The 72,089-nt window shown below is 47.1% G+C and overlaps 1 protein-coding gene across 1 annotated transcript; it reads right to left on the bottom strand.

Moving 5' to 3' along the window:
- Window positions 1-25,093: 25,093 nt before the first annotated feature.
- On the bottom strand, window positions 25,094-34,117 carry LOC123180784 (probable beta-1,3-galactosyltransferase 12). The gene is made up of 7 exons (XM_044592917.1): window positions 33,578-34,117; window positions 31,143-31,292; window positions 30,974-31,056; window positions 30,788-30,887; window positions 30,471-30,584; window positions 26,065-26,207; window positions 25,094-25,769 (listed from the first exon to the last, which is right to left on the bottom strand). Exons 1-7 carry the CDS (start codon window positions 34,018-34,020, stop codon window positions 25,672-25,674), a joined length of 1,131 nt encoding a protein of 376 aa, XP_044448852.1. The 5' UTR covers window positions 34,021-34,117; the 3' UTR covers window positions 25,094-25,671.
- Window positions 34,118-72,089: the final 37,972 nt, after the last annotated feature.

A 72,089-nucleotide genomic window follows, 5' to 3' on the forward strand; every position in this document is an offset into this window, starting at 1 on the left:
AAATCTACACCTCTCAGTTCGTCGTGTTCTTCGTCAAGGGTAATTAAAAGTCATTTTTACTGCCCTTGTTGATTCTTATGATTTCCACAAAATCTTCAAAAGGTGTTTATTCTTCAATCTCCACACTCTAAACACCTCACATTTGCATCTGATCTTGATCTATTTCTCTAAGCAACATTTTTCTTCAAGATTCCTCAATTGTGTGGATTTTCAATCTATACAACTCTGGAACCTAAGTCAAAGAACGCTTAGTGAAATTCCTCAGGACACATCTGGTCAAATTCCTCAAACTTGTTCTTTTTGCAAAAACTTCTGAGAGCGCATATGACCTCTCCAAATTATTCGCACCTATACTCTGTTCACAGGTACACATGTCCACTGCTGAATCACTAGGTTCTCATCAACTTAACTCATTTGCAGTGTTCCTCGAAGAAAAGTTGCATACCTCTTCAGAGAACTCAATCGTTCAAAATCCTCAGCTGAAGAAAATGGCTGACGGCAAGAAACCTCAGAAGGGAGGGAAGAAATTGGAAGTCAACAATGCTTTTGAGATACCTGAAGACATCTATGCAGGGTACTACACTCCTCCTCATGAAACAAAGAATGAGCGCAAAGTGCGCATTCAGAGGATAGACAGGAGATGGGCCAGAGAATGGAGGGAGTACAGATATGTGACTCCCAAGTACATGAAGAAATTCGCAGTACACCCTCCATGCCCAAGACCTCCACTGGCACCAGGCCAAGTTGCTGATCCCTCAAGCATCAGAAGAGGTAGGATTTCCCCAAGCAGTGGGCCAAGCGTCAAGCTAAACTGGCCAAAATGGCAAAAGAGGCAGTGAAGAAATTCAATGAAGATTATGTTGCTGCCTCTGCTGAGGCCTCTGCTAGCAAGCCTAAGAAGGCTATGCTCAAGAAGCCTGCACACAAGCCCAGTGCCTCTACTTCAATGCCCTCACGGCCAAGCACCTCAGCAATGCCTGACGGCCCAGTTCTGCAAAGCCCTCACAGCAAATTCCTCATGCTGCTCCAGCTCCTCCAAAACCCTCAGCTCCTCCGGCAAAGTCCTCAGCACCTGTGTATCTCACCTCGTGTCAAAGGACCACAAGCAAATCAATTGCCTCAAGAGCCTCCGCAAGTTCTTCAGCTCCTCTGCATTCCTCAACAGGCCCCACTCTGCTGAAGACCAAGGCCACTGTTGGACGAGGCTCTAGACCAAGTACTCACAAGAAGCAGGTTGCCTTTCATGTACCGTCCAGTGATGACGAAGCTGATGATGAGGAACTCACCGAAATCGTCAGAGATAGATAGCAAAGGGCCGCTAGAGCCAAAGGAAGTGAAGTTCCTCTTTTGCTGGATCCCAAGCTGATCCTTGAGTACATTGATCTCTGGCACAAGGATCCCAACACACCTGTGCCTGAATTCAAGCTCACCCCTGGCCAAAGTCACATGTTGACCACCTTCATTAGCGAAGAAAAATGGAAGTTTGAAAAGGCCAGGCAGCCGAAGAAAGCCCAATACAAGAAGGAGCGCTTTCTGAAGAAAAATGTTGTCAATATGACAACTGATGAACTTGTTGCTATACAAACTGAGATCAAAGGACTCAGTGATGAATTCAACGTATACCGCACCGATTGGCTTGGAGGCAAAGTCAGATTTTTGAAGTTGGCTGAGAAATTCACGTCAACTGACACTGCATCATCGCAACACGAATCTCCTCAAGGTGAAGCATCTGCTCAACCCACTGAAGAACATGCCAGCACCGCTGATGAAAATCAGGCTGCTGATGAAACTGCAAGTACCAGGGTTGATGAAGCTATTTCAGCCGCTGATGAAATTGCCAGGGCAACCACTAGTGTTGCGCCTGAGGAACAAGCCAGGCCAGCTGAAGCATCAACCACTATGCCTGAAGAAACTGAACCAGTTAGGCCAACTGCATCAGTTGTGCCTGAGGAAAATGAACCAATTTCCTCTGCTCCTCCAGCACCAACGCCAAGTCCCATTCTTCCTTCTGCATCAGAAGCGAAGAAAACCAAGGTTGCGGAGCGAGTAGCAGTGAAGAAGGAAAGCATCTACTTCATCAGATTCTTCAGCACCGAAGAAGATGAAGACATTGACCAGCTCTCTTGAAAATCCCATTGATGCTATTCCTGTTTCGAGCATGCCATCAAAGGAACTCGTTCCCTTTGGTGAAGACTATGAGATCCCAAGTGGATCTGATGAAGATGTTCCTTCTGCTGCTTCTTCAGAGTAGTTGGACGAATAAATTGAAGCGGATAATATCCCTTCAACCCCAGTGGTCTCATCGCCTATGCCTCAGTTCACAGCTGAAGAGGCAGGCGTTGAAGAATTGAATGAAGAAGATGAAGATGTGGACATTGGGAGCACCACTCCAGTGGTGAATGATGACTTTTGGGGAAGTCATCACCCCAACTCTCCCATGTTCACGCCACTGCAACAAATTCCTCAGTCCCCAGTGCACACTGAAGTTCAAATGGGCTCTGATGAACCTCAAGCCACTCCATCCATTCCTGAAGAAATTCCAGCCACTAGTGCTAATGTTAATGTTGATGAAGAATTGAAGACCCAGGCTGCTACTGAAGCAGAAACTGAAATTCCTCAGCCTGTGGTCCCTGAGAATGTGATTCCTGAGGCTGTGATGACTTTGACTGATACTCCTCAGCCCAAGCCGAAGAATCCCTTCTCCAAGAAGCAGAAATTCAAGGTTGATGATTTCTTCCATGAGCATGTATTCTTCACAGATTACAATCCTTATGTCTCTGCTCATCTATGAAGGAAGCGTTTCTGGACAGCAAGCCAAGCCAACTTCTATTCTTCACTGCTTTTTGATAAGGACAAAGTCTTCGACCATGAGCATATTCCTCATGTGGACATGGAACCGCTACCTTGCTTCGCCCCAGTCCTCAGTGTTCTGCATGATGCTGGGCTGCTAAACTTCTGCACCGATATCGTTGACTAGAATGAAGAACTAATTCTTCAGTTCTATGCGATGCTGCACATCACTGGCAATGCTGCAGATGTAAATTCTTGGGTGTTGGACTGGATGACCGAAGACACTCACTTCAAAGCACCGGCCTCTGAATTGCTTCATGCCCTGCCTATCAGTCCTCCCCTTGAAGGTGCGCAGCTCATCTACCATGAACCTAAGCTATCTAACCATTACATGCAAGTTTTGATGAAACCTCTGAAGCCTGGTCAAGCCCCAAGGACCAAATTCCTCGTGAAGGAATTGTTGTATGTGCCACGAACTGTCTATCGCATTCTGAACAAGACAATGAGTCCAATCAAAGGCCACGACTCTAATGAAGAAGAAGGCGTTGGCATCATGAAGAATTTGCTGTTCAATATCATCCATGGAGTTTCTGTCAACTACCATGATTTCTTCATGAGGACTCTGACAAATGTTGCATTGTCACCTTTTGAGTTGAAGCCTTACGCTCCTTGGATTATGAGATTCCTTAGATCAAGGTCTTCAATCAATTACAAGGCTGACACGCTCAACCATGGCAGCTACTTGCCCCCCATTGAAGTCCTCAAGCGGACATATTCCTCAACTGATGAGAAGGGCAAGGCAACTGCTGTTATTGATGAAGGCATTCGTCCATTGGATGGTCAGTTCCGCAAAGCTGCATCTTACTCCACCAATGATGACTTTGCCACTCATGACTCTGCCGCCAATGCATCAAAGCAAAATCCTCCAGGCACAGCTCCAAGGGTGATGACTGATCGTGAGCTACTCCTTAGTCTTCATTAGAAGGTCGATCGCAACCACAAATGGGTCAAGCGCTAGTTTGGTTCAATTCTTAACAACATGACTGCTACACACAATGCAGTGAAGAAGAACCATTACTACCTCCATGAAGTATTCGGTCGCACCTGGGCTGTTATGCCTCATCTTTATGGTGAAGAAGATCTCAAGCAGATGAGCTTCAAGCAGGACTTTGACTGGTCTCAGCCACCGTCGAAGAAATTCAAGAAAGTCAAAGTTCCTTCTTTGGTGGCCAGCTCATATTCTTCATCGCGCGAGACTGATGAGCATGAAGATTTGGACGACACTGCGGCAGGCCCTACTTCAACAACCGACCCCGATAACGATGGCGCTCCTCCATCGACTTCGTGAAATTCTACAGGGGCGTTAGTCCTCACTTTTCATCCCTTTTGGTCATTCGATGACAAAGGGGGAGAAATTTGAGAGTTAGTCTTCAAGCGGGTCTATATATGGGCGTTTTTTTGCTAAGTTACAACTCTCATTCTTTTGAAGACTTTGTTGGATCGAGTTGTAAACTTAAACCCGATGGTGGTCTGATACTCTTGCTATGTTCTTCTGCATGCTATTTCCTCATATATGTTAATGCACACATGCTGAATTACATTAGTCACCATATTTCATCATGCATTTCAAATTCTTCATACCATATGTTAAATGCATGTATGAATTGCAAGATATAGGGGGAGATCTCCAATGATTCTACTCTTCAAATGTGCATTGCTTCAAAAGCAAATTCCTCACTATGCACATCTTCAGGGGGAGTTCTTCTATATCTTGCAATCAAATTCCTCATATCAGTATTTACACTTCATATGTTTATCCCTGTTGAAAACTTAACCTATATTGTCATCAATCACCAAAAAGGGGAGATTGTAAGTGCATCTAGTGCCCCTTAGTGATTTTGGTGTATTGAAGACTTATAGGTTAAGGGACTGATGCGTTTGTGAGTGTACACAGGTCTATAAGTCTATGAGGAGTTTGATATTTACAGAGAAAGTCGACCCCTAAAAATGAATGTCTTCAACTGAAGACCTTGGATTTCTGAAGACTTTGAAAGTGAAGAAATTGGTGTGACCCTGAAGACATGGTATTCATACGAGGAACATGAAGCGTGAAGACTTTTGCTTTCATAGTTTCATTTTCTCTTTCTTGAGTCATAGGAAACATCGTACTGTTAAAGGGAGTCGAGGAAAAACTAAGGAAAAGTTTCCAAGTGATGCTCATCTCAAAATCCTACACCTACCAATCCCTTCGAATGAACCCATTGGAAATCTCGTACAGTTCAGTCAATTTCTTCAGTGACAGAGATGAAGTTCTTCTAGTCTCTGATGAGTGTTCTGACTGAGGAGTTAGGAATTCGCCAGTGCGGATTGCCTACCTGTGAGGAACATGATAGCCCTGAGGAATTTGAACCTCAAATTTCCGACCGTTGCTGTGCTATGCGCCAGCTGTCCCAAAATATCTTCCACCTAACGGTCATATCATTGAAGGGCATTTATGTCTTATCATGTCGGGCTGCTCCCGAGGCTATAAATAGCCGCCCCCTACAACCACTAGCTGGTTGGCTGCTCCGAGAGAAATCGACACTTGTCATTGAGAGCATCCCATCCTCCGAGGACTTTGAGCGAAAATCATCAAGTGAGGAAAACCCAAACCCAAACACCTACAAACCCAAAGTGATTGAGCATCACTGAAGAGATTAATCATGTGTGGATCTGACGCTTGTTACCTTTGAAGACTGTGCATCTTCCAGACGGTTAGGCGTCATGGTCTAGAGCATCCAAGAGGAAATTGTGGATCGCCAAGTGACCGAGTTTGTGAAGGTTTGGAAGTCACCTGAAGACTTACCACGAGTGATTGGGCGAGGTCTGTGTGACCTTAGCTCAAGGAGAATACGGTGAGGACTGTGTGTCCGGGACTCTGTGTCCTCAGGTTTAAATACCTAGCCGCTCCAACCAGACGTACAACTGTCACAGCAGTTGGAACTGGTCTACCAAATCGCTGTCTTCACCAAGCCTACTGGTTCTATTTCCTCAACCCTTCCATTTCCTCATTACTATGTTGTGTACTTGATCGTTATTGTTTGAAGACTTTGACTGAAGACTTTCTCAATTTCCCCAGTTCAATTTCTTCAGTCAGTTTGTCTTTGGCCTGCTTATCCTGTGTCTACGCTTTCTGTACTCTGTGCTTGTTTTCATTTCATCATGATGACTGTGCTTATGTTCTGTTATGTGTGCATCTGAGTACTTATTCCGCTGCAAGTCGTTCTTCGCCTAGGAATTTCCTCACCATGAAATTCCTCAGTGAAGAAATCATAAAAAATCTCCTATTCACCCCCCCCCCTCTAGTCGACTTAACGCACTTTCAAGGCCCAATGAGAGTCGCGTAGGGAGTGCATATGAAGGCACACCTACTAAACAGAGTGTCAGCGTCAGGTACTGCAAAGCACCAATAATGGAGCGATAAAACGCAGCATCGGACGCGAGAGAGCCTTCCAAGGCAGAGACATTGGCCTTCGTGTCGACGGGAGTGGTAGCAGGCTTGCAATTAAGCGTGCCAGCACGCTCGAGAAGCTCATGTGTGTACTTCTGCTGATGCAGAAAGAAACCATCAGCCCGGCGCACCACCTCGATGCCAAGGAAGTAATGCAGAGGCCCCAAGTCCTTCAGGGCAAACTCATCACGAAGACGAGCCGTGAGCCGCTGAAGGAGCTCGAGAGCAGACACCGTGAGGATGATGTCGTCAATGTAGAGCAGCAGATATGCAGTGTCAGCTCCCTGATGATACACGAAGAGGGAAGCATCGGGCGGGTCGATCGGAATCCAAGTGACTGCAGGAAGGCGGTGATACGCTGGTACCATGCCCGTGGCGCCTGCTTCAACCCGTAAAGAGAACGTGAGAGCAAGCACATGTGGTCGGGATGCTCGGCGTTAACAAAGCCAGTGGGCTGCTAACAGAACACCTGCTCAGCAAGATGGCCCTGCAAAAAAGTGTTGGATACATCCAACTGACGCACAGGCCATGCGCGCGAGAGCGCCAACTGAAGCACCGTGCGGATCATGCCCGGTTTGACAACCGGGGCAAAGGTGTCGGTGAAGTCGACGCCCGCACGTTTCCGAAATCCACGAACCACCCAACGAGCCTTGTAGCGCTCAAGAGAACCATTCGGACGTGTCTTGTGGCGAAACACCCACTTGTCGGTGATGACGTTGGCATGAGGGGGGTCACGGAACAAAATGCCACATGCAGTTGCGCTCCAAGGCGTCAAACTCCTCCCGCATCGCCGCGAGCCAATGAGGACCCCGAAGGGCGACGCGAGCGGAGGAGGGGATGGGTGATGGTGTCGATGTCGAGGCTGCACACACATACTCGTCCAAAGTGTAGTGCATGCTCGGCCGGTGCACACCAGCCCGGGCGCCGGTCATCACGCCGAGAGGCGGAGCAGCTGCCAGGCCGGGCTCGGCGACGAGCGACGATGGAGTTGAGCCCGTCGCAGGAGCGCTGGTGGACGAGCCAGCTGGAGAGAGGGCGGCGCCATCAGAGGAGGCCACATTGGCCTCGGCAACCCGTCCTGAGAGGACGTCCGAAGGGGTGTCGACCGAGGCACCCGAGGCCCGGTCCAACTCGACCTCTGGGAAGGGAGTCGCGGACTCGACCTCTGGGGAGGGCGTCACGGGACCAGGTGTAGGTGGGAGCTGCCGAGCTGGAGGGGCGGCAGTAAGACGAGGGCAGGAGGCGCCGGGGGCGCCTCTACAGACGAAGGTACCTGGTGAAAAGGAAACACCAATCAAAGTACACATTCCGTGAGGTGTGCACACGGTGAGAGACTGGGTCATAACACGGGTAACCTTTGGTGTTGGAGGGATAGCCAAGGAAGATACACGGGAGAGATCGTTGGGCGAGTTTGTGGAGGGTAGTGGAAGCAGTGTTGGGATAGCAGAGGCACCCAAAAATGCGGAGACCGTCGTAGGACGGAGCTCCACGAAAGAGAAGGTGGTGAGGGGCATAGTTCCAACGAGGACGACACGGGCAGATGTTAAGTAAGAGGGTGGCGGTGGCGAGAGCATCAGGCCAAAACCTGGGGGTACGTTAGAGTGGAAGAGTAATGTACGGACGCAGTCATTAAGAGTGTGAAGAATGCGCTCAGCGCGACCGTTCTGCTAGCATGTGTAGGGCCAGGTTAGGTGGAAGATGGTGCCGTGAGAAGCAAGAAGGTCTCGAACGGCGACATTATCAAACTCTTTTCCGTTATTAGTTTGCAGTGCAAGAATGGGGCGACCAAACTGTGTGGTGACATAAGAATAAAAGGCTGTGAGTGTGGCTAAGGCGTCGGAGAAAAGTCCACACATAATGAGAATAATCATCTAAAATGACCAAATAGTAAAGGTGGCCGGTGTTGCTTGCAACCGAACATGTCCAGACATCACTATGAAGTAACTGAAACGAAAAAGTGGAAATAGTCGTAGACGCACTAAAGGGAAGATGAACATGCTTGCCTAGACGACAAGCCTCACAAGTATGATCATCGATGTATGATCATCGATCTTATTACATGAGAATGAAAAACTCCTAAGAATTTGACATAACACAGTAGGGTTGGGATGGCCCAAGCGAGCATGCCATAGGTCGACACCGGCGGCGAGAGCGACTGGAGTGGAGGTGGTGGCGCCGGCGTGCACGGGACAAAGCTCATCAGGACTGTCACATCAATGAAGTACCATCGGGTACGGGAGTCCTTCACACAAAAACCAACATCGTCAAATTCAACGGTAATGGGATTCTCACGAGCAAGATGACGAACAGAAACAAGGTTCATAACTAAGTCAGGTGAAACAAGAACATTAGACATAGTGATAGGCGTGGATGTGGAAGGAAAATTAGTGCGACCGACATGTGTAATGGGTAAAGAGGAACAGTTACCAACGGTGATACGGGTGGGAGTGTGAACGGAATTGGAGGAGGTGAGGTTACCGGGATGAGACGTCATATGAGCGGTGGCACCCGAGTCCATGTACCAATCGCCTCCACCACCGTAGTTGCTTGGTGACGGTGCAGAGTGCAAGGCAGCCAAAAGGGCGGGGTCCCACGGCGGGGGAATCTGCGGCATGTGGAAGGCCCCGTAGGGCTGCGCCGGGGCGGGCTGCCCCTAGCCGCCAACCAGCGATGGCGCTGGTAGGGCAGCGTAACCGGCACCGACCGGCTGTGGAGTGCCGAAGAAGGCCTGGTGACCCGCCGGTCGAGGGCCGAGGAGACCCGGGGCAGAAGCCCTTGGCACGGGCATGTGTGATATGCATGCACCATGCCCGTCCAAGGATTTTGACCGACAGCCCAAGGCGGGGACGACTACGGGTAGCGCGAGCCCCCCCCCCCTCCCCGAAACCCTGGGGCTGCTGCTGCTGACGTCGGCCGCCCCCGCCGTGCCGGTTGCGGCGGCCCCCGCCGTGCTACTTCTGAGGCGCGGGGGACGCGGGTGGTGCGAGGGGCAGCGGGAAGAAGCCAGGTGGCACAGGGGCCGGGCGCCAGCGGGGCGGGGCCACCGCGCGTGGTGCACGTGGCGAGGGCGGTGTGCTACACCCGCTCCTTGACCTTCTTCATCCGTCGTTCCTCCAACTTCAAGTACACGACGACGGTCTGAAAAGTAGGCTCAGGCAACAGGGTGAGATTGGAGGCGGCGTTGTCGAAGTTTTCATTGAGACCAGCGGTGAGAGTACTAAGCATGAGCTCGTCGGAGACTTTCACGCCAATGTCATGAAGTTCGTCGACGAGCATCTTGAGCCGCATGCAGTAGTCATCGATGGTGGAGTCATCCTGATGGCAACTGGAGAACTCTTGCTGCAAGAAAACAAGACGCTGAAGTTTGTTGTCGGTGAAGAGCGCGTTGATCTTGTTCCACACGGCGCAAGCATCATCGTCCTCGACGACAACCGTGTGGAAGATGTCCTTCGAGATGGTTTGGTAGAACCATCGGATGAGAGTGGCCTCGATGGCGGACCACTCCGGGTCGCCCTTCATTTACTCGCTGTTGATGGAGCCATCGATGTGCTCGGTGAGGTAGTACTCGCGGAAGACAAGGCTGAAGTAGGTCATCCATGCATAGTACGAGGAGTTGGAGCTGTCAAGGCGGACGGAAACGCGGGCCTCGATGTTGAGATCGCGGATGGCGGTGGCGGAGGGTGTGGGGCCGGCGAAGGCGTTGGAGCTGTTGGTGGTGGTGGATGCTGGGGAGTCCATGGCGGCGCTGTGACGCCCGGATAATTAAGCTACAGTAACCATCTACTAATGATGCCACATCACCTCGATTACTATTGCTAATCTCCCGTTAGTTCGAAGCCGATTCGGATTCAAATTAAAAATCAGGCAAACAACAAAAGTTTTCAAACTTTAAAACTAAAATGTTCGAGTTGTGCCAAAAGGATGCAAAGGTAATTCTGGTGCAGAAACCCCACTTTTGTAAAATGTTTTACTACTCTAAAAATGATTAAGACAATAGTTCAAATGATTAAATAAGTGCCTTTGATATTTTCAGAAATGCTAAACTATTTTTATTTTGAGGTAAAACTTCTTAGAATAGTGGATTATTTTGAAACCCTATTTTTGGTCATATTTTACTAAACTAAAAATAAAGTGTAACTAAAATAAAACAGAAAAGAATAAAAAAACAAAAGAAAATAAAAGCCCCCCCTCGCTGGGCCTCGGCCCGGATAGCCATTGGGCTAGCCAGGCCGGCCCAGCCGGCGCCCCACTCCCCTCCTCCATATCCCCACTCTGGGGAAACCCTAACCCGTAACCCCCCCCACTCGCCCCCCACTACTCTCTCCTCCCCCGATCCGATCTGGATCGGGGCACCCCCCCCCCTCGCGTCCGCTCATCGTCCCCGCCGCCACCTCGCCGTCTCCCACCCAGGCGTCGCCCCACCATCGACGCCACCGCCGGATCCCGAAGGTCGCGTCACCCGCCCCCGTCGCGCTGGACCGCCCGTCCCCGCCTCTCCCTCGCGCTACTCCCTCCCGAGCTGGATGCCATCGCCCCACCGCCCTCGTCGCCGGTGGCCCGGATGCCGTCCCGTCCACACCACCGACGCCCTTCCGCTTCCCCGAGCCCATGGCCATGCCCTGCAGCTCCTCTGTGAGCACCCCGTGAGGCCCCTCTCCTCTCTCCCTCGCACGCCCATGCTCGCCCTCACCCTCGTTGTCTGTGCGCGAGACGCCGCGTTCCTTGTCCCTGCCTGCGCGCTGCTCACTGCAGCCTGTGCACGCGCCCGTGCGTGGCCTCACTGCCGCGGCTCACCCCCACTGCCGCGCCCCACCTTGGCTCCCTGCCCTGCCATGGCCTGCCTCCCCTCTCGCCTGCAGCCGGCGCCCAGCCCGCCTCGCCGGCGCTGGCGCGCGCGCCTGAGGCGGCCGCCCAGATTCGCCCGTTAACGGGCGCCTGCCCGTCGCCCTCCTGCCCGCTAACCCGCTAAGGCCCCCTGTGCCTATGACATGGGGGGCCACGCCCCAGACCGTTTAATAAAAAAAGAATTTACAATAATAATAATAAAATTATTAATTAATTAACCAAATTAATTATGTCTAATTAACCTAATTAACTAAACCTAATTAATCTGTACATTAAACTAATTAACTAGGTTAATTAGTTGTCAGTCCATGACATGTGGGCCCCTATCCAGTTTGACCAGTCAAACTGTTGACTGGGTTGACCCAGTCCATGACAGGTGGGTCCTGTTTGACCATGTTGACCAGTCAACAGTTGACTGGTCAAATGCTGACTGGACCCCCTTGACCCCACCTGCTAGCCACACATACATTCTGTTGGGTACAATTTTGTGTACCCATAGCAATTTGACGTTCAATTTTCAAATTAAAACAAATTAGAAAATGTTTTAAAACTTTACAAATTAATATAAAATAATCCGTAATTCAGATGAAAATACTTTGTACATGAAAGTTGCTCAGAATGATGAGATGAATCCGGATACGCAGCCCGTTCATCCGCCACACATCCCTAGCATAGCAAACTCGCAACTTTTCCCCTCCGATTCATCTGTCCAAAAACGCGAAACACCGGGGATATTTTCCCGGATGTTTCCCCCTTCGCCGGTATCACCTTCCACCGCGTTAGGGCATACCTAGCACCGCGTATTGCCATGTTATGTTTTGTGATGCTTTGTTTGCTCCGTATTTACTGTTTCTTCCCCCTCTTCTTCTCCGGTAGACCCCGAGACCGGCGTTGATGCCGCTGAGTACGACTACGTCACCGAAGACCCTTCTTCCTATACAACAGAGCTTCCAGGCAAGCCCCCCCTTGATCACCAGATATCGCCTATTCTTCTCTATACTGCTTGCATTAGAGTAGTGTAGCATGTTACTGATTTCGGTTAATCCTATTCTGTTGCATAGCCTGTCATTGTTGCTACAGTTGTTACCCTTACCTGCTATCCTACTGCTTAGTATAGGATGCTAGTGTTCCATCAATGGCCCTACACTCTTGTCCGTCTGCCAAGCTATACTACTGGGCCGTGATCACTTCGGGAGGTGATCACAGGTATATACTATATACTTTATATACATGACACATGTGGTGACTAAAGTCGGGTCGGCTCGTTGAGTACCCGCAAGTGATTCTGGTGAGGGGGCTGAAAGGACAGGTGGCTCCGTCCCGGTAGAGGTGGGCCTGGGTTCCTGACGGCCCCCAACTGTTACTTTATGGTAGAGCGATAGGGCAGGTTGAGGCCACCTAGGGGAGAGGTGGGCCTGGCCCTGGTCGGCGTTCGCGGATACTTAACACGCTTAACGAGATCTTGGTATTTGATCTGAGTCTGGCCATTTGGTCTATACGCAATAACCAACTACGCGGGGATAGTTATGGGCACTCGACATCGTGGTATCAGCCGAAGCTCTTCTTGACGTTAGCGACGGAGCGGCGCGCGCCGGATTGGACTGGAATGCCTGCTAGGCTAGGTCTACTTCCGGCCGCGTACGCAACGTATAGGTGTGCAATGGGCGATAGGCCCAGACCCCTCCGCGCATAGAATTTAGACCGGTGTGTTGACCTCTCTGTTGAGCCTAGGTGCGGCTGCGACGTGTTGATCTTACGAGGCCAGGCATGACCCAGGAAAGTGTGTCCGGCCAAATGGGATCGAGCGTGTTGGGTTATGTGGTGCACCCCTGCAGGGAAGTTTATCTATTCGAATAGCCGTGTCCCTCGGTAAAAGGACGACCCGGAGTTGTACCTTGACCTTATGACAACTAGAACCGGATACTTAATAAAACACACCCTTCCAAGTGCCAGATACAACCCGGTGATCGCTCTCTAACAGGGCGACGAGGAGGGGATCGCCGGGTAGGATTATGCTATGCGATGCTACTTGGTGAACTTACCATCTACTCTCTTCTACATGCTGCAAGATGGAGGTGGCCAGAAGCGTAGTCTTCGACAGGATTAGCTATCCCCCTCTTATTCTGGCATTCTGCAGTTCAGTCCACCGATATGGCCCTTTACACATATACCCATGCATTTGTAGTGTAGCTCCTTGCTTGCGAGTACTTTGGATGAGTACTCACGGTTGCTTTTCTCCCTCTTTTCCCCTTTCTATACCTGGTTGTCGCAACCAGATGCTGGAGTCCAGGAGCTAGAGATCCCGAGGATGATTCTATGTGGATTTTGGCTTCGAGGAGTAGTTAGGAGGTCCCAGGTAGGAGGCCTTGCCTTTTCGATCGTTGCTACTTTTGTGCTAGCCATCTTATGGCAACTTGTTTAACTTATGTCTGTACTCAGATATTGTTGCTTCCGCTGACTCGTCTATGATCGAGCACTTGTATTCGAGCCCTCGAGGCCCCTGGCTTGTATTATGATGCTTGTATGACTTATTTATGTTGTAGAGTTGTGTTGTGATATCTTCCCGTGAGTCCCTGATCTTGATCGTACACATTTGCGTGCATGATTAGTGTATGATTGAATCGGGGGCGTCACAAGTTGGTATCAGAGCCGACTGCCTGTAGGAATCCCCCTTCCACACTCCTTGGCTGAAGTCGAGTCTAGTCATTGGAAAAGTTTTTACTAACATGGATGTGTATCTTACGGGCCCACGTCACCATTGGGTGGTACTAGGATCTTTTACTCCTCGACCTTTACTCTGGGACTCTGATCTCTCTCCTATTCGGGTTAAATGAATTTTGCTAAATCTAACATTAGGATCTCGTTATCACTTTCACCCGGAGAGCCCCTTATTACTGATGATCGTCTGCTGCACGTGAAGACCCTGAAGATACTCTCCGCTGATAACCAGAGAACTTGTGTTCATCGCTTTTGCAATTCCCTTTCATCGATAAACTCCTATGGATAACCACGTATACTCGCCATTCATACAATGTTTCCCAGTTGATCTTGTTATTACAAGATACCCCAAATTCTCTCTGTTGTTCCGAGAATCCTTTGAGCTTACTACCTTGCTGTTCTTTGTCACCTGAATACCCATATGGATAATTCTCGCACTTGCCGAGTATCCGCTCATCCCCAGTTGATTCAAGTATTTCACAAAAGTGTTCAAAATACCATTCGATCTTCCGAAAATCCTTAGTAGCCTTTTTGCTCTTGAAATTCTTGCTTACTTGCATTATGATTCATCTTAAGTCTCATTAACCTTATTGGCATCTCTTGTCATTATCATTTTGAGTCTGTTGATTCAATTTGTTGTGAATGCTCGCAATCCTCAATCAAAGCCTAGAATTCATCCTTCCGGCTCGGACGTCATTTTGAACATGAGCTGGTTGTCGACCAATCAAATTGCCACCGTTTGTGCCTCTAAGTCTATTCAACTTACTTGTCTTTTGATCAGAGCATCTGCTTTTGATCCCCCAATTTGGAAATCATAATTCCTTGCATTTAAGGTCTCGAATTATCCAGATTTTTCTATAATTCGATGCCTTGGCATTATTTCTTCTTCTGGCTGAACATATATACTCAAATCAGTTTCTTTGCGGTCCGCCAGATCCTTTGGTGGATTATTATTCGACCGTTCCTGCATATTCTCAAAACCTTGAGTTCTTCCCCTAATACACCATGCCTTTGGTAAATTGTATCCTCTGTTTTCTCAACCATGCTCTGTTTTCGAGCTGGTGGTATTTACTATTGAAGCTTGTGGTATATGTTTCCACGATACCCTGACGGGTTGGACCTATGCCTTCCTTAATATGTGTGAACTCGGAAGTTTTCACGAGTCATACTCATCTGGTATTTCACCAGGTAAAACTACACTAATGCCTTTATCAAGGCGAGAAGTGAATGAAAGGTTATGCATTAAAGAAGTGGGAGTCACCCTTGAACTTTGTGTTCATGCCCATGGACACGATGTAAATCTTATCATGGAAGCTTCTCGTAAAATAGTTACCCCCTTGTTATAAGTTCTTGTATCCGTGGTTTGATCATTTACAAATGTGGTTCTGACCATACTGTTCCCCTTGATTCAATTTCTCAGACAAGTTAAACCACTTGTCCTCTGCAGATCATTGCACCTGTCCAACCTTTACTTTGATCTACCATCGAGTATTACACTCTGGTATCTCGAAAATATCATGGAACTGCATAACTTCTTATGGGTTCTTCATCAACTGTTATTTCTCACCGATTCCAATTTTCCTGGGTTCTGGGTTGTCGTCAACCGAGAACACCGATATGTGAACCGATTCCGCACTCCGATTCAATAACTCTAAGTAATTTTCGTTGCTTACGAGTTTAATAATCCTTCAAGTCATTCCTAGCCTGATCGGCTATATCATTATCGTGCTAAAATTTTAACTTTGCTACCGGGTCCTTCCTGGAGAACAAATTTCGACAGTGAGCTAATCTTACAATCGATCTTCCTCGTTATATCGTTTGTCCTTGAACAGCAAGCTTGATTTCGAGTTTGTGTCGTACCCATGATTCCAATAACCTTTTTGCTTCATCATTCCGTTGACTTGATGTCATCGCCGATCAGTTACATCTTCTCGAAACCTCTTGACAAATGTGTCAGGATCATCATCAATATTCTGTGGTCTTCCAAGATATCTATCAAATTCTTGATGAGAAATACCATCCTTTCCCCTCGATGATTGGTATTAACATCAACAACATTCTTGCATTCCCTCCAACACAAAACTTGTTCTTGTTTTGTGTTATACCTTGAGTTCCTTGTTATCCGAATTATGTTATGTTCTACCTTGAAGTATTACTGTCTTTTATGTCAAGGATGTTGTGAGGATTGCTCCACCTCTTAAGAATTCTTGGTGTAGTGATACTTCTCACAAGCACCATTCTTTCTTGATCCCCGTGTTGCCTAACCAGGAATATCGACAAGTGAACGATGCTGCTTGGACTCTGTAATTCAAGCAACCCTGTTGCATTGAAGTTAATGGTCGGCCGTCCATTCTTAGACCATCGGTTATCGAATCACCATTCTAACATCGGTGATGCTACCTGAGCCCATATTTCGGGTGCACCTTTCAACCAATGTTTAACTGTGTATGTTTTCCTCGAGCATACATCATCATATCATTTGATCTGACTAATGTTATCTCCTTGTTCACATAATTGTGGAAACCCATCTTTTTGAAGTCTCGATGAATTGTCGCTGAGTTCATCAGCTACCTCCTTATCCCTTCATTGGTTTAATGATGAGCTTTTGTTTCGGAACTCGCTTCCGTAGTAAATTTCCCGAGAATCTTACAATGTCTTCTCGTCAATTTATTTTGCACCTTTTCTTCTCAGGCATCCTAAGTCTGAGGTATCCAAACACCGATCAGATATGAATCTCGGTCATATATGATGGTTGGAACATATTTCCAAGAGTTATAACACTGGTCTTTTATGACCCGGTAAGGTGATGGCATGCCCAGCACATCTGGTGGGATGACCTGTTGTTATAGTTTCCTTATTAGCAAGGTTATCCATTCTTCCATGAGAAAATTGTAAGACTTATTCTACAAGTTTTTCCTGATGGATCCTTCCTGTATCCAAAGTCTCATCTTTGCTTGAAGACCATGTCAATGCTATCTCGAAGCATGTCTGTGGTACTCCGAATTTCAATAAGAGCATTTGAAGAACAATGCTAAATTTTCTTTGTCCATTATCCAAACACCGTTGTATGGGTGATGTCATAAAATTTCTCTCCCTTACCTAAAGGTTTTTCCACTTCTATCCAATCATGGATATCATGCTCTGCTTACCCTTGGGAAGGATATACCCCTGAAATATGTGCTTAAACACATTTTCCTTTCCATTGTTCTGTTAATCTGATAAACACCTTTTCCTTTCCATTGTTTTCTTTAACCTTTCGGGTGATCATTATGATCTAAGCAGCATTAATTCCCTGCTTATGTGAACACCTCGGTGTACAACCCTGTCAGTAAGACCCCGTTACTTTTGTTGATGACATTTCGGTAACCGCCGATGGACGAGAACTTTGCCTACTGGTCCGCCTCGTTTCAACGAGCAGGAAAATGGTTCTCTTCATCCCTCGCCCTTGGTACCGATGTTGTTGCCGACATAACTGACAGGGTATTCTCTGGCATGCCTTGCTATTGTGATCGTGCAAGATGTCAGCCCACTTTATACTTTTAACCCACATGGTGGGCCCATAACCCACAGTTCCACAAGATCAAAACTTGACTCTCATGTAGACCCTATTGCCAAAGATATTCCTTGATCTTGGCTTCGTATGCAATTCACGAACCACATTCCTAGAGATCTATTCTGGTATCAGACACAATACTTATTCCCATTGCTTGAACCCCTTTCACACTTTGTTTCAGGCATCGAACGGTTGCCTGTCCGCTCGAAACTTCCCATAATACCTCCTCGCTTTGCTCTCGATAATGTCTTAAGTTACAAATTCGAGAGTTACTTTACGCGACCTTCCCTGATGTTATCTACTAGATAAGCAAACATTGTAGCGGTCCGTTCTTCCATAATACCCCCTTATCCTTTCATAACTACGATGGAGTTCTTGAAGAAAGGACGACAACTTCATCATGATGCATTGAAATAAAGAATTGAAGACATCAACGAAAGGGATTAACTTCTTCGAGAAGATCCGTTAGAATATCGTAACCAGAACCTTCTCCCTCTAGTCCGCCTCTTAAATCTCGGGACGAGATTTCTTGTAGTGGAGGAGAATTGTGACGCCCGGATAATTAAGCTACAGTAACCATCTACTAATGATGCCACGTCACCTCGATTACTATTGCTAATCTCGCGTTAGTTCGAAGCCGATTCGGATTCAAATTAAAAATCAGGCAAACAACAAAAGTTTTCAAACTTTAAAACTAAAATGTTCGAGTTGTGCCAAAAGGATGCAAAGGTAATTGTGGTGCAGAAACCCCACTTTTGTAAAATGTTTTACTACTCTAAAAATGATTAAGACAGTAGTTCAAATGATTAAATAAGTGCCTTTGATATTTTAAGAAATGCTAAACTATTTTTATTTTGAGGTAAAACTTCTTAGAATAGTGGATTATTTTGAAACCCTATTTTTGGAGCTATTGTCATATTTTACTAAACTAAAAATAAAGTGTAACTAAAATAAAACAGAAAAGAATAAAAAAACAAAAGAAAATAAAAGCCCCCCCTCGCTGGGCCTCGGCCCGGCTAGCCATTGGGCTAGCCAGGCCGGCCCAGCCGGCGCCCCACTCCCCTCCTCCATATCCCCACTCTCGGGAAACCCTAACCCGTAACCCCCCCCCCACTCGCCCCCCACTACTCTCTCCTTCCCCGATCCGATCTGGATCGGGGCACCCCCCCCCTCGCGTCCGCTCATCGTCCCCGCCGCCACCTCGCCGTCTCCCACCCAGGCGCCGCCCCACCATCGACGCCACCGCCGGATCCCGAAGGTCGCGTCACCCACCCCCGTCGCACTGGACCGCCTCTCCCTTGCGCTACTCCCTCCCGAGCTGGACGCCATCGCCCCACCGCCCTCGTCGCCGGCGGCCCGGATGTCGTCCCGTCCACACCACCGACGCCCTTCCGCTTCCCCGAGCCCATGGCCATGCCCTGCAGCTCCTCTGTGAGCACCCCGTGAGGCCCCTCTCCTCTCTCCCTTGCACGCCCATGCTTGCCCTCACCCTCGTTGTCTCTGCGCGAGACGCCGGGTTCCTTGTCCCTGCCTGCGCGCTGCTCACTGCAGCATGTGCACGCGCCCGTGCGTGGCCTCACTGCCGCGCCCCCTGCCATGGCCTGCCTCCCCTCTCGCCTGCAGCCGGCGCCCAGCCCGCCTCGCCGGCGCTGGCGCGCGCGCCTGAGCCGGCCGCCCGGATTCGCCCGTTAACGGGCGCCTGCCCGTCGCCCTCCTGCCCGCTAACCTGCTAAGGCCCCCTGTGCCTATGACATGGGGGCCCACGCCCCAGAACGTTTAATAAAAAAGAACTTAAAATAATAATAATAAAATTATTAATTAATTAATTAATTAACCAAATTAATTATGTCTAATTAACCTAATTAACTAAACCTAATTAATCTGTACATTAAACTAATTAACTAGGTTAATTAGTTGTCAGTCCATGACATGTGGGCCCCCTGTCCAGTTTGACCAGTCAAACTGTTGACTGGGTTGACCCAGTCCATGACAGGTGGGTCCTGTTTGACCCTGTTGACCAGTCAACAGTTGACTGGTCAAATGCTGACTGGACCCCCTTGACCCCACCTGCCAGCCACACATACATTCTGTTGGGTACAATTTTGTGTACCCATAGCAATTTGACGTTCAATTTTCAAATTAAAACAAATTAGAAAATGTTTTAAAACTTTACAAATTAATATAAAATAATCCGTAATTCAGATGAAAATACTTTGTACATGAAAGTTGCTCAGAATGATGAGATGAATCCGGATACGCAGCCCGTTCATCCGCCACACATCCCTAGCATAGCAAACTCGCAACTTTTCCCCTCCGATTCATCTGTCCAAAAACGCGAAACACCGGGGATATTTTCCCGGATGTTTCCCCCTTCGCCGGTATCACCTTCCACCGCGTTAGGGCATACCTAACACCGCGTATTGCCATGTTATGTTTTGTGATGCTTTGTTTGCTCCGTATTTACTGTTTCTTCCCCCTCTTCTTCTCCGGTAGACCCCGAGACCGGCGTTGATGCCGCTGAGTACGACTACGTCACCGAAGACCCTTCTTCCTGTACAATAGAGCTTCCAGGCAAGCCCCCCCTTGATCACCAGATATCGCCTATTCTTCTCTATACTGCTTGCATTAGAGTAGTGTAGCATGTTACTGATTTCGGTTAATCCTATTCTGTTGCATAGCCTGTCATTGTTGCTACAGTTGTTACCCTTACCTGCTATCCTACTGCTTAGTATAGGATGCTAGTGTTCCATCAGTGGCCCTACACTCTTGTCCGTCTGCCATGCTATACTACTGGGCCGTGATCACTTCAGGAGGTGATCACGGGTATATACTATATACTTTATATACATGACACATGTGGTGACTAAAGTCGGGTCGGCTCGTTGAGTACCCGCAAGTGATTCTGGTGAGGGGGCTGAAAGGACAAGTGGCTCCGTCCCGGTAGAGGTGGGCCTGGGTTCCTGACGGCCCCCAACTGTTACTTTATGGCGGAGCGACAGGGCAGGTTGAGACCACCTAGGGGAGAGGTGGGCCTGGCCCTGGTCGGCGTTCGCGGATACTTAACACGCTTAACGAGATCTTGGTATTTGATCTGAGTCTGGCCATTTGGTCTATACGCACTAACCAACTACGCGGGAACAGTTATGGGCACTCGACGTCGTGGTATCAGCCGAAGCTCTTCTTGACGTCAGCGACGGAGCGGCGCGCGCCGGATTGGACTGGAACGCCTGCCAGGCTAGGTCTGCTTTCGGCCGCGTACGCAACGTGCAGGTGTGCAATGGGCGATGGGCCCAGACCCCTGCGCGCATAGGATTTAGACCGGCGTGTTGACCTCTCTGTTGAGCCTAGGTGGGGCTGCGACGTGTTGATCTTACGAGGCCGGGCATGACCCAGGAAAGTGTGTCCGGCCAAATGGGATCGAGCGTGTTGGGTTATGTGGTGCACCCCTGCAGGGAAGTTTATCTATTCGAATAGCCGTGTCCCTCGGTAAAAGGACGACCCGGAGTTGTACCTTGACCTTATGACAACTAGAACCGGATACTTAATAAAACACACCCTTCCAAGTGCCAGATACAACCCGGTGATCGCTCTCTAACAGGGCGACGAGGAGGGGATCGCCGGGTAGGATTATGCGATGCGATGCTACTTGGTGAACTTACCATCTACTCTCTTCTACATGCTGCAAGATGGAGGTGGCCAGAAGCGTAGTCTTCGACAGGATTAGCTATCCCCCTCTTATTCTGGCATTCTGCAGTTCAGTCCACCGATATGGCCCTTTACACATATACCCATGCATTTGTAGTGTAGCTCCTTGCTTGCGAGTACTTTGGATGAGTACTCACGGTTGCTTTTCTCCCTCTTTTCCCCTTTCTATACCTGGTTGTCGCAACCAGATGCTGGAGTCCAGGAGCTAGAGATCCCGAGGATGATTCTACGTGGAGTTCGGCTTCGAGGAGTAGTTAGGAGGTCCCAGGCAGGAGGCCTTGCCTTTTCGATCGTTGCTACTTTTGTGCTAGCCTTCTTAAGGCAACTTGTTTAACTTATGTCTGTACTCAGATATTGTTGCTTCCGCTGACTCGTCTATGATCGAGCACTTGTATTCGAGCCCTCGAGGCCCCTGGCTTGTATTATGATGCTTGTATGACTTATTTATGTTGTAGAGTTGTGTTGTGATATCTTCCCGTGAGTCCCTGATCTTGATCGTACACATTTGCGTGCATGATTAGTGTACAATTGAATCGGGGGCGTCACAGGCGCGGCGAGGTAGATGCGGCGCGGCTACGGGAGAGAGAGGTAGGGGCGGCGCGGCAGGAGAGGTGCGACGCGGCGCGGCAAGGTGAGAGGGGGTGGGTAGGGGGTGGAGGCAACACGGGGCGACAGCGGCTTCGGGTAGGGGGGACGCGACGGCGGCGGCGGTGATGGGGAGCGGCGGCGGCGGCTTAGGGTTATGGTTGGATCGAGAGGTATGATACCATGTAGAGGAGAGGTTTGGCAATGCAACTCACGATAGTATTGATCGGGTGCATATGCCTCAACCTCTGCTATACAAAGGCTAGAAAGTGGGCCAAGATATACAATATACATGCAAACCATATATTCAACACCTTGGAATAATCCAATGTAGTCAATATTCAAGCACTGCTCAGATTCACCACCTCTCTACAGTTGGATTGGGTTTATCCAACTGTCAATATTCGAAGATATTCTTATATTGTGTAGTGGTATGGTATTGTTTTGATGTTTGTGCATATTGTGCATTGTACTTGAGCCCAAGCACAGAAACTTCTAGGTAGCACACATGGAAATAATCCAGTGTAGCCAAGAGGATATCCTACGGCCAGGACTGCTCGGATTTGCCACCATTGGATCATGTTCATCCAACAGTCAATATGCAAAGCTATTCTTACTGCATAGTGGTATCAACATAGAACACTTAGCAATGAGTTTTTCCTCAAGAAACTTCAGCCTCGCCAAAACACAAACACGTTATCATTGTCATCAAAATGGAATAGCACTATGACAATCAAGATTACAGTATTAGGCACAACATCTATAAGTAAACCAAAAAAAAGCTCCATCCAGCAATGGCTCGATGTTGTCAGGTCCTTAAGTACCTAAGCAACGAGCATAATTACAACCATCACTGTTAGAAGTGAGAGAGAGGATTGGTGGAATATGATGTATTGATCGTTGTATTATTGAGCCTCGAGGGCGAGTATATATTGAGTACAAGACTTGGAGGGCAAGACGCCTCTCCTGGAGATAAGGTAGGAGACGGATTACAAATCCTAGACTACCAAATACAAGTATCCTAAATATATCTCTAACATCCCCCCGCAGTCGTAGCGGTAGCGTTGCGAACAACAGGAGCATCGCGGACGGTCAGACTGGAGAGAATAGCAGCCGACGGACTGACATCCCCCCGCAGTCCTAGCGGGAGCGTCGTGGACGGTGTCGCATCGCGGACACGTTAACTGTAGAGGAAGCCGACGAGTTGCTCAAGCAGATGATAGCCCTTTGTGCCGATGTCGATGTAGCCGAGAGCGTAGGGTGGTGTAGCCGTGGTCGAGGTAGCCGTGCGAAGAACGCCGTGGTCGATGTCGAGTCGGGATAGCCGGTGTCGAGGGAGTCGCCGTGGAGCCGCAGGCGCAAGGAGGCGCCGAGTTAGTCATGGGCGCAGTGGTGTCGAAGAAGTGATGCGCCAGGAAGGAGAATGTTGTTGACGACGCGTCGCGCCGGGTTTGCCAACCCCGGGGACACATCGTAGACGAAGGCACGCGTCGGTGTTGCCAGCACCGGGCATGCGTAGACGGTCGAAGACGAAGTTGACGAAGCGCCGCACCAGGCTTGCCAGGCCCGGGGACACGTCGTGGACGAAGGCACGCGGCGGTGTTGCCAGCACCGGGCAAGCGTAGACTGGGACCTGCACAGGCTGTGCGCCATGTTGAAGAGGTCGGAGAGGCCAGCAGAGAAGAACTCGACGACGGTTGCGGCGCCAATCGGCGCGGGGCCAATGTCGCCCGCGGTTGTCGGAGTAGATGAAGCGGTCGGGGTAGATGACGGCGACGCTGGCGACGAGCTGGTGCTGGACAAAGACCAAGTGGGGTGGACGGGCGGCGGCGGCAGCTACGGAGGTAGCCGCGGCGGCGGCCAAAGAAGAGCGGCGGCGGTGGCCTGACGGCGGCGGCGGCAGCTAGGTTAGGAGTGCGGCGGCGGTGCTCGAAGTAGGCGAAGAACCCTGACAGCGTGACGAAGACCGGCGCGGACAGTGGCGTTCCCGCGCCAAGGGAGACGGTGCGGTGTATACCATGGGAGGTCGACGCGCGGTGACGGCGGAGTGGACCGCGGGCCGCGGCGCTACGGCCCACGGGGCGACGCAGCGGCGGCAGGCGGGTCAGGGCGACGGCGGGAAGACCTCGGGGCGGCGGCCGGGACCGCGGGCCGCGACGCTGCGGCCCGAAGGGGCGACGCAACGGCGGTTCGCGAGTCGGTGCAACCGCGGGGACGGCCTCGGGACGGCGGCGTGGACCGCGGGGACGGCCTCGGGACGGCGGCGCGAGGGTCGATGCAGCCACGGGACGGCCTAGAGCGGACGCCCTCGGGGCGGCGGGGGACCGCGGGCCGTGGGACTACGGCCCGAAGGGGCGACGCAGCGGTGACGCGGGTCGGTGCAGCCGGGAGAAGAACCACGGGGCGGCAGCGCTGCGGCCCGACGGGGCGATGCAGCGGCAGCCCGATGCTCGATCGGTGGAGAGGCGCGCTGAACTCGGGGACGATCTTCACGGGACCTGCGGAGGCGCTGCGTAACCGACGAGCCAGGTCGGTCGCGCGGCGTAGATGAGGCGGATCGCGGCAGCGAGCGGGTGATCAAGCCGATCGCGCGCGAGGTCGGGGACGCCGCTCGATGGAGGCGTGGTGGCGGCGGAGTCCGAGATGAAGCCGGCGGCGACGGACGGCGTGGGACGTCATGCGGACGAGCTTGTCAGCACCGGCACCCGGGCTGCCAAAGCAACGCTGGCGCCCGGGCAGCGAGGCCCGAGCGACCAACGGAGCAGCGGCGCCCGAGTTGAGGCAGCCGACGAGCCTGACGCAGCCGTCCCGACGCAGCCGAGGACGAGGCCGGCAAGGTAGACCGCCGGGCTACCGTGCAGATGCGGCGGAGGCGGGTGATGTGGATCGATGGGCGGCTATGATTGGCCGTCGCATGGCGCGAGGCCACTGGGTCGGGGCGATGCAGGTGTCCCGGTCGGAGCAGAGCGGTGACGGCCGGCGCAGGGCGACGGGCGGACCGACGCGCGGACAGCGGCTGGCCCTGACGGGCCGCCTCGACGCGCGTGGCCGCCAGGTCGGAGGAGAGGCCGGCTGGTCGCGCCGGGGTCGAAGTAGAGGCGCTCGGGGTCGACGGCGGCGGTGGACGACGCAAACCGGATCACATAGACCGGAAAACCAAAAAGTAGACGCCGATCAAAGCGACCGACAAGAGAGAGAAAACCCGGATCAAAGGATCGGGAAAAAAGACTCTCTAGGGCAGCCGGCCAACACGGCCGGCGAACGAACCCTAGATACGGGCGGCGCGGCCCCCAACGGCGGTCATGGAGGCCGACCGCCCCGGGGACGGCGCGCAGGTGCGACAGCGGCGGCGGCTAGGGTTTAGGATCGACTTGCGATAGATACCATGTTAGAAGGGAGAGAGAGAATTGGTGGAATATGATGGATTGATCGTTGTATTATTGAGCCTCGAGGGCGAGTATATATTGAATACAAGACTTGAAGGGCAAGACGCCTCTTCTGAAGATAAGGTAGGAGACGGATTACAAATCCTAGACTACCAAATACAAGTATCCCAAATATATCTCTAACAATCACAAAATGGGGCCAGACAACTGGAATCAGATGGCACCAACTATAAATAACCCTGATCATACTGTCAGGTGCCCAACCAACAGGACATAGCAACATATCAGTGGTGTATGTACATCGGTGAACATCAACTATAAATAAGTATCCCCACTTGTGAATATACCTGAACCTAGCGCGGATGTTGTTTGCACAGATCAATTGGTGGTATGCACTCAAATACCCCGCTGTTCTTGTGGTATCTTCTGCACGTATCCTCCGGCAGTATGAGCTACAACAAGATTGCTGTCCAAACAAGATCGGCGATACATACAACAATATAACTCCAGGCGATAATGAATCCAATTTCCCCATAAGGGAGGCATTGGCATCCACACAATAGCCCATTCATGGGTCAATAATGTATCAGTATTATATTCTACTCTTCCTCCTCCACTTCAGGCGGTAATGTTGGGCTTTTTGAGCACAAAGTTGTGTTGTGCAGCTCCCTTATTTTCTCAATGGGGTTACAAGAGCCTGCAAATAAATAAGGACTGCTTTAACCATGTGTTGGCGTGTCAAGAATGGACTCGAGCCACAAAAGAAGGCATGAGGTGGGTCAATCAAAGACATTTTGCATTGTACAATCAGACCTTGATCTATACCAATAGGCTTGAGATATGAAGAACACTATAATGAAACTGAATAACTAATACATCTAGGTACAGTTACATATAGTAATGAGAGATGGTAGCATAATTAGCAGTATGGTCATTCTCTCCTTCAGACGTTATGACTAATATTTTAGACAAGTAGTTCACCAAGGACATACCTGAACATGTCTTGCTGTCCCATACAGCAATGGAACTGGGAGTGCATGTGGAATCACACATTGCACGGTTGTCTTCATGATTTACATTCATGGCAAGCATCCATGAGCCAATAGTAACATCCTCATAATCAAACATCCTTAAACTGGGAAATGCATATAGTAAATTAACAACTATGTAAACATTTAAAAAATTAACAGCGTGGGAAAAAGATGACAGCCGATCAAGAAGATGTATTCAACTAGCAACTAGGGGGAGGGTGACATCTGAGAAGTGATCAGGCATTCCCACATGACAACGGTTTTTCTTGGTTTTTTGTCTCTGCGGTTTAACTGCTGTATAGCTGGATTTTTTTTCCGTAGGTCTTTTACTTGAAAGCAACATTCGGAGTAGAGCGTGCTACCGGATAACAGAGTCACGACATCTACTTTTATATATATAATGAAAGGGGGACATAGGTTAAAATGCACATTCGTCAAAGGCAACATTCAACATAGCAACCGCCATCGGTTGCACCAGCTCATAGCACCTTTGGCGCAGAATCATGACGCCCCTGACTCAAAAAGAACATCACTAGAAATATGAATATATTTTCACCAAAGCATATCAAAACGGGGTCTAGCTTTAAAGATCTATTCCCTCCGTTCCATATTACTCGTCGCTGATTTAGTACAAGTACAACTTTGTACTAAATCAGCGACAAGTAATATGGAACGGAGGGAGTACACGAGAGATAGTGGAAACATTCCATTACTGGATGCTCAGTTCAAATGTTGTTTTGTTTGTATTTTTGCTTCTGAACATAAAAGCACAAGAAAAAATTGGACGGCCTCCCCAAACAAACTAACCATGCCCTCCATGCTCGCTATGTATCGTTGTTTTCTAGGTTCTGATGGTAGAATGGCATGCCGGGGACTTGGAGTGTAGGCTGACAGTTTTCCGGCCACTAGGAGCCATTTTCCACCCTTATGTATATACTCTTTTTAGCAGCACACCACATCTGCCCGAAATGGTGGATGTGCCGTTCACAATTCCCTGCTTGCAAGTTGCAACTCTCCTGCCATAGTGTTAATTATCTTGCCTCTGTGCGCCCCTTGGTTTTCCCCTGGAAGGGTCCCACCTTAAATATCTCTCTTATGTTCATGAATTTCTTTTTTCAGATCCACTCTCCACAACAGAACTAACTTGCGCAATAGGCTTCCCTAAAAAAACTTGCATTATTGGCTTGAAGCCTTGAATGCTTCACTGGAAATCAAAACCATAATTTAGTATTGATTATTGGCGTTATAATACCAGTAGAGGATCAACAAGGTTAAGCTTATGCCAAGTGTAAAAAGGGTCATGCTAATGTCCTTCAGTTGGCTCTTAACGTACAATACCAGATGGTAAGATTAATAATCTACTTGCCACCATGGCTAATAATAAATCGATACAATCACATTAGCAAGTATAAAGGCTATCACTGGGAGTTACTGCTTCTCCACGCATAAATTATCTTATCTGTTTTCTCATTGTGAAGTACTAAAACAGAAAGCGTGAGGCCGAACTTCTCGTATCACTGACAACTAATTAACAAAGAAACTACTCAGATTTTTTTAATGTACAAATTATGCCATTGGATTTGTCATGAAAAATTATTTCAAAATATTTACCGACATATCCATATAAAAAGTAACAATGGAAGTTATATCTTGGAGACTATCCATATCTAAAGTATCATATATTTTGGAACAGAGGACATAGGTTGGCTGTGTTGGTACTTGGTAGGTTCCTCGCCACCACCTTACCAGATCATTAATGATGGTATGCGCATGCGATTTGGAGAATCTTCTGTCCAAAATGGAGTTATCTGAGCACATATGCATGCGTACCATCTATGATATGATTATCTGCAGCTTGCTGATCACATTCAAACTGGTATGCAGTTTCAAAAATTAGGAGCAATTATTTCTGTATGATGAATACGTGGCCAAACATAATGTTAGCTATAACCAACTGTATTTTGTGCATGATGGACTTCATATGGTTGATTTTATAAGGCCGTTCTGGGGTTTTGGCGGAAGACTGTTGGCCAATTGAGGTCAGGGTCTCTCCTGTTGAGAGTGCAAAACTTACCGTCCTATTCTCGCCTGAGGAGGTTGGTTGGGCGATTGCGCAGATGAAGGCTAGTTCAGCACCCAGGCCGGACGGCCTGCCGGTTGCTTTCTTCCAAAAGTTATGGGTGCAGCTTCAGCCGGTGATTATGCCGATGTTCCATGAATTCTATATTGGGAGATCGGACATGTCCCGCCTGAACTTTGGTGTCATTACCGTAGTCCCCAAAATAGTTGGGGCAACGGATATCCAAAACTTCAGGCTAATTACAGTGATTAATGTGCTACAACGGATTGTCTCTAAGGTGTGTGCGACGCAGTTTGCCCTGCTGGTGGAACGCCTCTCTCACCCCTGCCAGTCCGCCTTTCTGAAGTGGCGTCGTATTCATGGTGGAATTCTAACTCTTCATGAAATCATTCATGAGGTGAAGGTACAGTGCCAGAAAGGCGTATTCCTTAAGTTGGACTTCCAAAAGGCATATGACCGCCTTGACTGGTCTTTCCTTCGCTTAGTTCTTGAGCAAATGGGCTCGATGGCCGTTGGTGTTCCTGGATCATGCAGTTGATCAGAGCGGTAGCACCGCAATTAATATTAATGGGCAGGTTGGCCCCTACTTTAGGTCTTCTCATGGGTGAGGCAGGGGGATCCTATCTCCCCTCTCCTCTTCAACCTGGCAGTTGACGCCCTTGTGGCCATCCTGGATAAGGCTAGGATAGCCGGCCACATCTCCAGTGTGGTTGGGCATATTATCCATGGAGGTGGTGTTACTCACCTCCAATATGCGGATGACACCATGATCATGGTTGAGGGTCGGAAATTGATATCATTAACATCAAGTTCCTATCCTCTGCTTTGAGGCCATGTCGGGACTTCAGATCAATTTCGATAAGAGTGAGGTTGTGGTATTAGGGTACTCTGTCGACGATCAGCAGCGGATTGCGGACAACCTTAATTGCAAGTTGTCCTCTTTCCCCATTGCGTACTTGAGGATGCCGCTATCTGATTCGAGGGTCCCCCTCTGGGAATTTGACCCACTTATGGGTCGTGTTGCGTCTAGGTCTGCGCCATGGTGCGGTAGATTTACTTCCAAAGGGAGTAAATCCGTGCTTATCGACTCGTGCCTTTCTAGTCTCCCCATGTATATGATGGGGCTATATATTTTGCCTGCAGGGGTGCATAGCTCCTTTGGTAAGAATCTATCGCGCTTCTTCTGGCAGGCGACTAGTGGACGTCAGAAATACCATATGGTCAAGTGGGCTGATATTTGCTTTCCCAAGGACCTAGGGGTTCTAGGTATTCTTGTGTCCCGTCGCATGAACATGGCCCTTATGTTGAGATGGGTTTGGAGGATCCTCAGAGACGATGGGGGGCTGCGGCTGCAGCTTATTAAAGCAAAGTATTTGCAGGACCTCCCCCTTCTTGCGTTCGATCATAGGGAAGGATCTCAGTTCTAGAAGTCGATTAAGTCCATCAAGAATGAGATTCGTCTTGGGCTCTCTATCTCCATAGGCAGTGGAGATGGGACCCTCTTCTGGCTGGACCCTTGGGTGGGTGGATCTCCACTCTGCAATGATTTCCCTGCCTTGTTTGCTATCTGCGCAGATCCGATGATGTTGGTGTCCTTGGCCGCTCACAATGGGATTTGGAACGTCTTGTTCCGTCGCACATTTGGGCCCAAGGAAACCGTTGCTTGGGCCAGCCTTCGGGCGGCACGTCACAGACTATTCAAATTCTTGGCCTTTTTGCAGCACTGGCACCCGCTCTCTAGGCAGTGGGATCAGAACCGACTTGGCAGCATGATGAATGCAATGACTGGCAGCTCGTCGTCTTGCCCCAACTCATAGCAACTGATCTATCGGCCACTTGGTGGCTTTTTTCCTCTTTTTTTATTACGGCATGTTTGTGTTGTTGCCCCAACAAACTTATTTTTACTTTTCTCGCACTTGAGCTTGTTGTATGGACTTGGTGGTTGCTTTATCGATAAAGCAGAGCAAAGGCCTGTTTTGATAAATTTAACTTTGACTGAGTGCAAATTGTGAGTTCTCATTGCAACACAAGTGATCTAATCATGGGAAGCTTACATTTTGGTAGTTTAGTATTGTGCCATTGTTTATTTTAGATCCACTGCAACACGCTAGAACTAGGTTAGAAACATAAAGAATTCATCACTAAACAACTATGTAAGATGATAATATGTGCAAGAAAAATCTGTTAACTCCTTGCCTCCTTGGTAATGTATATTATGTTCAGAGTGACGCGAGCTATCATACGCGTTCACTCTACAGGCCGGGGGGAAAAAAGATAAACAACTAACCTATCATTGTTTGTAGTAGCTATAGCTCCCACCACTTCTGAAGAAAGAGCATACAGTGAACCAGATGCATGCATGAAGTACTCATTACCTAATAATCCATATGAACTTTCATACCTGTCATGAAATAATAACATAATCACTGAACAAGATAGTTCAAAACCTTCATCGCTGAGATAACAATAGATGCCATGGATACTAGTATGACTTACATGGAAAACTAATTGGACTTGCATTGAAAACCAATTGCTTTTTCAGAAAAAGTGACATATATGCAAATATGAATTTCGAAGTTAGAACCAATTCAAATTTCCACTAACCATTTCATATTCGGATCACTGACAACCGGTCCCTTCTTCATGCAACCAATATAAGTCCGGTGATGAAGTCGGTCCTTTGCAAGGAGAGCAGCAAGTCTATCTGGAGCAGAAATGTGACATAATTACATATAAAAGATCTAACAATCTAAACAACAGTTTTGATACACTGTAAATCACAAAATTTACCTGGGCGCAGATAGATAGTATCATCAGCTTTGACGTAAAATTCTGCATGGAACATGTCATAAGCTGCTTTGAAATATGCTAACCTATCACATGAGCAATCAGTAGGTATGATTAACAAGATGCAAGTTCACAGGTAGAAATACAAGATTACAGAGTGTACAGAGCTTACATCTTCTCTGGGGGCTTCGTACCCTCATCAGCATCAATAAACAAAAAGTCATGATACATGTCTACCTCTTTCTGAAGATCTGCCATTTTTTCTTTGTCCTTCGTCCTTCTAATGACAAACCTAAAAGATAAACCAAATCCATGTTCCAAACTGCAGGACCAGTGGAGGGCCAGTGAGCATAAAAATGATTCAATGTATTCTTTACTACTAAAGCGTTAAAAGTAGGGGAAAAGTAAAGTCTCTGCAACCATGTAACCGATGAATGGACTTAATTAGAGATGACATGTTTCCATCTATAGGTAATAGTTACAGTGTGCTCAAACTAAAGTAACTAACCATTTTACATAAAAAGAACATATCAGATAAGCTAGAAACATTATTATAGTAAAATTGGTGCTCTCAAAGTGATGAGAACACCCCAGATGAAATGCCTCCATCCAAAATGATGATTGAGGACATCCATAATGACATGCCTCCAACTCAAGTAGGGCCAATGACGATGGCATGTGCCAAACAACTCGAGCAATAGGTGAGTTTTCTCCTACTTGAGTCTCCCGCTAATCTACATATGAATTGGATGCTACTTGATACATCAACTTTGTCTATCCTTAGGTTTGAGAAGCTAAACACAGACAACAAAGAAGCTGAACAGGGAAGACATGTCCCCAGGCATGTCCTGGGTCTGGGTGTGCAGCAAGGTATCAGAAAAACCAAAACGAATTTTAGCTGTACAAGTGGCTTTTATAATGGGCCAAACACTTTGCACAATAGCTAGGGCTGAAGTAGAGAGTACAATTAAGAGGAGACAGCCTTTTTTGTAGTCAGACTTGTTTTGGGAAGAAACTAGTTGAGCTTTGCTCTCCTATCCTAGGGTTTTGACCATCCCCTCCACCTTAGTTCTTGCATTTCCTTGTGTTTGTAAGAATCGAAGAGTCTCTTCCGGTGGAGATCAGGATGTCCACCAACTGTTTTGTTGGTTGAGTTCACTGTCAAAGGCTATCACATTGGTGTGTGTTCTTGACATTTGGTTCATCAGGCAAAGCAAGTTATCCTTTCCTAGCATGAAGATCAGGCCAAATCCAGGGGCCTCCCCCATCACAAAGAAACATGCTGAGCCCTATCAGAACTGGTTACGGTTAATATTTAGTTATATGTCCACCAATAGTATACATCCCTTTCTAGTAATACACGTCAGTCAATACAATTATACAACAATTCAAGTATAGTTTCACGAGAAGTAAATAGCCACACTTAATGAAAGCACTTTCTAAAATATGGAAGTTCTTTATCATGATAAAACCTCATATATATCCACAAGCAGACGACAAAGAAGAAACATGGCAAATAAATCCTGCTAACCAAGACGCCAACACAGTTTTACATTTAAAGCGCCGAAAATGAAGTTTGTTAACTTGTGTATTTTACAAATTTGTATCAGGTCACCTTGCTTTTTAATGTTTACATCGCTTGGTCACAAAGCAATCGATTGCATCTGAATTCACTTGATAAGAGGGAAACAATTTGTAGGAACCAGGTCCCCGCTGGCTTTAGAATACAGCAATATGGGATTTAACGGGTTGTCCAAAGTAAAGGACAAGTTAGTGGATAGCTGGGCTGATTATGAATATGAGGCCAAATAATTGGTGCCCCAGCTTTTTCCCTTTTGAGAATCAGTGGCATTTGCATGTTGGTGACTGCATTTTACTTCAATCGGTGGGTTTTTTTACTCTTCATGTACAATGGTAATAAATTTCAGGGAAGTTCTAATGTGTTCCAGTTCATAATGTGTGTGCACATTAAAAAAAGATATTCTCAGATATGAGGCGTAAATTCGAAATTCCACTTATAGCTTATGGACATTCTGCTACGTAAATCAAATGATGGAACTGCAGATTGGTATTGCATCGGAGTTTTCAAGTCTCGCCTCACCTGGTCACATGGAATGTTGGTCAAGTTAGTAATAATTGACAGAAGAAATTTCCCTACAAATATTCTTATGCTATTTTTAATGTGACTAATCTTAAAATACTACTAGCCCTACAAATAATGTGAGCAAAAAAAGGTATATATGCCTAACTGCCAAAACCAAACTGGGAAAAATGAGCCAGTGCCGATGTGTAAGACGGTAAGACCCATTCCAACCCGCACTGCTACCAATCAAACCAGAAAATATAAGATTGCAACAAATCATTCACAAAAATTACACCAATTTACTGATTATTAGTACAGCCACAGTACGGAGTGGGGATAATTGGTGATTCAAAATTCAAACAGATCTCGCATTAGTCGAAGCTTCGTAGAGCAATGCAGGTGAAAGCAACTATAGGCATCGTCTTTTGAGATCCACATGAAGGTATAAGCTTCTCTAGCAGCAAACTACAGCAAAAAAACATCTAACCAGATCCAAGTAGGATGAATGGAGAATCATATGGAACCTTACGACGCCTTCAGGGTTTGGCGGGAACCAGGTGGCACGGAGCGCAGCACGGCGGGCGGCGGATCCGAGCTCAGTGTGGACGCCAACGACAGCGAGCACCTTTTCTCTGTCGCCAGCTGAGTAGTTCCCGGAGGAGGCGAGGAAGGAGCGTAGGGAGTCCTCGGCGCGGCCACAGCGGAAGGCGACGGAGTCGGGAGGCGACTGGAGTGGCACAGGGCGGCGGCTAACGGACACGGCGAAGGAGAGGGAGGCCACGGCGAGTAGGAGGCAGACAACGGCGAAAAGGAGGAGGAAGCGGTGGGGGGGAGCGGCGGAGGCAGGTGAGGAGGGGAAGCTGGAGGGGACGTATGGGCGCCGCGGCTTGGCCTCGTCGTCGGAGCGGTGGTAGGGGAGGACGTCTTCGTCGTGGTGATGGCGGTGCTTCGGGTGGTGGAGCGGCATTAGGTGGGACTTTGGAGAAGAAGGACCGAGGCTTTTTCGGAGGTTGATGAGTTCGTATGATCTGATCTCGATCTGTATTAAGATCAGTGCAGTGTTCAGCTCAAAAAAGAAAGAGACCAGTGCAGTGTTTGCTTTCTGTTCAAGTAAGGCAAACACTTCCTATCAGTGGGCTGATAGGAAACATTTCTCAGACGTCTTCAGCACCGTTGATTCTCCTTCAATCCACGGACTATATTTTTACTAATTTCATATATCATAACCGCACGTAAATCTCGCTAGCTAACCCGCCCGTGCGAGTAAATCTCGGCATCTCGCTGGCCGACCCGTATACCCCACCTCGTCTCATTCCCACCTGCGTGCGGGTGCTCATGTCCGAGCTGGCCGAGCTCGGCTACCTCCGCCGACGATGCCTAGCCCCGCCTCTGTCCTCTCTAGGGGCGCAACTGCGGTGTCCTGCCCCATCTGATTCGTCGCCAACGCTGGTGCTCAACTGTTCCACGTTGTAGCTGCGGCATCTCGCCCCGATCTGCTCCGTCGCCACTACCCACCGCTGGAGATCAACTGCTCCCCATCGAAGCCGCGGTCCCCCGCTAGAGACCTGCGCTGCCACCATTACTCCCACTGTGCTGGTAGGCCGTTTCGGCTCGGCAAGGAATCTGCATCATGATCCAATAAAGGTCTACGACGAGAAATGATTTGTTGTCCTTGCCTCCGCCGCTTTTGGCACGCCGAGATCGTCATGCATCCATCAGATGAAGAGGATGGCATCAGCCATGACTATGTTTTAATTGAAGCATGTGGATTATTTCATGATTTGAAGCATCGTGAACTATTTCATGAAGCACATGGTTTTCCTTTGAAAATTGGATTAATAGATGTAAGCAAAATTATACTTTATGGATAGAAGGAAGCATATATTTAGGTACTAGGAGACATAATGTACTCAAGATCGACGCATAAATATATGCACTCAAGGTCAAAGCATAAATATATGCATTGTTTTGGGATAAGGAAGCACGTATATACATACTAAGAAACACGTTCAGTAAAAGTTGAAGCATGTCACAGAGACTACCGGTGCATATCGCTATTGAAGGTGTAGCAAATTTCATTGTCCCAGCTTTTTTTTTCTTGTTGCTACATTATTTGTGGAAGCTTAGATGTGAGATCCTTAGAAAACATCTAGATGTGAATTAGACAAACTGAATTTCATTCAAAATTCTAGCTCGAAGCAAACTTCCATCGCTTCAGATGCAATGTTGTGTATACTGAAAGCAAAATATCCTTCGTAATGAAGCACACCAGAACGTTGGATACCTAGTACTAGCTAGTGTGCTAAAGTAATTAATTTGTTTCCATAAATCCAAAATTAGTTCCCAAGAAATGAGCAATCAAGAGTAATTTTCGGAAGCACTCAAACCACGCGTACGTTAATTGGATTCTGTTTTGGAAACTCACGTTAACTGGTTTCTGATTTGGAAACTTCCAGGTGGGGCGGGCAGGATGCAATCGTGCTTCATCCACCATCCATGCGGGCTCACATCCAACGGCTATGGGGTGGTCTAATGGGATGCTAGGGATCAGACCCCTGGCGGCTTCCTTCAACTAATGCTTAAAATTGAGGAGATAATCAGAAATACTAACAATATATTATACTCCCTCCGTTCATAAATTACTGTCATAAAGAATGTGAAGTACCCGTCTTTCTAGGCTCATCGTAGGTAAAGAGCACTTTCGAGACGTTTGTCACGTGGTGGCGTGCCGCAAGGACCTCTCGGGATGATTCGAGCCATCCGACTCGGCTGGATGGTCCATGACAGGTGGACCGCAGGGCGCGCCCAGGACCACGGTCATTGGACGGCCTTTGTCACGCAACTACCTTCTCGCAAAGGCCTAGCTAGGCCCGCCTGTCAGCGTCCGCCATCAGCGATCCGGGCTGGTCCAATCGCGGCAGGCAGGGTGTGTGTCGCGCCCGCCTGCGCCGGCTCACTGCGGGGGCCTCTCCGGGGCGCTCCGAGTCCTCCGATCTGCCCGGACGGGGCGGACCCAGACAACCCGGCTGGGTGGTCCATGACGGGTGGACCGCGTGGCGCGTCTGAGGCTACTGTTATTCGACCCCCCCCCCAGGTGGGTCACCCGAGGGCACGCTCGCGGGAGCCTTTTAGCATGCTGGCCTGCACGCGAAGGGCCAGCTGAACCCGCATGTTTGCGTCCTCGCCCTGTATCAAGCCTGCTCGCGCCTGAAGGCGTATGTGGTGCTTGCGTGAGCCGCCGCGCGCGTGGGACCAGTCGATCAGGCCGGCCAGGGGCGTGCGTGGCGCCCGCACCGCCAGCTGGCGCGATCGTTGCGTCCGTGACTCCGGTATTGCAGGGAGGGCTAGCGCGAGCAAGGCATCCCGACCTATAAGCTTCTCTAGGCCCCGACCAGGTGGGTCGCTTGCATGACCCAGTCACGCGTGTGTGCTCGGCTCGGGGCCTGAACGTGCATGCCCAGCCTCCCGAGCCAGACATGCCTGACCGATCAGAGGCATTCGTGACCAGTTGGGTGTTCCGCCGCTGTTTAGGTGGCACGAGCCGACGAGTCTGGATTGTGTTGTCTCGTGGGAGTCTTGAAATCCAATATCTAAGGAAGATCGCGGAGAACTCCAATGAGAACCTCGCTGCTAAACAACTACAGCTGAAAGATATGACCGACATGCTAGGCCGGTCTCACTCCCTTGCTCAGCTGCTTGCGCAGCAGCTCCCGCGCAAGGCTAACGTTTCTTGAACTGCCTTGGAAGTGGTCTTCAATCAATATTATTTTGTTGCAATGCAATGGCGGGAACTTTGATGCCCATTTTTTGTAATTTGCTTCTTGGTTGCGATTTTATGATCACTGGTGGTTGACTTTGATGCCTAGTGGATGTAATATACCCTAATTCTTTTATTGTATAGTGTAAGTTTATTCTTGCTGGTTCGGCCGGTCCTTGCCGTCTAGGCCTGTGCTTGCTGCAAGTTTTGAACAGGTCAGGCCCAGGCTAACCACTTATGGGGTGCTCAGTCGCATGGACATGCCCGACGCACGTGTGCCAAACAACCCACATGCTGACCAGGGCACACCCATTGCATGCAAACGCGATGCCTCTACCCTATGGAACGTACTGTTGGGGAACATAGTATTTCAAAAAAATTCCTACGATCACGCAAGATCTATCTAGGAAAAGCATAGCAACGAGCGGGGAGAGTGTGTCCACGTACCCTCGTAGACCGAAAGCGGAAGCGTTAAGTAACGCGGTTGATGTAGTCGAACGTCTTCGTGATCCAACCGATCAAGTACCGAACGCACGGCACCTCCGCAATCTGCATACGTTCAGCTCGGTGACGTCCCTCGAACTCTAGATCCAGCTGAGGCCAAGGGAGAGTTTCGCCAGCACGACGACATGTTGACGGTGATGATGAAGTTACCGACGCAGGGCTTCGCCTAAGCACTACGACAATATGACCGAGGTGGAAATCTGTGGAGGGGAGCACCGCACATGGCTAAGAAATCAACTTGTGGGTCTATGGGGTGCCCCCCCTCCCCCGTATATAAAGGAGGGGAGGAGGGGCCGGCCGGCCTCATGGGGCGCGCCCCAAGGGGGGGAATCCTACTCCTACTAGGAGTAGGTTCCCCCCTTTCCTAGTCCAACTAGGAGGGGAAGGAAAGGGGAAGAGGGAGAGAAGGAAAGCCCCCCCCCCCAATTCAGATTGGGCTTGGGGGACGCGCGCCTCCACCTTGCCGCCTCCTCCTCTCTTCCACTAAGGCCCATGAAGGCCCATTGACCCCCCGCGGGGTTCCGGTAACCCCCCGGTACTCCGGTAAATACCCGATACACCTCGAAACCATTCCGGTGTCCGAATATAGTCATCCAATATATCAATCTTTATGTCTCAACCATTTCGAGACTCCTCGTCATGTCCGTGATCTCATCCGGGACTCCGAACTACCTTCGGTACATCAAAACACATAAACTCATAATACCGATCGTCATCGAACGTTAAGCGTGCGGACCCTACGGGTTCGAGAACTATGTAGACATGACCGAGACTCATCTCCGGTCAATAACCAATAGCGGAACCTGGATGCTCATATTGGCTCCTACATATTCTATGAAGATCTTTATCGGTCAAACCGCATAACAACATACGTCGTTCCTTTTGTGATTGGTATGTTACTTGCCCGAGATTCGATCGTCGGTATCATCATACCTAGTTCAATCTCATTAATGGCAAGTCTCTTTACTCGTTCCGTAATGCATCATCCTGTAACTAACTCATTAGTCACATTGCTTGCAAGGCTTATAGTGATGTGCATTACCGAGAGGGCCCAGAGATACCTCTACGACAATCGGAGTGACAAATCCTAATCTCAATCTATGCCAACTCAACAAACACCATCGGAGACACCTGTAGAGCATCTTTATAGTCACCCAGTTACGTTGTGACGTTTGATAGCACACTAAGTGTTCCTCCGGTATTCGGGAGTTGCATAATCTCATAGTCATAGGAACATGTATAAGTTATGAAGAAAGCAATAGCAACAAACTAAACGATCATAGTGCTAAGATAACGGATGGGTCAAGTCAATCACATCATTCTCTAATGATGTGATCCCGTTCATCAAATGACAACTCATGTCTATGGCTAGGAAACTTAACCATCTTTGATTAACGAGCTAGTCAAGTAGAGGCATACTAGTGACACTCTGTTTGTCTATATATTCACACATGTACTAAGTTTCTACTTAATACAATTCTAGCATGAATAATAAACATTTATCATGATATAAGGAAATATAAATAACAACTTTATTATTGCCTCTAGGGCATATTTCCTTCAGTCTCCCACTTGCACTAGAGTCAATAATCTAGATTACACAGTAATGATTCTAACACCCATGGAGTCTTGGTGCTGATCATGTTTTGTTCATGAGAGAGGCTTAGTCAACGGGTCTGCAACATTCAGATCCGTATGTATCTTGAAAATCTCTATGTCTCCCTCCTTGACTTGATCGCAGATGGAATTGAAGCGTCTCTTGATGTGCTTGGTTTTCTTGTGAAATCTGGATTCCTTTGCCAGGGCAATTGCACCAGTATTGTCACAAAAGATTTTCATTGGACCCGATGCACTAGGTATGACACCTAGATCGGATATGAACTCCTTCATCCAGACTCCTTCATTTGCTGCTTCTGAAGCAGCTATGTACTCCGCTTCACACGTAGATCCCGCCACGATGCTCTGTTTGGAATTGCACCAACTTACAGCTCCTCCATTTAATATAAATACGTATCCGGTTTGAGACTTAGAGTCACCCGGATCAGTGTCAAAGCTTGCATCGACGTAACCATTTACGACGAGCTCTTTGTCACCTCCATAAATGAGAAACATATCCTTAGTCCTTTTCAGGTATTTCAGGATGTTCTTGACCGCTGTCCAGTGATCCACTCCTGGATTACTTTGGTACCTCCCTTCTAAACTAACAGCAAGGCACACATCAGGTCTGGTACACATCATTGCATACATGATAGAACCTATGGCTGAAGCATAGGGAATGACTTTCATTTTCTCTCTATCTTCTGCAGTGGTCGGGCATCGAGTCTGACTCAACTTCACACCTTGTAACACAGGCAAGAACCCTTTCTTTGCTTGATCCATTTTGAAGTTCTTCAAAACTTTATGAAGGTATGTGCTTTGTGAAAGTCCAATTAAGCGTCTTGATCTATCTCTATAGATCTTGATGCCCAATATATAAGCAACTTCACGGAGGTCTTTCATTGAAAAATTCTTATTCAAATATCCTTTTATGCTATTCAGAAATTCAGTATCATTTCCGATCAGCAATATGTCATCTACATATAATATCAGAAATGCTACAGAGCTCCCACTCACTTTATTGTAAATACAAGCTTCTCCAAAAGTCTGTATAAAACCATATGCTTTGATCACACTATCAAAGCATATATTCCAATTCCGAGAGGCTTGCACCAGTCCATAAATGGATCGCTGGAGCTTGCACACTTTGTTAGCACCTTTTGTATCGACAAAACCTTCTGGTTGCATCATATACAACTCTTCTTTAAGATATCCATTAAGGAATGTAGTTTTGACATCCATTTGCCAAATTTCATAATCATAAAATGCGGCAATTGCTAACATGATTCAGACGGACTTAAGCATCGCTACGGGTGAGAAGGTCTCATTGTAGTCAACTCCTTGAACTTGTCAAAAACCTTTCGCAACAAGTCGAGCTTTGTAGACAGTAATATTACCGTGAGCGTCAGTCTTCTTCTTGAAGATCCATTTATTCTCTATGGCTTGCCGATCATCGGGCAAGTCAACCAAAGTCCACACTTTGTTCTCATACATGGATCCCATCTCAGATTTCATGGCCTCAAGCAATTTCGCGGAATCTGGGCTCATCATCGCTTCCTCATAGTTCGTAGGTTCGTCATGGTCAAGTAACATGACCTCCAGAACAGGATTACCGTACCACTCTGGTGCGGATCTTACTCTGGTTGACCTACGAGGTTCGGTAGTAACTTGATCAGAAGTTTCATGATCATCATCATTAGCTTCCTCACTAATTGGTGTAGGAATCACTGGAACTGATTTATGTGATGAACTACTTTCCAATAAGGGAGCAGGTACAATTAGCTCATCAAGTTCTACTTTCCTCCCACTCACTTCTTTCGAGAGAAACTCCTTCTCTAGAAAGGATCCATTCTTAGCAACGAATATCTTGCCTTCGGATCTGTGATAGAAGGTGTACCCAATAGTCTCCTTTGGGTATCCAATGAAGACACATTTCTCTGATTTGGGTTCGATCTTATCAGGTTGAAGTTTTTTCACATAAGCATCGCAGCCCCAAACTTTAAGAAATGACAACTTGGGTTTCTTGCCAAACCACAGTTCATATGGTGTCGTCTCAACGGATTTAGATGGTGCCCTATTCAACATGAATGCAGCCGTCTCTAAAGCATAATGTAACGCCCACGATGCGGGTATATCTCCCACGTGTCGAGGCACGACTTAGAGGCATAACCGCATTGTGGTTTTGTCGCAAGAAGGGTCATCTTCACACAATCCCATGTAAAGAACAAGAATGGGATAACGAGAGTTGGCTTACAATCACCACTTCACACAATACATAAATTAATCCATACATCATCCAAAATCCACACATAGACCGACTATGGTCAAAACCAAATTAAAATAAGATAACCCCAAATGCTAGATCCCCGATCGTCCCAACTGGGCTCCACTACTGATCATCAGGAAAAGAAACATAGTAACGACCACGTTCCTCATCGAACTCCCACTTGAGCTCGGTTGCGTCATCTGCGCTGGCATCGTCGGCACCTGCGACTGTTTTGGTAGAATCTGTGAGTCACGAGGACTCAGCAATCTCACACCCGCGAGATCAAGACTATTTAAGCTTATAGGAAAGGATGGTGTAATGAGGTGGAGCTGCAGCAAGCACTAAGCATATATGGTGGCTAACATACGCAAATGAGAGCGAGAAGAGAAGCAACGCAACGGTTGCGAAGCTAGAATTGATCAAGAAGTGATCCTGAAACTACTTACGTTCATGCATAACTCAAACCATGTTCACTTCCCGGACTCCGCCGAGAAGAGACCATCACGGCTACACACACAGTTGATGTATTTTAATTAAGTCAAGTGACAAGTTCTCTACAACCGGACATTAACAAATTCCCATCTGCCTCATAACCGTGGGCACGGCTTTCGAAAGATAATATCCTGCAGGGTGTCCCAACTTAGCCCATCATAAGCTCTCACGGTCAACGAAGGATAAACCTTCTCCCGGGAAGACCCGATCAGCCTCGGAATCCCGGTTTACAAGACATTTCGACAATGGTAAAACAAGACCAGCAAGACCACCCGCTGTGCCAACAAATCCCGATAGGAGCTGCACATATCTCGTTCTCAGGGCACACCGGATAAGCTAAGCGTACAGGTACCAACGTAACCCAAGTTGCCAAGGGACGGTCCCGCATGGTGCTCTAGTTTGGACCAACATTCGGAGGAGCACTGGCCCGGGGGTTAAAATAAAGATGACCCTCGGGCTCGCGAAAACCCGAGGGAAGAAGGCTTAGGTGGCAAATGGTAAAACCAAGGTTGGGCCTTGCTGGAGGAGTTTTATTCAGGGCGAACTGTCAAGGGGGTCCCATAAATCACCCAACCGCGTAAGGAACGCAAACTCAAGGAACATAACACCGGTATGACGGAAACTAGGGCGACAAGAGTGGAACAAAACACCAGGCATAAGGCCGAGCCTTCCACCCTTTACCAAATATATAGATGCATTAATTAAGTATGAGATATTGTGATATGCCAAAATATCCATGTTCCAACATGGAACCAACTTCAACTTCACCTGCAACTAGCAACGCTATAAGAAGGGTTGAACAAAAGCGGTAACTTAGCCAAACAACGGTTTGCTAGGAAAGGATGGTTAGAGGCTTGACATGGCAATATGGGAGGCATGATATAGCAAGTGGTAGGTAGCGCAGCATAGCAATAGAACGAACAACTAGCAAAGCAAAGATAGAAGTGATTTCGAGGGTATGGTCATCTTGCCTACAAGGTTCTCAGAGTTGTCGAAAGCTTGATCCTCGTAAGAGTACTCAACAGGTTCCTCGTTCATGAACTCATCTCCCGGCTCTACCCACAGCAAGAACACAAGCAACGGAACCACAATCAATCACGGGAAATGCACAAGCAACATGATGCAAAACATGCATGATATGCGAGATGTGGTATGCGATGCGTATGCGTGCTCCGGAAGAAAAAGGATGAACAAGGCAGTAACTTGGAAAACCAAGTATGACACTGGAAAGATGAGATGATTTCGGTCGAAATCGATATAAAGATCACCGGAACAGATGCACGGTTTGCAAATGGCAAGCAAAACAAGAATGACACGAATCTGCGATTAACAGCATGATAGCACTTAGAATACAACAAGTAACTATGCTACAGCACTCCAACATAGCAAAAAAGCATATGACAGTGATCTACAGGAGATTCTTGACAAAAGATGAGCACTGAGCTACGGCTAGATCACACAATAACAGGTTCAAATAAGCATGGCAAAAGTGCAAAAGATATCAGGATCACAGACTTGGTGAAATTACTGGACATGGCTGAAACAGCATCAGGTAGCAATGTTCAGAGCAAGCAAAACACATGCTACAGGAACTTAACTTAGCAAAACAAGGCATGGCATGAATATAGTAAATGCAAAGAACAAAAGTCCATGAGCCAAAAAGGATCATAAGATATGATGGCAGTCATGTAAACATAGCAAGTTTCGTTAACAGGTTCCAGACTTAGCAGAAAACAGAGCATGGCATTAACAGAGCTGTGAAGGCATGTTGGTGAGCTTGATTCACTCATCACAGAGCAGTGCATGACAAAACAAGCATACCTACAGCAATATGGCATGTTTATGAAGCTAGCTATGGCAAGAGCAAATACATAGCATGTATGGATCAACTACAACAACCTTGGCAAAATTGAATATCATGTTAACAATCTGCTAGGAATATTTTATAGCAAAAGTAGAGTAAGATTAAGAGATGCTAGGGCACTCCATAATTGCAAACAGGGGCATGGATGGATAGAGAAAAACTATATCTACAAAACATCCTTACCTAACATACCCAGAAGAAGCATGGATCTCACTGTAGACACATGGATACATGGCAACAAAATAACAGCAGTTACAGACTTGGCAAAATTCTAAGTCCCTGAAAACAGAAACATCACGAAGCCTAGTTTGCATGCTTGTTCTAGTCACCACGTAGATCACAAAAATACACCTCTGTAAAGATGGCATGGCATAGATCAAAACACCTGTAGAGCTCATGCTCATAATATGCACACATCAATTGCAACAAAAATAACAAATCCCCAAGTTCTGATAAGTAACAACAGTAAACATCATATAGCACTCTTGCAACAGAGATTTGGGCATCAAGATGGACTCAAACGAACATGGCACAATGGAACAAAATGAAGAGCATCTCGAGACGAACATTTCGATATATAGTGCACGCAAAACGGAGCAGTATGCGATGAGATATGATACAATGAACAAGAGCACATAATGTGAAATATACGGGACTGGGGATTTTTGGGGTCAACCTCACTGGATCCAGATCCGGCGCGCACTCCGAGGCGGGGCTGGCGCGGCTGCCGGAGACGGAGGGAGACGGCGGCGGCCGGAGGAGGTGCGGGAGGAGACGAGGACGGCGGCGGTGGTCGGGGACGGGCGCGTAGACGGGGAGAGGAGGCGGCGTCGGGCGAGCTCGGCGGCGCTGGGCCGGCAAGGCGCGCCGAGCGAGGCGGCGGGCGGCGGGAACGGCGGCGGCGGCGGGGATCCGCGGGCGGAGGAGGCGGAGGCGCGCGGTCGGGGGAGGTGCGGCTCGGGCTCCGGGGGGCCTCGCGTGGGCCTCGCGGGCCGGCGGGCCGGCGCGCAGGCGAAGTGGGCGCGGCGGTTCGGCGAATCAGGAGCCGCCACGTGGTGCGGTTGGGGCGGCGGACATGTCCGGCCGGCTGAGGAAGAAACGTCCGGCGGCGCGGAGGGGAATTGATCTAGGGTTTGATCCGAAATTTCGAAAGGGGAGGTGTTTATATAGGCAGAGGGAGCTAGGAGACTCCAAATGGAGTGCGGTTTTCGCCCACACGATCGTGATCGAATGACCGAGAGCATGGAGGTGACTTAGATGGGTTATTGGACTGTTTGGAGGGGGTTTTGCTGCAACACCCAAAAGGATTTACGGTTACCCGGTTAACCGTTGGAGCATCAAACGACCTTCAAATGGAACGAAACTTGACAGGTGGTCTACCGGTGGTGTACCAAGGCCACTTGGCAAGCCTCGGTCCATTCCGAGAACGTTTAACACCCGCTCACGAAAAGAAACAAAAAGGGGTGCGCCGGTGCATGTGGGAGTGCCGGATTGCAAAACGGACAACGGGGAAAATGCTCGGATGCATGCGACGAATACGTATGCAAATGCAATGCACATGATGACATGATATGAGATGCATGGCATGAACAAAATGCAAAAACGAAAAAACAAAATCCGACCACGAAGGGAATATCATAACACATAGCCAAAAATGGCAAGAGTTGGAGTTACAAATATGGAAAGTTACATCCGGGGCGTTACACATAACCCCAAAACGATAGCGGTAAATCAGTAAGAGACATCATAGATCGCACCATCTCTAATAAAGTACGACGTTCGGACACACCATTACGCTGTGGTGTTCTGGGTGACGTGAGTTGCGAAACTATTCCGCATTGTTTCAAATGAAGACCAAACTCGTAACTCAAATATTCTCCTCCACGATAAGATCGCAGAAACTTTATTTTCTTGTTACGATGATTTTCCACTTCACTCTGAAATTCTTGGAACTTTTCAAATGTTTCAGACTTATGTTTCATCAAGTAGATATACCCATATCTGCTCAAATCATCTGTGAAGGTTAGAAAATAACGATACCCGCCGCGAGCATCAACACTCATTGGACCGCATACATTAGTATGTATTATTTCCAAAAAGTCTGTTGCTCGCTCCATTGTTTCGGAGAACAGAGTCTTAGTCATCTTGCCCATGAGGCATGGTTCGAAAGCATCAAGTGATTCATAATCAAGTGATTCCAAAAGCCCATCAGCATGGAATTTTTTCATGCGCTTTACACCAATATGACCTAAACGGCAGTGCCACAAATAAGTTGCACTATCATTATTAAACTTATATCTTTTGGCTTCAATACTATGAACATGTGTATCACTACTATCAAGATTTAGTAAAAATAGACCACTCATCAAGGGTGCATGACCATAAAAGATATTATTCATATAAATAGAACAACCATTATTCTCTGATCTACATGAATAACCGTCTCACATCAAACAAGATCCAGATATAATGTTCATGCTTAACGCTGGCACCAAATAACAATTATTCAGGTCTAAAACTAATCCCGAAGGTAGATGTAGAGGTAGCGTGCCGACGACGATCACATCGACTTTGGAACCATTTCCCGCGCGCACCTCGTCCTTAGCCAATCTTCGCTTAATCTGTAGCCCCTGTTAAAAGTTGCAAATATTAGCAACAGAACCACTATCAAATACCCAGGCGCTACTACGAGCATTAGTAAGGTACACATCAATAACATGTATATCAAATATACCTTTCACTTTGCCATCCTTCTTTTCCGCCAAATACTTGGGGCGGTTCCGCTTCCAGTGACTAGTCCCTTTGCAATAGAAGCACTCAGTCTCAGGCTTAGGTCCAGACTTGGGCTTCTTTACTTGAGCAGCAACTTGCTTGTTGTTCTTCTTGAAGCTCCCCTTCTTCCCTTTACCCTTTTTTTGAAACTAGTGGTCTTGTTGACCATCAACACTTGATGCTCCTTCTTGATTTCTACCTCCGCAGCCTTTAGCATCGCGAAGAGCTCGGGAATTGTCTTATCCATCCCTTGCATATTATAGTTCATCACAAAGCTTTTGTAGCATGGTGGCAGTGATTGAAGAACTCTGTCAATGACACTATCAACCGGAAGATTAACTCCCAGCTGAGTCAAGTGATTGTGGTACCCAGACATTCTGAGTATAAGCTCACTGACAGAACTATTCTCCTCCATTTTGCAGCTGTAGAACTTATTGGAGACTTCATATCTCTCAATCCAGGCATTTGCTTGAAATATTAACTTCAACTCCTGGAACATCTCATATGCTCCATGACGTTCAAAACGCCGTTGAAGTCCCGGTTCTAAGCCGTAAAGCATGGCACACTGAACTATTGAGTAATCATCAGTTTTGCTCCGCCAGGCGTTTATAACATCTGGAGTTGCTCCTGCAGCGGGTTTGGCACCTAGCGGTGCTTTCAGGACGTAATTCTTCTGTGCAGCAATGAGGATAATCCTCAAATTACGGACCCAGTCCGTGTAGTTGCTACCATCATCTTTCTGTTGGGGAACATAGTAATTTCAAAAAATTTCCTATGCACACGCAAGATCATGGTGATGCATAGCAACGAGAGGGGAGAGTGTTGTCCACGTACCCTCGTAGACCGAAAGCGGAAGCGTTAACACAACGCGGTTGATGTAGTCGTACGTCTTCACGATCCGACCGATCAAGTACCGAACGCACGACACCTCCGAGTTCAGCACACGTTCAGCTCGATGACGTCCCTCGAACTCTGATCCAGCCAAGTGTTGAGGGAGAGTTTCGTCAGCACGACGGCGTGGTGACGATGATGATGTTCTACCGACGCAGGGCTTTGCCTAAGTTCCGCTACGATATTATCGAGGTGTAATATGGTGGAGGGGGGCACCGCACACGGCTAAAAGATCGTTGATCAATTGTGTGTATAGAGGTGCCCCCCTGCCCCTGTATATAAAGGAGCAAGGGGGAGGCCGCCGGCCAAGGGAGGAGAGGCGCGCCAGGAGGAGTCCTACTCCTACCAGGAGTAGGACTCCCCCCTTTTTTCCATGTTGGACTAGGAGAGGAAGGGGGAAAAGGTGGAGGGAAGGAAGGAAGGGGGGCGCCGCCCCCCTCTCCTTGTCCTATTCGGACTGGGGGGGAGGGGCGCGCCGCCCTGCCCTGGCCTCCTCTCCTCTCTTCCACCTAGGCCCACTAAGGCCCATTAAGTTACCGGGGGGTTCCGGTAACCTCCCGGTACTCCGGAAAAATCCCGATTTCACCCGGAACACTTCCGATGTCCAAACATAGGCTTCCAATATATCAATCTTTATGTCTCGACCATTTCGAGACTCCTCGTCATGTCCGTGATCACATCCGGGACTCCGAACAACCTTCGGTACATCAAAACATATAAACTCATAATATAACTGTCATCGTAACGTTAAGCGTGCGGACCCTACGGGTTCGAGAAATATGTAGACATGATCGAGACACCTCTCCGGTCAATAACCAATAGCGGAACCTGGATGCTCATATTGGTTCCTACATATTCTAAGAAGATCATTATCGGTCAGACCGCATAACAACATACGTTGTTCCCTTTGTCATCGGTATGTTACTTGCCCGAGATTCGATCGTCGGTATCTCGATACCTAGTTCAATCTCGTTACCAGCAAGTCTCTTTATTCGTTCCGTAATACATCATCCCGCAACTAACTCATTAGTCACAATGCTTGCAAGGCTTATAGTGATGTGTATTACTGAGTGGGCCCAGAGATACCTCTCCGACAATCGGAGTGACAAATCGAATCTCGAAATACGCCAACCCAACAAGTACCTTTGGAGACACCTGTAGAGCACCTTTATAATCACCCAGTTACGTTGTGACGTTTGGTAGCACACAAAGTGTTCCTCCGGTAAACGGGAGTTGCATAATCTCATAGTCATAGGAACATGTATAAGTCATGAAGAAAGCAATAGCAACATACTAAACGATCGAGTGCTAAGCTAACGGAATGGGTCAAGTCAATCACATCATTCTCCTAATGATGTGATCCCGTTAATCAAATGACAACTCATGTCTATGCCCAGGAAACACAACCATCTTTGATCAACGAGCTAGTCAATTAGAGGCATACTAGTGACACTCTGTTTGTCTATGTATTCACACATGTATTATGTTTCCGATTAATACAATTCTAGCATGAATAATAAACATTTATCATGATATAAGGAAATAAATAATAACTTTATTATTGCCTCTAGGGCATATTTCCTTCAGTCTCCCACTTGCGCTAGAGTCAATAATCTAGATTACACAGTAATGATTCTTACACCCATGGAGTCTTGGTGCTGATCATGTTTTGCTCGTGGAAGAGGCTTAGTCAATGGGTCTACAACATTCAGATCCGTATGTATCTTGCAAATTTCTAAGTCTCCCACCTGGACTAAATCCCGGATGGAATTGAAGCGTCTTTTAATGTGCTTGGTCTCTTGTGAAATCTGGATTCCTTTGCTAAGGCAATTGCACCAGTATTGTCACAAAAGATTTTCATTGGTCCCGATGCACTAGGTATGACACCTTGATCGGATATGAACTCCTTCATCCAGACTCCTTCATTTGCTGCTTCCGAAGCAGCTATGTACTCTGCTTCACACGTAGATCCCGCCACGACACTTTGCTTAGAACTGCACCAACTGACAGCTCCACCGTTCAATGTAAACACGTATCCGGTTTGCCATTTAGAATCGTCCGGATCAGTGTCGAAGCTTGCATCAACATAACCATTTACGATGAGCTTTTTGTCACCTCCATAAACGATAAACATATCCTTAGTCCTTTTCAGGTATTTCAGGATGTTCTTGACCGCTGTCCGGTGATCCACTCCTGGATTACTTTGGTACCTCCCTGCTAAACTTATAGCAAGGCACACATCAGGTCTGGTACACAACATTGCATACATGATAGAGCCTATGGCTGAAGCATAGGGAACATCTTTCATCTTCTCTCTATCTTCTGCAGTGGTCGGGCATTGAGTCTTACTCAATCTCACACCTTGTAGTACAGGCAAGAACCCTTTATTTGCTTGATCCATTTTGAACTTCTTCAAAACTTTGTCAAGGTATGTGCTTTGTGAAAGTCCAATTAAGCGTTTTGATCTATTTCTATAGATCTTGGTGCCTAATATATATGCAGCTTCACCGAGGTCTTTCATTGAAAAACTCTTATTCAAGTATCCCTTTATGCTATCCAGAAATTCTATATCATTTCCAATTAGCAATATGTCATCCACATATAATATCAGAAATGCTACTGAGCTCCCACTCACTTTCTTGTAAATACAGGCTTCTCCAAAAGTCTGTATAAAACCAAATGCTTTGATCACACTATCAAAGCGTTTATTCCAACTCCGAGAGGCTTGCACCAGTCCATAAATGGATCGCTGGAGCTTGCACACTTTGTTAGCTTCCTTTGGATCGACAAAACCTTCCGGTTGTATCATATACAACTCTTCTTCCAGAAATCCATTCAGGAATGCAGTTTTGACATCCATTTGCCAAATTTCATAATCATAAAATGCGGCAATTGCTAACATGATTCGGACAGACTTAAGCATCGCTACGGGTGAGAAGGTCTCATCGTAGTTAATCCCTTGAACTTGTCGAAAACCTTTCGCAACAAGTCAAGCTTTATAGACAGTAACATTACCGTCAACGTCAGTCTTCTTCTTGAAGATCCATTTATTTTCAATGGCTTGCCGATCATCGGGCAAGTCAACCAAAGTCCATACTTTGTTCTGATACATGGATCCCATCTCGGATTTCATGGCTTCAAGCCATTTTGCGGAATCTGGGCTCACCATCGCTTCTTCATAGTTTGTAGGTTCGTCATGGTCTAGTAACATAACCTCCAGAACAGGATTACCATACCACTCTGGTGCGGATCTTAATCTGGTTGACCTACGAGGTTCAGTAATAACTTGATCTGAAGTTTCATGATCTTTATCATTAACTTCCCCACTAATTGGCGTAGGTGTCGCAGAAACTGATTTATGTGATGATCTACTTTCCAATAAGGGAGCAGGTACAGTTACCTCATCAAGTTCTACTTTCCTCCCACTCACTTCTTTCGAGAGAAACTCCTTCTCTAGAAAGGATCCATTCTTAGCAACGAATGTCTTGCCTTCGGATCTGCGATAGAAGGTGTACCCAACAGTCTCCTTTGGGTATCCTATGAAGACACATTTCTCCGATTTAGGTTCGAGCTTATCAGGTTGAAGTTTCTTCACATAAGCATCGCAGCCCCAAACTTTAAGAAACGACAACTTTGGTTTCTTGCCAAACCACAGTTCATAAGGCGTCGTCTCAACGGATTTTGATGGTGCCCTATTTAACGTGAATGCAGCCGTCTCTAAAGCATAACCCCAAAACGATAGCGGTAAATCAGTAAGAGACATCATAGATCGCACCATATCTAGTAAAGTGCGATTACGATGTTCGGACACACCATTATGCTGTGGTGTTCCGGGTGGCGTGAGTTGCGAAACTATTCCGCATTGTTTCAAATGAAGACCAAACTCGTAACTCAAATATTCTCCTCCACGATCTGATCATAGAAACTTTATTTTCTTGTTACGATGATTTTCAACTTCACTCTGAAATTCTTTGAACTTTTCGAATGTTTCAGACTTATGTTTCATTAAGTAGATATACCCATATCTGCTTAAATCATCTGTGAAGGAGAGAAAATAACGATATCCGCCACGAGCCTCAACATTCATCGGACCACATACATCTGTATGTATGATTTCCAACAAATCTGTTGCTCTCTCCATAGTTCCGGAGAACGATGTTTTAGTCATCTTGCCCATGAGGCACGGTTCGCAAGTACCAAGTGATTCATAATCAAGTGGTTCCAAAAGTCCATCAGTATGGAGTTTCTTCATGCGCTTTACACCGATATGACCTAAACGGTAGTGCCACAAATAAGTTGCACCATCATTATCAACTCTGCATCTTTTGGCTTCAATATTATGAATATGTGTATCACTACTATCGAGATTCAACAAAAATAGACCACTCTTCAAGGGTGCATGACCATAAAAGATATTATTCATATAAATAGAACAACCATTATTCTCTGATTTAAATGAATAACCGTCTCGCATCAAACAAGATCCAGATATAATGTTCATGCTTAACGCTGGCACCAAATAACAATTATTTAGGTCTAAAACTAATCCCGAAGGTAGATGTAGAGGTAGCGTGCTGACCGCGATCACATCGACTTTGGAACCATTTCCCACGCGCATCGTCACCTCGTCCTTGGCCAATCTTCACTTAATCCGTAGCCCCTGTTTCGAGTTGCAAATATTAGCAATAGAACCAGTATCAAATACCCAGGTGCTACTGCGAGCATTAGTAAGGTACACATCAATAACATGTATATCACATATACCTTTGTTCACCTTGCCATCCTTCTTATCCGCCAAATACTTGGGGCAGTTCCACTTCCAGTGACCAGTCTGCTTGCAGTAGAAGCACTCAGTCTCAGGCTTAGGTCCAGACTTGGGTTTCTTCTCCTGAACAGCAACTTGCTTGCTGTTCTTCTTGAAGTTCCCCTTCTTCTTCCCTTTGCCCTTTTTCTTGAAACTAGTGGTCTTATTGACCATCAACACTTGATGCTCCTTTTTGATTTCTACCTCCGCTACCTTTAGCATTGCGAAGAGCTCGGGAATTGTCTTATTCATCCCTTGCATGTTATAGTTCATCACGAAGCTCTTGTAGCTTGGTGGCAGTGATTGAAGAATTCTGTCAATGACGCTATCATCCGGAAGATTAACTCCCAGTAGAATCAAGTGATTATTATACCCAGACATTTTGAGTATATGCTCACTGACAGAACTATTCTCTTCCATCTTGCAGCTGTAGAACTTATTGGAGACTTCATATCTCTCAATCCGGGCATTTGCTTGAAATATTAACTTCAACTCCTGGAACATCTCATATGCTCCATGACGTTCAAAACGTCGTTGAAGACCCGGTTCTAAGCCGTAAAGCATGGCACACTGAACTATCGAGTAGTCATCAGCTTTGCTCTGCCAGACGTTCATAACTTCTGGTGTTGCTCTTGCAGCAGGCCTGGCACCCAGCGGTGCTTCCAGGACGTAATTCTTCTGTGCAGCAATGAGGATAATCCTCAAGTTACGGACCCAGTCCGTGTAATTGCTACCATCATCTTTCAACTTTGCTTTCTCAAGGGACGCATTAAAATTCAACGGAACAACAGCACGGGCCATCTATCTACGATTAACATAGACAAGCAAGATACTATCAGGTACTAAGTTCATGATAAATTCAAGTTCAATTAATCATATTACTTAAGAACTCCCACTTAGATAGACATCCCTCTAATCCTTTAAGTGATCACGTGATCCATATCAACTAAACCATGTCTGATCATCACGTAAGATGGAGTAGTTCCAATGGTGAACATCACTATGTTGATCATATCTACTATATGATTCACGCTCGACCTTTCGGTCTCCGTGTTCCGAGGCCATATCTGCATATGCTAGGCTCGTCAAGTTTAACCTGAGTATTCTGCGTGTGCAACTGTTTTGCACCTGTTGTATTTGAACGTAGAGCCTATCACACCCGATCATCACGTGGTGTCTCAGCACAAAGAACTTTCGCAATGGTGCATACTCAGGGAGAACACTTTTATCTTGAAATTTTAGTGAGAGATCATCTTATAATGCTACCGTCAATCAAAGCAAGATAAGATGCATAAAAGATAAACATCACATGCAATCAATATAAGTGATATGATATGGCCATCATCATCTTGTGCTTGTGATCTCCATCTCCGAAGCACCGTCATGATCACCATCATCACCGGCGTGACACCTTGATCTCCATCGTAGTATCGTTGTCGTCTCGCCAACTGTTGCTTTTACGACCATCGCTATCGCTTAGTGATAAAGTAAAACAATTACATGGCGATTGCATTGCATACAATAAAGCGACAACCATATGGCTCCAGCCAGTTGCCGATAACTCGGTTACAAAACAAGATCATCTCATACAATAAAATATAGCATCATGTCTTGACCATATCACATCACAACATGCCCTGCAAAAACAAGTTAGACGTCCTCTACTTTGTTGTTGCAAGTTTTACGTGGCTGCTACGGGCTTAGCAAGAACCGTTCTTACCTACGCATCAAAACCACAACGATAGTTTGTCAAGTTGGTGCTGTTTTAACCTTCGCAAGGACCGGGCGTAGCCACACTCGGTTCAACTAAAGTGAGAGAGACAGACACCCGCCAGTCACCTTTAAGCAACGAGTGCTCGCAACGGTGAAACCAGTCTCGCGTAAGCGTACGCGTAATGTCGGTCCTGGCCGCTTCATCTCACAATACCGCTGAACCAAAATATGACATGCTGGTAAGCAGTATGACTTATATCGCCCACAAATCACTTGTGTTCTACTCGTGCATATAACATCAACGCATAAAACCTGGCTCGGATGCCACTGTTGGGGAACGTAGTAATTTCAAAAAAATTCCTACGCACATGCAAGATCATGGTGATGCATAGCAACGAGAGGGGAGAGTGTTGTCCACGTACCCTCGTAGACCGAAAGCGGAAGTGTTAACACAACGCGGTTGATGTAGTCGTACGTCTTCACGATCCGGCCGATCAAGTACCGAACGCACGGCACCTCCGAGTTCAGCACACGTTCAGCTCGATGACGTCCCTCGAACTCCGATCCAGCCGAGTGTTGAGGGAGAGTTTCGTCAGCACGACGGCATGGTGACGATGATGATGTTCTACCGACGCAGGGCTTCGCCTAAGCTCCGCTACGATATTATCGAGGTGTAATATGGTGGAGGGGGGCACCGCACACGGCTAAAAGATCGTTGATCAATTGTGCGTATAGAGGTGCCCCCCTGCCCCCGTATATAAAGGAGCAAGGGGGAGGCCGCCGGCCAAGGGAGGAGAGGCGCGCCAGGAGGAGTCCTACTCCTACCGGGAGTAGGACTCCCCCCCTTTTTTCCATGTTGGACTAGGAGAGGAAGGGGGAAAAGGTGGAGGGGAGGAAGGAAGGGGGGCGCCGCCCCCTCTCCTTGTCCTATTCGGACTAGGGGGGAGGGGCGCGCGGCCCTGCCCTGGCCTCCTCTCCTCTCTTCCACCTAGGCCCACTAAGGCCCATTAAGTTACCGGGGGGTTCCGGTAACCTCCCGGTACTCCGGAAAAATCCCGATTTCACCCGGAACACTTCCGATGTCCAAACTGTCGGGGAACGTAGTAATTTCAAAAAATTTCCTACGCACACGCAAGATCATGGTGATGCATAGCAACGAGAGGGGAGAGTGTTGTCCACGTACCCTCGTAGACCGATAGCGGAAGCGTTATCACAACGCGGTTGATGTAGTCGTACGTCTTCACGATCCGACCGATCAAGTACCGAACGTACGGCACCTCCGAGTTCTACACACGTTCAGCTCGATGACGTCCCTCGAACTCCGATCCATCCGAGTGTTGAGGGAGAGTTTCGTCAGCACGACGGCGTGGTGACGATGATGATGTTCCACCGACGCAGGGCTTCGCCTAAGCTCCGCAACGGTATTATCGAGGTGTAATATGGTGGAGGGGGCACCGCACACGGCTAAGAGATCTCAAGGATCAATTGTTGTGTCTCTGGGGTGCCCCCTTGCCCCCGTATATAAAGGAGCAAGGGGGAGGCAGCCGGCCAAGGGGAGAGGCGCGCCATAGGGGGGAGTCCTACTCCCACCGGGAGTAGGACTCCTCCTTTCCTTGTGGGAGTAGGAGAAGGGAAGGGGAAGGAGAAAGGAGGAAGGGTGCACCCCCCTTCCCTAGTCCAATTCGGACCAGACCATGGGGAGGGGTGCGGCCACCTTTTGAGGCCTTTCTCTCCTTTCCCGTATGGCCCGTTAAGGCCCAATACGAATTCCCGTAACTCTCCGGTACTCCGAAAAATACCCGATTCACTCGAAACCTTTCCGAAGTACGAATATAGTCGTCCAATATATCGATTTTTACGTCTCGACCATTTCGAGACTCCTTGTCATATCCCCGATCTCATCCGGGACTCCGAACTCCTTCGGTACATCAAAACTCAATAAAACTGTCATCGTAACGTTAAGCGTGCGGACCCTACGGGTTCGAGAACTATGTAGACATGACCGAGACACGTCTCCGGTCAATAACCAATAGCGGGACCTGGATGCCCATATTGGCTCCCACATATTCTACGAAGATCTTTATCGGTCAGACCGCATAACAATATACGTTGTTCCCTTTGTCACCGGTATGTTACTTGCCCGAGATTTGATCGTCGGTATCTCGATACCTAGTTCAATCTCGTTACCGGCAAGTCTCTTTACTCGTTCCGTAACACATCATCCTGCAACTAACTCATTAGTCACAATGCTTGCAAGGCTTATAGTGATGTGCATTACCGAGTGGGCCCAGAGATACCTCTCCGACAATCGGAGTGACAAATCCTAATCTCGAAATACGCCAACCCAACAAGTACCTTTGGAGACACCTGTAGAGCACCTTTATAATCACCCATTTACGTTGTGACGTTTGGTAGCACACAAAGTGTTCCTCCGGTAAATGGTAGTTGCATAATCTCATAGTCATAGGAACATGTATAAGTCATGAAGAAAGCAAAAGCAACATACTAAACGATCGAGTTCTAAGCTAACGGAATGGGTCAAGTCAATCACGTCATTCTCCTAATGATGTGATCCCGTTAATCAAATGACAACTCATGTCTATGGCCAGGAAACACAACCATCTTTGATCAACGAGCTAGTCAAGTAGAGGCATACTAGTGACACTCTGTTTGTCTATGTATTCACACATGTATTATGTTTCCGGTTAATACAATTCTAGCATGAATAATAAACATTTATCATGATACAAGGAAATAAATAATACTTTATTATTGCCTCTAGGGCATATTGCCTTCAGTTTCCCACTTGCACTAGAGTCAATAATCTAGATTACACAGTAATGATTCTTACGCCCATGGAGCCTTGGTGCTGATCATGTTTTGCTCGTGGAAGAGGCTTAGTCAACGGGTCTGCAACATTCAGATCCGTATGTATCTTGCAAATTTCTATGTCTCCCACCTGGACTAAATCCCGGATGGAATTGAAGCGTCTTTTGATGTGCTTGGTTCTCTTGTGAAATCTGGATTCCTTTGGCAAGGCAATTGCACTAGTATTGTCACAAAAGATTTTCATAGGACCCGATGCACTAGGTATGACACCTAGATCGGATATGAACTCCTTCATCCAGACTCCTTCATTTGCTGCTTCCGAAGCAGCTATGTACTCCGCTTCACATGTAGATCCCGCCACGACGCTTTGTTTAGAACTGCACCAACTGACAGCTCCACCGTTCAATGTAAATACGTATCCGGTTTGCGATTTAGAATCGTCCGGATCAATGTCAAAGCTTGCATCAACGTAACCATTTTGCGATGAGCTCTTTCTCACCTCCATATACGAGAAACATATCCTTAGTCCTTTTCAGGTATTTCAGGATGTTCTTGACCGCTGTCTAGTGATCCACTCCTGGATTACTTTGGTACCTTCCTGCTAGACTTATAGCAAGGCATACATCAGGTCTGGTACACAGCATTGCATACATGATAGAGCCTATGGCTGAAGCATAGGGGACATCTTTCATCTTCTCTCTATCTTCTGCAGTGGTCGGGCATTGAGTCTTACTCAACTTCACACGTTGCAACACAGGCAAGAATCCTTTCTTTGCTTGATCCATTTTGAACTTCTTCAAAACTTTGTCAAGGTATGTGCTTTGTGAAAGTCCAATTAAGAGTCTTGATCTATCTCTATAGATCTTGATGCCCAATATATACGCAGCTTCACCGAGGTCTTTCATTGAAAAACTCTTATTCAAGTATCCCTTTATGCTATCCAGAAATTCTATATCATTTCCAATCAGTAATATGTCATCCACATATAATATCAGAAATGCTACAGAGCTCCCACTCACTTTCTTCTAAATGCAGGCTTCTCCAAAAGTCTGTATAAAACCAAATGCTTTGATCACACTATCAAAGCGTTTATTCCAACTCCGAGAGGCTTGCACCAGTCCATAAATGGATCGCTGGAGCTTGCACACTTTGTTAGCTCCCTTTGGATTGACAAAACCTTCTGGTTGCATCATATACAACTCTTCTTCCAGAAATCCATTCAGGAATGCAGTTTTGACATCCATTTGACAAATTTCATAATCATAAAATGCGGCAATTGCTAACATGATTCGGACATACTTAAGCATCGCTACGGGTGAGAAGGTCTCATCGTACTCAATCCCTTGAACTTGTCAAAAACCTTTCGCAACAAGTCGAGCTTTATAGACAGTAACATTACCATCAACGTCAGTCTTCTTCTTGAAGATCCATTTATTTTCAATGGCTTGCCGATCATTGGGCAAGTCAACCAAAGTCCATACTTTGTTTTCATACATGGATCCCATCTCAGATTTCATGGCCTCAAGCCATTTTGCGGAATCTGGGCTCACCATCGCTTCTTCATAGTTCGTAGGTTCGTCATGGTCTAGTAACATAACTTCCAGAACAGGATTACCGTACCACTCTGGTGCGGATCTTACTCTGGTTGATCTACGAGGTTCAGTAATAACTTGATCCGAAGTTTCATGATCATCATCATTAACTTCCTCACTAATTGGTGTAGGTGTCTCAGAAACTGGTTTCTGTGATGAACTACTTTCCAATAAGGGAGCAGGTATAGTTACCTCGTCAAGTTCTACTTTCCTCCCACTCACTTCTTTCGAGAGAAACTCCTTCTCTAGAAAATTTCTGAATTTAGCAACAAAAGTTTTCCTTCGGATCTGTGATAGAAGGTATACCCAACAGTCTCCTTTGGGTATCCTATGAAGACACATTTCTCCGATTTGGGTTCGAGCTTATCAGGTTGAAGTTTCTTCACATAAGCATCGCAGCCCCAAACTTTAAGAAACGACAACTTTGGTTTCTTGCCAAACCACAGTTCATAAGGCGTCGTCTCAACGGATTTTGATGGTGCCCTATTTAACGTGAATGCAGCCGTCTCTAAAGCATAACCCCAAAACGATAGCGGTAAATCAGTAAGAGACATCATAGATCGCACCATATCTAGTAAAGTGCGATTACAATGTTCGGACACACCATTACGCTGTGGTGTTCCGGGTGGCGTGAGTTGCGAAACTATTCCGCATTGTTTCAAATGTAGACCAAACTCGTAACTCAAATATTCTCCTCCACGATCTGATCGTAGAAACTTTATTTTCTTGTTACGATGATTTTCAACTTCACTCTGAAATTCTTTGAACTTTTCGAATGTTTCAGACTTATGTTTCATTAAGTAGATATACCCATATCTGCTTAAATCATCTGTGAAGGAGAGAAAATAACGATATCCGCCACGAGCCTCAACATTCATCGGGCCACATACATCTGTATGTATGATTTCCAACAAATCTGTTGCTCTCTCCATAGTTCCGGAGAACGGTGTTTTAGTCATCTTGCCCATGAGGCACGGTTCACAAGTACCAAGTGATTCATATTCAAGTGGTTCCAAAAGTCCATCAGTATGGAGTTTTTTCATGCGCTTTACACCGATATGACCTAAACGGCAGTGCCACAAATAAGTTGCACCATCATTATCAACTCTGCATTTTTTGGCTTCAATATTATGAATATGTGTATCACTACTATCGAGATTCAACAAAAATAGACCACTCTTCAAGGGTGCATGACCATAAAAGATATTATTCATATAAATAGAACAACCATTATTCTCTGATTTAAATGAATAACCGTCTCGCATAAAACAAGATCCAGATATAATGTTCATGCTTAACGCTGGCACCAAATAACAATTATTTAGGTCTAAAACTAATCCCGAAGGTAGATGTAGAGGTAGCGTGCCGACCGCGATCACATCGACTTTGGAACCATTTCCCACGCGCATCGTCACCTCGTCCTTGGCCAATCTTCACTTAATCCGTAGCTCCTGTTTCGAGTTCCAAATATTAGCAACAGAACCAGTATCAAATACCCAGGTGCTACTGCGAGCATTAGTAAGGTACACATCAATAACATGTATATCACATATACCTTTGTTCACCTTGCCATCCTTCTTATCCGCAAAATACTTTGGGCAGTTCCGCTTCCAGTGACCAGTTTGCTTGCAGTAGAAGCACTCAGTTTCAGGCTTAGGTCCAGACTTGGGTTTCTTCTCCTGAGCAGCAACTTGTTTGCTGTTCTTCTTGAAGTTCCCTTTCTTCTTCCCTTTACCCTTTTTCTTGAAACTGGTGGTCTTATTGACCATCAACACTTGATGCTCCTTTTTGATTTCTACCTCCGCAGCCTTTAGCATTGCGAAGAGCTCGGGAATTGTCTTACTCATCCCTTGCATATTATAGTTCATCACGAAGCTCTTGTAGCTTGGTGGCAGTGATTGAAGAATTCTGTCAATAACGCTATCATCCGGAAGATTAACTCCCAGTTGAATCAAGTGATTGTTATACCCAGACATTTTGAGTATATGCTCACTGACAGAACTATTCTCTTCCATCTTGCAGCTGAAGAACTTATTGGAGACTTCATATCTCTCAATTCGGGCATTTGCTTGAAATATTAACTTCAACTCCTGGAACATCTCATATGCTCCATGACGTTCAAAATGTCGTTGAAGACCCGGTTCTAAGCCGTAAAGCATGGCACACTGAACTATCGAGTAGTCATCAGCTTTGCTCTGCCAGACATTCATAACATCTGGTGTTGCTCCTGCAGCAGGCCTGGCACCCAGCGGTGCTTCCAGGACGTAATTCTTCTGTGCAGCAATGAGGATAATCCTCAAGTTACAGACCCAGTCCGTGTAATTGCCACCATCATCTTTCAACTTTGCTTTCTCAAGAAACGCATTAAAATTCAACGAAACAACAGCACGGGCCATCTATCTACAATTAACATAGACAAGTAAAATACTATCAGGTACTAAGTTCATGATAAATTCAAGTTCAATTAATCATATTACTTAAGAACTCCCACTTAGATAGACATCCCTCTAATCCTCTAAGTGATCACGTGATCCATATCAACTAAACCATGTCCGATCATCACGTGAGATGGAGTAGTTTCAATGGTGAACATCACTATGTTGATCATATCTACTATATGATTCACGCTCGACCTTTCGGTCTCCGTGTTCCGAGGCCATATCTGTTATATGCTAGGCTCGTCAAGTTTAACCTGAGTATTCCGTGTGTGCAACTGTTTTGCACCCGTTGTATTTGAACGTAGAGCCTATCACACCCGATCATCACGTGGTGTCTCAGCACGAAGAACTTTCGCAACGGTGCATACTCAGGGAGAACACTTATACAAAGCAAGATAAGATGCATAAAGGATTAACATCACATGCAATCAATATAAGTGATATGATATGGCCATCATCATCTTGTGCTTGTGATCTCCATCTCCGAAGCACCGTGCTTGTGATCTCCATCTCCGAAGCACCGTCATGATTACCATCGTCACCGGCGCGACACCTTGATCTCCATCGTAGTATCGTTGTCGTCTCGCCAACTTATTGCTTTTACGACTATCGCTACCGCTTAGTGATAAAGTAAAACTATTACATGGCGATTGCATCTCATACAATAAAGCGACAACCATATGGCTCCTGCCAGTTGCCGATAACTCGGTTACAAAACATGATCATCTCATACAACACATTATATCACATCATGTCTTGACCATATCACATCACAACATGCCCTGCAAAAACAAGTTAGACGTCCTCTACTTTGTTGTTGCATGTTTTACGTGCTGCTACGGGCTTAGCAAGAACCGTTCTTACCTACGCATCAAAACCACAACGATAGTTTGTCAAGTTGGTGCTGTTTTAACCTTCGCAAGGACCGGGCGTAGCCACACTCGGTTCAACTAAAGTGAAAGAGACAGACACCCGCCGGTCACCTTTAAGCAACGAGTGCTCGCAACGGTGAAACCAGTCTCGCGTAAGCGTACGCGTAATGTCGGTCCGGGCCGCTTCATCTCACAATACCGCTGAACCAAAGTATGACATGCTGGCAAGCAGTATGACTTATATCGCCCACAACTCACTTGTGTTCTACTCGTGCATAGCATCAACGCATAAAACCTAGCTCGGATGCCACTGTTGGGGAACGTAGTAATTTCAAAAAATTTCCTACGCACACGCAAGATCATGGTGATGCATAGCAACGAGAGGGGAGAGTGTTGTCCACGTACCCTCGTAGACCGATAGCGGAAGCGTTATCACAACGCGGTTGATGTAGTCGTACGTCTTCACGATCCGACCGATCAAGTACCGAACGTACGGCACCTCCGAGTTCTACACACGTTCAGCTCGATGACGTCCCTCGAACTCCGATCCAGCCGAGTGTTGAGGGAGAGTTTCGTCAGCACGACGGCGTGGTGACGATGATGATGTTCCACCGACGCAGGGCTTCGCCTAAGCTCCGCAACGGTATTATCGAGGTGTAATATGGTGGAGGGGGGCACCGCACACGGCTAAGAGATCTCAAGGATCAATTGTTGTGTCTCTGGGGTGCCCCCTGCCCCCGTATATAAAGGAGCAAGGGGGAGGCAGCCGGCCAAGGGGAGAGGCGCGCCATAGGGGGGAGTCCTACTCCCACCGGGAGTAGGACTCCTCCTTTCCATGTGGGAGTAGGAGAAGGGAAGGGGGAAGGAGAAAGGAGGAAGGGTGCGCCCCCCTTCCCTAGTCCAATTCGGACCAGACCATGGGGAGGGGTGCGGCCACCTTTTGAGGCCTTTCTCTCCTTTCCCGTATGGCCCATTAAGGCCCAATACGAATTCCCGTAACTCCCCGGTACTCCGAAAAATACCCGAATCACTCGGAACCTTTCCGAAGTCCGAATATAGTCGTCCAATATATCGATTTTTACGTCTCGACCATTTCGAGACTCCTCGTCATATCCCCGATCTTATCCGGGACTCCGAACTCCTTCGGTACATCAAAACTCAATAAAACTGTCATCGTAACGTTAAGCGTGCGGACCCTACGGGTTCGAGAACTATGTAGACATGACCGAGACACGTCTCCGGTCAATAACCAATAGCGGGACCTGGATGCCCATATTGGCTCCCACATATTCTACGAAGATCTTTATCGGTCAGACCGCATAACAACATACGTTGTTCCCTTTGTCACCGGTATGTTACTTGCCCGAGATTTGATCGTCGGTATCTCGATACCTAGTTCAATCTCGTTACCGGCAAGTCTCTTTACTCGTTCCGTAACACATCATCCTGCAACTAACTTATTAGTCACAATGCTTGCAAGGTTTATAGTGATGTGCATTACTGAGTGGGCCCAGAGATACCTCTCCGACAATTGGAGTGACAAATCCTAATCTCGAAATACGCCAACCCAACAAGTACCTTTGGAGACACCTGTAGAGCACCTTTATAATCACCCATTTACGTTGTGACGTTTGGTAGCACACAAAGTGTTCCTCCGGTAAACGGGAGTTGCATAATCTCATAGTCATAGGAACATGTATAAGTCATGAAGAAAGCAATAGCAACATACTAAACGATCGAGTGCTAAGCTAACAGAATGGGTCAAGTCAATCACGTCATTCTCCTAATGAGGTGATCTCGTTAATCAAATGACAACTTATGTGTATGGCTAGGAAACATAACCATCTTTGATTAACGAGCTACTCAAGTAGAGGCATACTAGTGACACTCTGTTTGTCTATATATTCACACATGTATTATGTTTCCGGTTAATACAATTCTAGCATGAATAATAAACATTTATCATGATACAAGGAAATAAATAATACTTTATTATTGCCTCTAGGGCATATTTCCTTCAGAAACATAGGCTTCCAATATATCAATCTTTATGTCTCGACCATTTCGAGACTCCTCATCATGTTCGTGATCACATCCGGGACTCCGAACAACCTTCGGTACATCAAAACATATAAACTCATAATATAACTGTCATCGTAACGTTAAGCGTGCGGACCCTACGGGTTCGAGAACTATGTAGACATGACCGAGACACCTCTCCGGTCAATAACCAATAGCGAAACCTGGATGCTCATATTGGTTCCTACATATTCTACGAAGATCTTTATCGGTCAGACCGCATAACAACATACGTTGTTCCCTTTGTCATCGGTATGTTAATTGCCCGAGATTCGATCGTCGGTATCTCGATACCTAGTTCAATCTCGTTACCAGCAAGTCTCTTTACTCGTTCCGTAATACATCATCCCGCAACTAACTCATTAGTCACAATGCTTGCAAGGCTTATAGTGATGTGTATTACTGAGTGGGCCCAGAGATACCTCTCCGACAATCGGAGTGACAAATCCTAATCTCGAAATACGCCAACCCAACAAGTACCTTTGGAGACACCTGTAGAGCACCTTTATAATCACCCATTTACGTTGTGACGTTTGGTAGCACACAAAGTGTTCCTCCGGTAAACGGGAGTTGCATAATCTCATAGTCATAGGAACATGTATAAGTCATGAAGAAAGCAATAGCAACATACTAAACGATCGAGTGCTAAGCTAACGGAATGGGTCAAGTCAATCACATCATTCTCCTAATGATGTGATCCCGTTAATCAAATGACAACTCATGTCTATGGCCAGGAAACACAACCATCTTTGATCAACGAGCTAGTCAAGTAAAGGCATACTAGTGACACTCTGTTTGTCTATGTATTCACACATGTATTATGTTTCCGGTTAATACAATTCTAGCATGAATAATAAACATTTATCATGATATAAGGAAATAAATAATAACTTTATTATTGCCTCTAGGGCATATTTCCTTCACTTTCAACTTAGCTTTCTCTAGGAACGCATTAAAATTCAATGGAACAGTAGCACGGGCCATTTATCTACAACAACATAGACATGCAAAATACTATCAGGTACTAAGTTCATGATAAATTAAAGTTCAATTAATCATATTACTTAAGAACTCCCACTTAGATAGACATCCCTCTAATCATCTAAGTGACCACGTGATCCATGTCAACTAAACCATGTCCGATCATCACGTGAGATGGAGTAGTTTTCAATGGTGAACATCACTATGTTGATCATATCTACTATATGATTCACGCTCGACCTTTCGGTCTCAGTGTTCCGAGGCCATATCTGCATATGCTAGGCTCATCAAGTTTAACCCGAGTATTCTGCGTGTGCAAAACTGGCTTGCACCCTTTGTATGTGAACGTAGAGCTTATCACACCCGATCATCACGTGGTGTCTCGGCACGACGAACTGTAGCAACGGTGCATACTCCGGGAGAACACTTGTACCTGAAATTTAGTGAGAGATCATCTTATAATGCTACCGCCGTACTAAGCAAAATAAGATGGATAAAGGATAAACATCACATGCAATCAATATAAGTGATATGATATGGCCATCATCATCTTGTGCCTTTATCTCCATCTCCTAATTACCATCATGATCACCATCTTCACCGGCTTGACACCTTGATCTCCATCGAAGCATCATTGTCGTCTCGCCAACTATTGCTTCTACGACTATCGTTACCGCTTAGTGATAAAGTAAAGCAATTACATGGCGATTGCATTTCATACAATAAAGCGACAACCATATGGCTCCTGCCAGTTGCCGATAACTGTTACAAAACATGATCATCTCAAACAACAATTTACATATCATCATGTCTTGACCATATCACATCACAGCAAGCCCTGCAAAAACAAGTTGGACGTCCTCTACTTTGTTGTTGCAAATTTTACGTGGCTGCTACGGGCTTTTGCAAGAACCGTTCTTACATACGCATCAAAACCACAACGATTTTTCATCAAGTTTGTTGTTTTAAACTTCAACAAGGACCGGGCGTAGTCACACTCAATTCAACTAAAGTTGGAGAAACAGACACCCACTAGCCACCTGTGTGTGAAGCACGGCGGTAGAACCAGTCTCATGAACGCGGTCATGTAATGTCGGTCTGGGCCGCTTCATCCAACAATACCGCTGAATCAAAGTATGACATGCTGGTAAGCAGTATGACTATTATCGCCCACAACTCTTTGTGTTCTACTCGTGCATATAACATCTACGCATAGACCTGGCTCAGATGCCACTGTTGGGGAACGTAGTATTTCAAAAAAAAATCCTATGATCACGCAAGATCTATCTAGGAGAAGCATAGCAACGAGCGGGGAGAGTGTGTCCACGTACCTTCGTAGACTGAAAGCGGAAGCGTTAAGTAATGCGGTTGATGTAGTCGAACGTCTTCGCGATCCAGCAGATCAAGTACCGAACGCACGGCACCTCCGCGATCTCCACACGTTCAGCTCGGTGACGTCCCTCGAACTCTAGATCCAGCTGAGGCCAAGGGAGAGTTTCGCCAGCACAACGGCTTATTGACGGTGATGATGAAGTTACCGACGCAGGGCTTCGTCTGGGCACTATGACAATATGACCGAGGTGGAAATCTGTGTAGGGGGGCACCGCACACGGCTAAGAAATCAACTTGTGTGTCTATGGGGTGCCCCCTCCCCCGTATATAAAGGAGGGGAGGAGGGGCCGGCCGGCCTCATGGGGCACGCCCCAGGGGGGAATCCTACTCCTACTAGGAGTAGGTTCCCCCCTTTCCTAGTCCAACTAGGAGGGGAAGGAAAGGGGAAGAGGGAGAGAAGGAAAGGGGGGCCGCCCCCTAATTCGGATTGGGCTTGGGGGGGCGCCTCCACCTGGCCGCCTCCTCCTCTCTTCCACTAAGGCCCATGAAGGCCCATTGACCCCCCCCCCCCGCGGGGTTTCGGTAACCCCCCGGTACTCCGGTAAATACCCGATACACCTCGAAACCATTCCGGTGTCCGAATATAGTCATCCAATATATCAATCTTTATGTCTCAACCATTTCGAGACTCCTCATCATGTCCGTGATCTCATACGGGACTCCGAACTACCTTCGGTACATCAAAACACATAAAATCATAATACCGATCGTCATCGAACGTTAAGCGTGCGGACCCTACGGGTTCGAGAACTATGTAGACATGACCGAGACTCATCTCCGGTCAATAACCAATAGCGGAACCTGCTGTTGGAAATATGCCCTAGAGGCAATAATAAATGGTTATTATTATATTTCTGTGTTCATGATAATAGTCTATTATTCATGCTATAATTGTATTGTCCGGAAATCGTAATACATGTGTGAATACATAGACCACAACCTGTCCCTAGTAAGCCTCTAGTTGACTAGCTCGTTGATCAACAGATAGTCATGGTTTCCTGACTATGGACATAGGATGTCACTGATAACGGGATCACATCATTAGGAGAATGATGTGATGGACAAGACCCAACCTAAGCATAGCATAAAAGATCGTGTAGTTTCGTTTGCTAGAGCTTTTCCAATGTCAAGTATCTTTTCCTTAGACCATGAGATCGTGCAACTCCCGGATACCGTAGGAGTGCTTTGGGTGTGCCAAACGTCACAACGTAACTGGGTGACTATAAAGGTGCATTACGGGTATCTCCGAAAGTGTCTGTTGGGTTGGCACGGATCAAGACTGGGATTTGTCACTCCGTGTAAACGGAGAGGTAACTCTGGGCCCACTCGGTAATGCATCATCATAATGAGCTCAATGTGACTAAGGCGTTAGTCACGGGATCATGCATTGCGGTACGAGTAAAGAGACTTGCCGGTAACGAGATTGAACAAGGTATTGGGATACCGACGATCGAATCTCGGGCAAGTAACATACCGATTGACAAAGGGAATTGCATACGGATTGATTGAATCCTCGACACCGTGGTTCACCCGATGATATCATCGTGGAACATGTGGGAGCCAACATGGGTATCCAGATCCCGCTGTTGGTTATTGACCGGAGAGGCGTCTCGGTCATGTCTGCATGTCTCCCGAACCCGTAGGGTCTACACACTTAAGGTCCGGTGACGCTAGGGTTGTAGAGATATATGTATGCGGAAACCCGAAAGTTGTTCGGAGTCCCGGATGAGATCCCGGACGTCACGAGAGGTTCCGGAATGGTCCGGAGGTGAAGAATTATATATAGGAAGTCCAGTTTTGGCCACCGGGAAAGTTTCGGGGGTTATCGGTATTGTACCGGGACCACCGGAAGGGTCCCGGGGGTCCACCGGGTGGGGCCACCTGTCCCGGAGGGCCCCGTGGGCTGAAAGTGGAGGGGAACCAGCCCCTAGTGGGCTGGGGCGCCACCTTGGGCCTCCCCCCCATGCGCCTAGGGTTGGGAACCCTAGGGGGGAGTTCCCCCTTGCCTTGGGGGGCAAGGCAACCCCTTCCCCCCTTGGCCGCCGCCCCCCCCCCTTGGAGATCCCATCTCCTAGGGCTGCGCACCCCCCTTGGGGGCCTATATAAAAGGGGGGAGGGAGGGCAGCACACTACAGCCTTTGGCGCCTCCCTCCTCCCCTGCAACACCTCTCTCTCTCGCGCAGAAGCTCGGCGAAGCCCTGCCGGAGAGCCGCTACATCCACCACCACGCCGTCGTGCTGTTGGATCTCCATCAACCTCTCCTCCCCCCTTGCTGGATCAAGAAAGGAGGAGACGTCGCTGCACCGTACGTGTGTTTAACGCGGAGGTGCCGTACGTTCGGCACTCGGTCATCGGTGATTTGGATCACGGCGAGTACGACTCCGTCATCCACGTTCATTGGAACGCTTCCGCTCGCGATCTACAACGGTATGTAGATGCACTCCCTTCCCCTCGTTGCTAGTAGACTCCATAGATGCATCTTGGTGAGCGTAGGAAAATTTTAAAATTATGCTACGATTCCCAACAGTGGCATCATGAGCCAGGCCTATGCGTAGTTACTATGCACGAGTAGAACACAAAGCGGTTGTGGGCGTTGAGTTTGCCAATTCTTCTTGCCGCTACTAGTCGTTTCTTGTTTCGGCGGCATTGTAGGATGAAGCGGCCCAGACCGACCTTACACGTACGCTTACGTGAGACTGGTTCCACCGACTGACATGCACAAGTTGCATAAGGTGGCTAGCGGGTGTCTGTCTCTCCTACTTTAGTCGGAACGGATTCGATGAAAAGGGTCCTTATGAAGGGTAAATAGAAATTGGCAAATCACGTTGTGGTCATACGTAGGTAAGAAACGTTCTTGCTAGAAACCTACAAACCACGTAAAAAACTTGCAACAACAATTAGAGGACGTCTAACTTGTTCTTGCAGCAAGTGCTATGTGATGTGATATGGCCAGAAGATGTGATGAATGATATATGTGATGTATGAGATTGATCATATTCTTGTAATAGGAATCACGACTTGCATGTCGATGAGTATGACAACCGGCAGGAGCCATAGGAGTTGTCTTTATTATTTTGTATGACCTGCGTGTCATTAAGTAGACGCCATGTAAATTACTTTACTTTATTGCTAAACGCGTTAGCCATAGAAGTAGAAGTAATCGTTGGCGTGACGACTTCATGAAGACACAATGATGGAGATCATGATGATGGAGATCATGGTGTCATGCCGGTGACAAAGATGATCATGGTGCCCCGAAGATGGAGATCAAAGGAGCATGATGATATTGGCCATATCATGTCACTATTTGATTGCATGTGATGTTTATCATGTTTTTGCATCTTATTTGCTTAGAACGACGGTAGCAAGTAGGATGATCCCTTATAATAATTTCAAGAAAGTGTTCACCCTAACTGTGCACCGTTGCGAAGGTTCGTCGTTTCGAAGCACCACGTGATGATCGGGTGTGATAGATTCTTACGTTCGCATACAACGGGTGTTGACGAGCCTAGCATGTACAGACATGGCCTCGGAACACACGCAATACACTTAGGTTGACTTGACGAGCCTAGCATGTACAGACATGGCCTCGGAACACGGAGGACCGAAAGGTCGATCATGAGTCGTATAGAAGATACGATCAACATGGAGATGTTCACCGATCTTGACTAGTCCGTCTCACGTGAGGATCGGACACGGCTAGTTGAGCTCAGATCATGTTTCACTTAGATGACTAGAGGGATGTCTGTTTGAGTGGGAGTTCATTAAATAATTTGATTATATGAACTTTATTATCATGAACTTAGTCTAAAATCTTTACATCATGTATTGTAGATCAAATGGCCCACGTTGTCCTCAATTTCAACGCATTCCTAGAGAAAACCAAGCTGAAAGATGATGGCAGCAACTATACGGACTGGGTCCGGAACCTGAGGATCATCCTCATAGCAGCCAAGAAAGATTATGTCTTAGAAGCACCGCTAGGTGAAGCACCAATCCCTGAGAACCAAGACGTTATGAACGCTTGGCAGCAGCGTGCTGATGATTACTCCCTCGTTCAGTGCGGCATGCTTTACAGCTTAGAACCGGGTCTCCAAAAGCGTTTTGAGAAACATGGAGCATATGAGATGTTCGAGGAGCTGAAACTGGTTTTTCAAGCTCATGCCCGGGTCGAGAGATATGATGTCTCCGACAAGTTCTTCAGCTGTAAAATGGAGGAGAACAGTTCTGTTAGTGAGCACATACTCAGAATGTCTGGGTTGCACAACCGCTTGTCTCAGCTGGGAGTTAATCTCCCGGATGACGCGGTCATTGACAGAATCCTTCAGTCGCTTCCACCAAGCTACAAGAGCTTTGTGATGAACTACAATATGCAGGGGATGGAAAAGACCATTCCCGAGGTATATTCAATGCTGAAATCAGCTGAGGTAGAGATCAGAAAAGAACATCAAGTGTTGATGGTGAATAAAACCACTAAGTTCAAAAGGGGCAAGGGTAAGAAGAACTTCAAGAAGGATGGCAAGGGAGTTGCCGCGCCCGGTAAGCCAGTTACCGGGAAGAAGTCAAAGAATGGACCTAAGCCCGAGACTGAGTGCTTTTATTGCAAGGGAAGTGGTCACTGGAAGCGGAACTGCCCCAAATATTTAGCGGACAAGAAGAAGGCCGGCAACACCCAAGGTATATGTGATATACAAGTAATTGATGTGTACCTTACCAGTACTCGTAGTAGCTCCTGGGTATTTGATACCGGTGCGGTTGCTCATATTTGTAACTCAAATCAGGAACTACGGAATAAACGGAGGCTGGCAAAAGACGAGGTGACGATGCGCGTCGGGAATGGTTCCAAGGTCGATGTGATCGCCGTCGGCACGCTACCTCTGCATCTACCCACGGGATTAGTTATAAACCTCAATAATTGTTATTTAGTGCCAGCTTTGAGCATGAACATTGTATCTGGATCTCGTTTAATTCGAGATGGCTACTCATTTAAATCTGAGAATAATGGTTGTTCTATTTATTTGAGAGATATGTTTTATGGTCATGCCCCGCTGGTCAATGGTTTATTTTTGATGAATCTCGAACGTGATGTTACACATGTTCATAGTGTGAATACCAAAAGATGTAAAGTTGATAACGATAGTCCCACATACTTGTGGCACTGCCGCCTTGGTCACATTGGGGTCAAGCGCATGAAGAAGCTCCATGCAGATGGACTTTTGGAGTCTCTTGATTACGAATCATTTGACACGTGCGAACCATGCCTCATGGGTAAGATGACCAAGACTCCGTTCTCCGGAACAATGGAGCGAGCAACCAACTTATTGGAAATCATACATACCGATGTGTGCGGTCCAATGAGTGTTGAGGCTCGCGGAGGATATCGTTATGTTCTCACTCTCACTGATGATTTGAGTAGATATGGGTATGTCTACCTAATGAAACACAAGTCTGAAACCTTTGAAAAGTTCAAGGAATTTCAGAGTGAAGTCGAGAATCAACGTGACAGAAAAATAAAATTCTTACGATCAGATCGTGGTGGAGAATATTTAAGTCACGAATTTGGTACACACTTAAGGAAATGTGGAATAGTTTCACAACTCACGCCGCCTGGAACACCTCAGAGAAATGGTGTGTCCGAACGTCGTAATCGCACTCTATTGGATATGGTGCGATCTATGATGTCTCTTACCGATTTACCGCTCTCATTTTGGGGTTATGCTTTAGAGACTGCCGCATTCACTTTAAATAGGGCACCGTCTAAATCCGTTGAGACGACACCGTATGAATTATGGTTTGGGAAGAAACCTAAGCTGTCGTTTCTAAAAGTTTGGGGATGCGATGCTTATGTCAAGAAACTTCAACCTGAAAAGCTCGAACCCAAATCGGAAAAATGCGTCTTCATAGGATACCCTAAGGAAACTATTGGGTATACCTTCTACCTCAGATCCGAAGGCAAGATCTTCGTTGCCAAGAACGGGTCCTTTCTAGAGAAGGAGTTTCTCTCGAAAGAATTGAGTGGGAGGAAAGTGGAACTTGATGAGGTGATAGTCACCCCTTCCGAACCGGAAAGTAGCGCAGCACGGGAAAATGTTCCTGTGGTGCCTACACCGACGGGGAAGGAAGTTAATGATGATGATCATGAAGCTTCGGATCAAGTTGCCACTGAACTTCGTAGGTCCACAAGGACACGTTCC

Source organism: Triticum aestivum, chromosome 1D (genome assembly GCF_018294505.1).
Source record: "Triticum aestivum cultivar Chinese Spring chromosome 1D, IWGSC CS RefSeq v2.1, whole genome shotgun sequence".
NCBI classification, from domain to species: domain Eukaryota; kingdom Viridiplantae; phylum Streptophyta; class Magnoliopsida; order Poales; family Poaceae; genus Triticum; species Triticum aestivum.

Bases quoted from the DNA above. Each gene is read 5' to 3' on its own strand.
- LOC123180784 (XM_044592917.1), bottom strand. From the start codon at position 34,020: ATGCCGCTCCACCACCCGAAGCACCGCCATCACCACGACGAAGACGTC. The intron at 31,293-33,577 runs GTTCCATATGAT...CTGGTCCTGCAG, and splicing joins AACCCTGAAGGCGTCGTAAG to TTTGGAACATGGATTTGGTT. The intron at 26,208-30,470 runs GTTAGTTGTTTA...TGCATTTCCCAG, and splicing joins GCTACTACAAACAATGATAG to TTTAAGGATGTTTGATTATG.